Genomic DNA, 72,089 nt, shown 5'->3' with positions numbered 1-72,089 from the left:
AGGCCCATAATGCTACCATGAGTTTGTTATCCTAGTCGCTATGCGAGGTTGAGACTACCTTAGTCAGGATGTTCACTAGGATCTTGTTTGTGGACTCTGCCTGACTATTAGCTTGAGGGTATTAAGGTGATGATTTTTATGGATGATCAAAAAGGTTAAGAGCAAGTGGGCAATCACTTCATGAATGAAATGAGTGTCTTAGTTGCTAACTAGTTTGATGGGCCAATCAAATCATGAGATAACTTGCTCCCAAAGGAACTTAATTGTGATTCTTGGACCATTCTTTCTCATGGCTTGAGCTCCAGCCCATTTGGAAAGGTAGTCCATTGCCACAATGATGTATTTGGCTTGGGAGTACTGTGCTATGGGATTGATTTGCCCAATGAAGTCAATGCCCCATTTTTTGAACGGTTGGCCTGTTATGATTGGGGTCAACTCCATTTTGTCCTTACAAATAGAAACCTTAGTCCTTTGACACTCGTCACAATACTTTACAAATTTAGCAACATCATGAAATAGGGTGGGCCATCACAGTTGAGATTGCAGCACTTTGCGGGCCGTAGTATCTCCATTGAAGTGTCCTCTAGTAATTCCACCATGCGCTTCCATTAGCACACCGTGTATTTCATGCTCGCATACATATCTACGTAGCAAGCCATCTTGTCCTAACCTATAGAGTTGGCCAGTGATCAATTGATAGGGTTAAATCTCGAGGACAATACATCTTAGCCTAGCCTTCTCAATAGGTCTCTCTCTAGTAGTCGTGCTCTAGGGTCTAGACTATGTCATCGGTCCAATAAGGTATCAAGTCAGCTTTGAATAAATCATTCTCATTGGACATGCTAAAGAGGTGTGCATATCAGATAGGTCATATATAATGCCTTGTCTAGGGGTCTCTCCTGTGGGTATGCGGGGCATGTGATATGCCATGTAATGTTGCTTGCCCTTGCTTACGACCACAAAAAAGTCAAACTCTAAAAGTAGAAGCAGTCATGAGCTATGTGTCTAGTAGCACAAGGCTTGTTGACAAGATAAAGCAAGGCTTGATATCAACAAAGAAGGTAAAGGGCATGGCCAAAAGATAATGCTGAAACTTCTTTACAGCAAATACCATGGCCAAACCTTCCCTCTCTGTTGTGGGCTAGTTTATCTTTGTATTCATGAGTTGTCTACTAGTAAAGCTCATTGAATAGTTAAGATTATGTTTGCCAAGTTGGCATAAAACAACTCCAATATCAAAATTTGACGCATCAATATGCACGTGGAATGTTATGTTCTAGTCTGGGACTCATAAAATTGGTGCATATAATGAGGGCCTTTTTCAACTCCTCATAAGTGCATTGGTAGTCCTCGGTCCACTCGAATACAATCAACAACTTGTAGAGTGGTCTAGTAATCAATGCGTAGTTCAAAATGAAGCACTGATAGTACCCTGTTTGTCCTAGGAAGCATTAAACTCCCTTATAGTTGGTTGCTGGTGGCAAGTCGATAATAACCCTGATCTTCAAGAAGTCAATGGAAATGCCATTCTTGGACACTATGTGCCCTAATGTGTATCCATGTTTCACCCAAATTTGACACTTGAAAGGGTTTAAGGAGAGGTTGTAGAGCCTACATTGTTCAAAGATTGCGCGAAGCTTATCAAGGTGCTCTTTCCAGCTGGAGTACATGCAGAGATTGTTAAAAAATACTTCTAGTTCTCCTAGCCTAAGCATTTCCTTAAAGATGGTCACATTAGATGCTGGAAGGTAATAGGAGCATTCATTAGCCCAAATGGTATGACTATGTACGCAAATGCATCCCACTCTGTGGTGAACATTGTCTTATATCTATCATTGGGGTATACTTGGACTTGGTTGTAAACAGAGAAGTAGTCCAAAAATTTGTAGGCCTCTTTTTCTACTACTCTCTCAAGCATGTGCTTCATGTAAGGCAATGGGTAATTATCTCTCTTGGTCGTAGCATTGAATTTCTTGTAGTCCACTCACACTCAAATTTTTTTGTTTTTCTTCAATATGATCACAATGGGTGACACCTAGTCCGTGTGCTCAATCTCGTAGATGAATCCTACCTTTAATAATTTATTGATCTTCTCCTTTACAACGTGAGCATGCTTTGGATTCATCAGGTATAAGGTCATTACTTTACTAGCATTGTGTCAGGAGTCATTGGGATGTTATGTGTTATGCCCCTCGGATCAACTCCTTTAAGTTCGTCTAAGGACTAGGCGAATATGTCTACATACTCTCGCAAGAGAGCAATAAGGTCGGTCTCTTCTTGCTCAGTTAGATTGTTAGCTATAGACACAGGTTGAGGCTTCTCCCCTTCCCTAGACAAGTTGGACTCCTTGACTTTGGCAGGTCCTTTTATCGGTTCACTCGTCTGTCCTTGTCTTTTTGCATCTAACAAGATCACTACCCTGTCCCCTTTCTTGAATTTAGTAAAACATTTTGGTAGGTCTTGGGATTTCTTTTGTTGTTCAACTTTTGTCCCTCTTGGTTGTCCTCCCTTTCCCTCCTTCAACCGTTTGTACGCCTTAGGTGGACAAACAAGTCCCCTTTGGTGCATCTGGTTTTAGGTGGTTGAGGTATCTTTGGATCGCTCTCCAAGCTTACCTCTGATTTCGAGTTAAAATCACAACCCTTGCTAGAGGATAGAGTTTCCCTCAATGGACACAACTCTAAAGTTATCGTTGCCATCCTAAAGTGAAGCATGACACTTGGCTGGACTAGCTCTACTTGTTTGTAGTCCATCACACCTAAGTGATCTACCCAAGTACGATCACATTCGGCTATAAGGACTCTTTTTTAGCTATAACTACATTGGTTTTCTGCGGCTTGGAGTCTACCTTTATTTGTTCGATCATTCAACCATCAGTATCGTACTTATTATCTTGGTCTTTTCTTCACTGCTTTTAGTTAAGGACTAACAAACCTTATACTCGCAGTATGAATCGCTACTTCTTGAATGCTCGTCATCATCTAGGTCTCTATTCTCGACTCGCTTTTCGTCCATGATCACTACCCAATTGTACCTAAGGTTTAGGTCGTGCACCTTAGTCCATCGCCATTTCGGTTCATCCATGAGATCTTGGAGCAGCTTGAGATTAGCAGCTAGGTGACCAACTGATGCTAGGAGGCATATTCCATGGTGGATTCCGTGAGGTTTTATGGTGGATTCCGTAAACTTTTATTACCGGGGCTCATACACAAAGTGGATTCTTTGTGCGAGAAGTCGATGGGGATGCCTATCCTTTTCGGGTGTTTTGTTAATTTTATGTGTACATGGGTGATTCCATAGCGGGTGATTCCGCAAAATACATATTTAAATTAATAAACGTTTATGAGTTTAGAGTGTGCACTTGTGATAAATTAAGGTTAGGATTGATTTCTAACCAATTTATTTATGTAGCTGAAGATTGCTAGGTATTCACTTTTGTCGGTTTATTTGTATTATTTTTCTAACAATTGTGAATGCTTCAGTTGATGTGTAGAGATAGCAGCGGTGGCAGTGGAAAGCATTGGAGGATAGTGTGTATTCAAATTATCGTCAATATTTTGATGGGCGCATACCTTAGGCATGGCGCCTATATTTTGTCGCGCTTATTTATCAAAGCGCTTGATATTTATTTATTATTTTTGTATGCGCATGGGCGCACGATTTAGATATTTGTATTTGGACATTGTATTTGGGTATGCTTGACTTCTTGGGCGCCCATTGGCTTTAATTCTATTTGGCACAAAAGCAAACTCAAAAGCTAAAGCGTGCTATTTTGTAATTTGGGCTATTATTTGAGCTTGAAGATGATTAATATATGAAATACATGCTTTGTGGAGTGCTCACACAAGGCATGGGGGGAGATTGCACCCAATTGGTCTCTTGTTCATGTCATGCAAGCTTTCTACATTGATTTGTGTGCAAAAAGTAGAGTTCTTTTGTTCTTGGGGACCTTCTGACGCTCACTACGCGCAATGGATCACGAAATGGAAAGACTATACTTGCATTTATCAATCAATTTGATGATTACTTCCATGAAGAAACATATGCTGAGAAAGACAAAATTAAATGCATTACTAACCATTTAGTCGATTGAGCATCTTTATGGTGGACTGTGGTCCGCAAGAGCATTGATTGTCCCACTACCTGGGAGACTTTCCAAAAGAAGTTTTTGTAGAATTTCCTTCCTCCTCAACTCCATGAAAAATCCATAAAGCAATGGGATCTTCTACATCAAAGAGATCGCAAACCTATTTCCCAATACATTGAACATTTTTGGAATGCCCTACTGCAACTACGCATGCTTGAAGATGTACCTGAAGCAACTCACAAACGCAAGTTTATGTCTGGTCTACTTGGACATTTCTATGCTGAAGCCAATATGTTCAAGCCAACAATACTTGAAGATGCAATTTCCTTGGCTCATGACACTGAAGACAAGATTCGCCGAAGAGACAAGCGACCACAACAATTTCAAACTAATGGTAATTATGGTTCCAAACAATTCAATTCAAATTTTCGAAGATTCAATCAAAGTCATTTTCTTCCATCTTCATTCCGTAAGTCTTGGACACGACCACCTGCTTTGCCATCAAATACCAATCCAAACCCTAAGCCATCCTCATAGTTAAATCCCAACATTCCTAAACTTCCTGCCATTACCAATAATGTATCTAAAGCCAAACCCATAGTATGTTACAAATGCCATCAACCTGGACATCTAGCAGCCAATTGCCAATCGAAAAAGCCACCTGTCCATATCAATTATCCTGGAGCAATGGAAGAAGAAGAATGTGAGGAAATGCCTAGATTTACGGAAGATGATGATGACATTGGTACTACTTCGGATACTTCGCTAGATATGCCAACTCCCCATTCTTTGTTGACAATGAAATGTTTTGTGCATGGTAAAGAAAAGATTATTTTACATGATGATGGGAGCACACATGACTTTGTTTCTGCAAAGTTAGTTAAAGAATTGAACTTACAAACTGTTTCTACACATTATCGCATTAAAGCTGCATTCCTAGGCACAATATATAATGGAACACAAGAGGTGCGTAATTTAGAAATTAAAATTGGTGAATATACTGAATGAAGAAATTTCCTAGTTGTACCTTTGCAGTCTAATGACATTATCTTAGGAATGCCTTGGCGTCATCAGTATAATCCTGACATAGATTATTCTACGCATTCAATTAAAATTTATTTTCAAGGAAAACAAATTACAATGCATGGTATGCACTCTTCTAATAAATTTCCACTACTTACTCATACTCAAGCTAAACGTGCATTACGTAGAAGTAGCAAATCTTATTTAATATGGGTAAATGAACTTCAAGCTAAAGAAAAACAAATGCATCCTAGGCATACACAATTTCTTACCCAATTTCAAGATTATTTTGCTGATGATTTACCACATGGACTACCATCTTCACGTCCTGAAGATCACAAAATAGATTTAATTCCTGGAACACAACCACCATGTAAAGCACCATATAGGCATAACCAAATTGAACAGAAAGAAATTCAAAATCAAATAGAAGAATTTCTTAACAGAGGATTAATTAGACCTAGTAGTTCTCCATTTTGTGCACCTGTCTTATTAGTAAAGAAGAAAAATAATACTTATCGTATGTACATTGATTATCGTGCCCTAAATAAAATTACTGTTAAGAATAGATATCCGATTCCTAGGGTAGATGATCTTATGGATAAACTACAAGGATCTGCCATATTCAGTAAGATAGATCTTAAATCTGGTTATCATCAAGTAAGATTGGATAAATCTGATATATTCAAAACTGCATTTAGAACACAATTTGGACACTATGAATTTCTAGTGATGCCTTTCGGTCTAACTAATGCACCAGCTACATTTAGTCGCATGATGAATCACATATTCTTGAAACATCAGCATTGTGTTATAGTATTCTTTGATGATATATTAGTATTCAGTAAAAATGAGAATGAGCATTATGAACATTTGTCTTTAGTTTTCAAGTTGTTAAAAGACAATCAATTGTATGCTAATCCAGAAAAGAGTGAATTCTTTCAAACAGAAATTGAATATCTAGGACATATTGTTTCATCAGAATGTATTAAGGTTGACCCTAAAAAGATAGAAGCAAATTTAAATTGGTCCATACCCAAAAATGTGCATGAGTTACGTTCTTTTCTAGGTCTTGCTAGTTTTTACTGAAAGTTTGTGAGAAATTTCTCATTACTTGCTTTACCTTTGACTAAACTTTTAAAGAAAGGTATTGTGTATAACTGATCTGATAACCAACAAAAATCCTTTGATTTATTGAAACATGCATTAACCCATGCTCTTGTATTACAACTACCTGACTTCAATAGACCATTCTTTTTAGTAGTTACTGATGCTAGTGGATCTAGAATAGGAGCCATCCTTATGCAAGATAATCATCCCATAGCCTACTCTAGCTGTAAACTGAAACCAGTCGAAATTAAATACTCTACTTACGATAAAGAATTGCTAGCTGTAATACAAGCCTTATGTCAATGGAAACATTATTTAATGGGTTCTGAATTTATGATCAAAACTGACCAACAAAGCATTAGACATCTCCTTAGTTAACCACAAATATCTGACCGACATATTAAATGGGCAGCTTTCATTCAAAGTTTTCATCCCCTTATACAATATCAACCAAGAAAAGAGAATGTTGTAGCCGACGCTTTAAGTACAAGACCGACAATTCATAATATTTCTGTGATATCATTTGATTCCCTTATCCCTATGAAAGATACTTATCATCAAGATCTTACTTTTCAAGCTGATTGGAATAAACTAGTTGCAAATAACTAGATTCCTATTGATTCACTGTCTTACAATAATGGATTCGTGTTTTATGAAAAGAGATTATGTGTGACAGTTCCATTTAGATCATTTGTTTTGAATGAGATTCATTGTCCTCCATATCAAGGTCATAGAGGTATTATATCTACTTTGCGTACATTGACTGAAGATTTTTATTGGCCTCATATGGACACTGATTTATCTAACTTTGTATCTGAATGTTTAGTTTGTCAACGAGTTAAAAGTCACCATGGTAAACAATATGGTTTACTAACGCCATTATCTATTCCATCACGACCATGGGAACAGATTTCAATGGATTTTATTACTGGTTTACCTAACACTAAAGCTAACCATGATATGATTTGGACTGTTGTAGACAGGTTTAGCAAACAAGCATATTTTATTCCATGCAAGAAAACTTTAACTGCATCTCAAGCTGCTCAATTGTTTTTTAAAACTGTTTTTACTAATCATGGTTTACCAAAAGTTATTATTTCTGATTGTGATTTTAGATTCTGTAATAATTTTTGGATTACTTTGTTTGCTAACTTAAGAACAAAGATTGATTTTTCATCTGCATTTCATCATGAAACAAACGGCCAAACAGAAGCTACTAACAGTACTATTTTAGATCTTTTGCGTGCCTACACTATTTCAAAACCACATACATGGGATACATATCTACATTTACTTCAATTTGCATATAATAATATACCACACATAGCTATAAAGAAAGCACCATTTGAAGTTATTTATGGATATAGATTGCCTACACTTGTTGCATCATTATCAAACAAAATTCAGACTGCTGATGATATTGCTAACATGCATGCCACTATTTTTGATGAAGTTAAAGATATGATTGCCAAAGCCCAGCAATCATATACAAAACAAGCAAATAAGAAAAGACAGGCTATGAATTTTAAATTTGATGGTTATGTTTGGTTACGCATAGAAAAACGTAGATTACAAAGTGTAGATAAACACCCAGTTGTCAAATTAGCACCTAGATTTTATGGACCATTTAAGATCATTCACAAAATCAACGACAATGCATTTAAACTAGAATTACCACAACATTGAAAAATCCACAACAACTTCCATATCAGTTTATTTGACCTTTTAGAGGACAACTACATGTACACCCTATCTATGAAAACCCTCCTTTACTAGATGATGAGACTGAAATCCTTGAACCTGAAACTATTATAGATACTGACTTTATGACCACTAGAACTGGCCGTAGATATTCTAGATATTTGGTCAAGTTTAAAAACCATCATGTTGAAGAGGCCCAATGGATGCACGCTAGAGACTTAAATGCTTTCCCCACTCTGTTAGCTCCACATTGAGCTAATAGCAATTGAGGTCAATTGCTATCCCACCCTGGGGGTATGATGCCAGGAGGTATATTCCACGGTGGATTTCGTGCCACGGTGGATTCCGTGAGGTTTTATAGTGGATTCCGTAAACTTTTATTACCGGGGCTCATACACAAAGTGGATTCTTTGAGAAGTCGATGGGGACGCCTATCCTTTTCGGGCGTTTTGTTAATTTTATGTGTACATGGGTGATTCCATAGCGGGTGATTCTGCAAAATACATATTTAAATTAATAAACGTTTATGAGTTTAGAGTACGCACTTATGATAAATTAAGGTTAGGATTGATTTCTAACCGATTTATTTATGTAGCTGAAGACTGCTAGGTATTCACTTTTGTCGGTTTATTTGTATTATTTTTCTAACAATTGTGAATGCTTCAGTTGATGTGTAGAGATAGCAGCGGTGGCAGTGGAAAGCATTGGAGGATGGCGTGTACTCAAATTATCATCAATATTTTGATGGGCGCATACCTTAGGCACGGCGCCTATATTTTGTCGCGCTTATTTATCAAAGCGCTTGATATTTATTTATTATTTTTGTATGCGCATGGGCGCACGATTTAGATATTTGTATTTGGACATTGTATTTGGGTACGCTTGACTTCTTGGGCGCCCATTAGCTTTAATGCTATTTGGCACAAAAGCAAACTCAAAAGCTAAAGCGTGCTATTTTGTAAATTGGGCTATTATTTGAGCTTGAAGATGATTAATATATGAAATACATGCTTTGTGGAGCGCTCACACAAGGCATGGGGGGAGATTGCACCCAATTGGTCTCTTGTTCATGTCGTGCAAGCTTTCTACATTGATTTGTGTGCAAAAAGTAGAGTTCTTTTGTTCTTGGGGACCTTTTGACGCTCACTACGCACGGTTACAGCATCCGATCTGTGCACCAGTGGTATCAGAGCGAAGCTGAGATCGAGAGCTTCCAATCGCTTACCATCTTACACGAAGGCGGAGCTCCCGGAACGAATGAGCTCTACAGTCAGTTTCGTCACAAACGGTTGATACTGGTATGTTTCTAGCGGTCAAGAACCCCCTTCTGCATCCTCTAATCGTGAAGGACTAGCTTGTGGAGACGGAGGACCACATGGACATCTCCTTTATCAAGTCGTAAGTTAATAGTAAACTCCATAGCTCAAAGTTTTAAAGCTTTAGCTTAAAGCTTATTAAGCTTAGTAATAAGCTTATAAAAAAAAAGCTTAACCCACGAAAACTGACAAACAGCGGCAACGGCATCAACTAGGCGTTGTCAAAACAACCGAGGGCATATTCATGTCCTAAAAATCCACAACGGATCAAGAAGCCTAAAGCTCCTAAATCCTCTAAGTTCTCCAAGTCTACTAAATTCTGCAAGTCACTGAAGTCATTAAAGACTTACTCCAACAACTCCCATAAAGGCTGTTCACACGCAGAAGCACAGAATCCGTTTACTTGCTCTCTGGTAGACTCTGTTCACACCTGCAGACTTGCTGAACCAGTTTCAGCAAGAACAGAAGGTCACACGCACTTCATACGCAATTTCTACGAAGACAACAAATACTGCAATCGCAAAGGACAAAGACCATAAAAGCCAAACAAAAGTTATAAGCCTTGTATACTCACCTTTGAGCTATGCTCATCCCGCTAATAAGATTTCGAGAGTCTGAGGTCTTTTGGATTTTACAGGATGATGGAACAACATATGGACGATCTTATGGCTAAAGGTGAATTACCCGAACCAACGATGGAACAAAAGTTCGATTTGATTATGATGCAGCTTGATGAAGAATGAAGAGCCCGACAAGCTTTGCAAGTTCAATTGGCCAATTTGCAACGATCTACCGCCGACAAAGATGGACCGCAACCCGAAGATCTTATACGACGTACAATCGATGCGATGCTTGAAGCCCAATTCATCCGCAAAGAAACAAAGATAAATAAAAGAAACTTCAAATTTTGTACTTTCAATGGATCAGGAGATGGAAAGACTATACTTGCATATATCAGTCAATTTGATGATTACTTCCATGAAGAAACATATGCTGAGAAAGACAAAATTAAATGCGTCACTAACCATTTAGTCGATCGAGCATCTTTATGGTGGACTGTGGTCCGCAAGAGCATTGATTGTCCCACTACCTGGGAGACTTTCCAAAAGAAGTTTTTGCAGAATTTCCTTCCTCCTCAATTCCATGAAAAAGCCATAAAGCAATGGGATCTTCTACAGCAAAGAGATCGCGAACCTATTTCCCAATACACTGAACGTTTCTGGAATGCCCTACTGCAACTACGCATGCTCGAAGATGTACCTGAAGCAACTCACAAACGCAAGTCACCCACTCGGCCCCTACAATTCGAACAAGTTGGGCCGAGTATGGACTTTTTCAGATTTTCTAGAAATTTGACCATACCCAGCTAGAGCTCAGCTGCACAACCTGTCATGAGTCCTCCTGACGCTCAGAACTCGATTTTGGCGCAAGGAATAGGCAAAATCGTAAGCTGCAGCTGCTTAGCAACTTGTGTAGGATGTCGCAAGACCTAGAGTCCTAGAGACAACCCGCTGATCCATAAACCCCCCAGACCCCCGCAGAGGGGGCTCTGCCCCCTCTACACCTCCCCTAAGTAGATTGGAGAGAAAATGCGTGTTGTGACAAGTCATCCAAATTAGATCCTAGTGTAGTCATGGCTCTACACAAGCATGAATTCTCACTTGCAAAGGAGCAACTAAAAGCCCATACCCGAACAAAGACAAACAGAGACCCTAGAACCTCAATGGGCCAATCTAGCCAACAAGGGAAAAAATGCCATACCACAAAAACACGTATGTGTTCCATTCAGACTGCATCTAGTCAAAGCGAAAATTGACAACATCAAGCTACAACTGCAAGGATGACTAGATATGACAGTCCTGACGATAGATGCACCTTGAATAGCACTGCACAGACGATCCAAGACATCAGTGGAGAATCCACATCTGGTCATGTAGTTGGGGACTCAAGGGCATTTGTCAGAAGGCTTAACTTTATAAGCCAAGACCCGGAAGATGAAGACATAGTACCGCTTGCTTATCTTATGGTCAAACTCACCGCGAAAAGAGAGCACACTATCGATGCTCTGATTGATAAAGGAGCAGATTTTAATATCTTGATCTATGAAGCATGGACCCTACTAGGCCAACCAGAGCTCATACCGACTAATGCAACTCTTAGACCTTACGGGGAACACCCACAAGCACTCATAGGGAAGTGCAAAATCCTTGCGACAATTGAAACTGAAAGCTTGCATATCCTATTTCATGTTCCTCCAAATAGTGCTAATTGCTGGAAGGAAACCCTCCTTGGAAGACCCTTCAAAAGGGCGATCAAGTGTGAGGCTGATTACATAGCACGGGGGATACACCTGATAGTACCAAGTGTGAGGATAGTCACAACCTTTAGCAAGGGTGACCTCATCGAACCTCAAGGGAAAGGCAAGGAATGTGCTAACATAACAGTCAAGCCTACTAACGAGAGCAAGGACTTATTGAAAGAGTTGATACAAGCACAAGTCAAACAACGAGAACTAGTGAGTGAGGCCATGCCTGAAACAAGAAGGTCAAGAGATAATGCCAAAGACGGGCTTTGGACTTACAAATATCGTAGAAGACCCCGAAAGAAGCCCAAGCCTTATAGACAAAGGCATTGATGGAGGGTCAGCACAATGCCGCGATGGATATGCAAAGCGTTGCTATGTGCTCAAGGGTATTACGCAGATAACTGATGGATTTGGGTGCCAAAACCCTCTACTAAACCTCCTTTGTCGTCTGAAGGCCAGATTGTATCAAGAGCAAAGAAGCATAGGAGGAGATCTAAACAAAATACCAAGTCTCGAGTCAAAAACACTGGAGTGACCGAGCCCCTCACGGTCAAAATCAAGAAACCAAATGGGACTAATCAGAGGGAAGAGCCTTAGCCTAGCATGCTTAGTAAGCAAGTGTCAGATGTAACCATTGAGGGTACACAAAGACCACTAGTGCTCAAGGAGCTTTTGACTTCCCAAGAGGATAATGAGCACCAGAGGCACAACGCTGCTCATAAGAAGGCCGATTGCTCAACAAAGAAAATGGCACAATCGTTTAACAGCCTCGAGCAAATCGTTTAACTAGTGCAAAGTCCACCTAAGAGTCCCAGATCTCCTACACCCTCCTTTCCCAAACGGACACAAGAAGCACAACAACAGTCATCAAGGGCAGCTGCTCAATCCCAATCTCTATCTCCATCTAAGCTTCCAAATGTCCAAGAGGTGGGACACGGTACCACCCGTAGCTCTTGGCCCAAGGGTATGCCTATGCAATCTATTGTGACTAGAACAGTCGAGGCTCGATCTGCACAAGTGAATGCTCAAAGGGCAACAACAGACACGACCACTTTTAATCGGTCTAAGGACTTGACACTGCAATCCACCAATAATAGCCAGTCCACTTAACTAGCTACTACTACTTCCAATGAGGGATCACAGCAGTCATAGCCCTTGGTCGTGACAATGCCCCTTGCGGAATGTGTCCTTAGTAGTTCACCTATGGAGGAGGTGTCACAACCAACTTCATTGACAACTCCAGCACTTCCAAGGCGCCTAAAGCCTAGGCTGGAGGAGTTAAATAGAAGGGAATTGGCTGAAGAGCTAGACTCTCCAAAAAGAGAGGCAGTTGTACCCTCACAACCTTGCGAGGCTATTCAACATGCCGCGGCTATGTCCCATGAGGACACACTAGAGAAAGAGAATGTTGAGGCCCAGCCAAGCACATCGACGACTGACCTAATTCAAGGTCCCGAGTCTTCAAGGGATACACCTCGATTGTCTAAGAAAAAGAAGAGAAAATAATAAAAACAATAACGACAGTTACAAGTGGTTGTAGACCCCAAGAAGATTGAAGCCAAGAGTATCGAAGAGCTGAGGAATAAAGCATCGAGTCTATCCACCAATGAATCCATTGATGTCTTTGCTAATAGCGGTAAAACCTCAGACACATCTGTGTGTTCTAAAAAATCAAAGCAGCCGTTACCATCAATGGTTGCTTGCAACACTCAATCCACCAACAACAGAACTCGCATTGACTAATCAAGAGTGGATGCAACACTGTCACAACAGGGTGAAAAATTTATACCAATCACATCTAAGGAGAGCCATGATGCAATAACAAAGCCTCAGAGACAAACCTCGAGAGCATAAGCAATCCTAGCATTGACCAATCTTGCTCATCTAGGCCTGTACCCCCAGCTATGCTAAAGCCTATGAAAACTCCTAGAATGTTGCATGAGACAGCAACCGAGCAAGCCCTCATTGAACATAGAAGTGTCGCAAAATGCTTAATCGAGTTGGATGCTAAACTCAGGGTATTCGCACATGTCTACATTCTTGCAGATATGGGCGCATTCCCTAGAGAGCAGCTTGAAGAATACTTGCCATTTCCCCTATCCTGGGAAGAGCAAGAACATCTTGATGAGCAATATGACAGGCTCCTACATGAACGCATGCGAGTCACTTATGACGAGGAAGCCGACGAACTACGCTTAACTGTGACATTCAATGATGTGCTTTGCCAACCAAATCTCTTAGAGATAGAGAAACTAAAGCAACAATCAGAGGGTTGAAGTCAATTTGAAAAACATTGGTTTGAAAATCGTGTTGCAATGGTCGAACTAGGAGCCCAAATTATGACAGTCTTAGAGGAGCGATTGGCCAAATGGTGATCTCAAAGAGACCCAACCTATGTGGCACCAACTTCTATTCGAGTGTTGACTGCCATTCGGGGTACGGACTTAGCTAGAACTAGCCAAGAGAACTCTCAGGTTGATAAGGTTCTCACTAAGGAGTTACGTGTTGCCAGTAGACTCGAACAAGGCGTCATGCTACTCAATGTTGCAAAATATCTATCGTTATTGAGTAAGCTGCCACGAGTATTGGATGCATGTGCCACACTCCAGTACAATCCGGGGTTCTATAATTGGTTTTTATCCTCGTGAAGTGACATGGATTTGTAAATTTTGTGACCCTGTATAGATAATATCAACACACACAAGCAATTATAGTCAAGCGCATGGAGAAGAATTGGGTTTGATAGGCTGAGCTCCTCAGGTCCTCCTCTCACCACACATTTAGAAGTCGTGTGACCATTCCTGCCTCCAAGAGGAGGGTATGCAACCCTCATTACCGCCATACGAAGCTTTGACCAACATCTCTAATGGTGTAGATGGGGCACCGTCCCTTCTATACACCTTTCCCCTTTTTCGGTCTATCCTTCCAGGGATGAGCCCTGCTCCACTCCATGATAACCACTCCGTGCAACTTAGCATAAGCCAAGATCTGCTAATGGCTGGAGGCAAAATGAACTTCAATAGGAGACTGTCCCTCTACAACAAACGCTGATGCCTCACCTCACCCCTCCTTGTCATATGTGCTAGATAACCCACTGTATAATCCCTTCCATGCGAATAGTTTTATCCTGCCTCAGGACCTAATCCTTGGTTCGCAATTTGCAGGTTCCCCCACGGTAGCCGACATGGAGCACCCAATGCAGCCGGCTTGCAAAGACGCTATCTGCCAATGGAGGGAGCATGCAGCACAAGCTCCTCCATCAGAACGCTACGTACCTACCCTTAAAAGGTATGTAAAGAAACGAGGCCCCAAGCGACACCGTCCCGAACATAGGCCAAAAAATCCCCAGGCCATGGGAATAGAAGCTCAAGGGAGCACACGGGGCGTGGCAACATCGGTCGTGCGGGCCCCCACCAGATGCTTGGGCACCAAATGCTCGAAAGAGGAGAGAGCAGCTCAAGATAAGCTGGAATTTGATAGATTATTCAAAAGCATTCTGGAAACAGTTGCGGCCAGGGACTACACCATTCAGGTCCCAGTCGACATCTTCCCCACCCAGCCTCACAGGAGCCTCTCACCAGTAGAGCCTCGGTCGCCCAACCACCCGAACTCACCCCGCCTCGTACAAATAGAGTAACCCCATGTTGTATAAAAGGCTTATCAAATGCTACCTGGCCATGACTTTTTGTCTCTAAATGGTTAAGTGTTGACAGGTTCCCCAATTGTACAAACTTTTCATATCTACATTTAATATATTTCACGACTTTAGCAAAAGAAAAAGAAAATCAAGTACAGGTGATAAGTATCTAAATCAACACCATGGAATTCAGATAAGTGATGTCTCCTTACATTGCATTGGTTTATTATAGTTGCGGCATGTGCCATGCATGTACTCTCATGAAGTGACAAGTAGATGCAAGATGACACAGATCTTTGTGCGAAAGTGTTCAATACCCAAGACATCGCAAGACCACCAACCCCACGAAGAGCCACGACAAAGCCATGTTGCTGAAAGCGAAAATCACCCTTGCCGATCACCCGCAATGCATGGCCCAAAGCACGATCATAACCACTTTCTCTTTCTGGGTTACACTCTACACCGGGCATTCACGGTAGCTCTTACCTCAATTATACCAACATCGCATGTTCCAAAGAGGGTTGCAAAATCTCAAGTGTATCTCCCCATCTCAACAACTGCTTCTCCAACAATGAGGCTAAGACACACTCATCACTGTAATATCCATTTCCTGAGAATTCGAAGCTTGACATTTCCCAACCCATTGAAAGGCGGATAGCCTCAACATATTGCAATGGTTGTACTCAAGCAACTCGAAAAATAAAAAAGAACAAGAAAAAGAAAACAAAAAAGAAAAAAATAAAAAATAAAAAAAGAACGAAAAGATAAGAAACACCCATGATCACATCACAACACCTAGGGGTCCTCAAATTAGGTATGTCCAATGACCTTGGTCGGCTGGCTCCATCCCTAGTCCCCTAGCCCTTTAACATCACCCATAATTATTCAGGGCACATCAAGGGCAGGACATACCTAGAGAGCTTGTCTCGCCTATGGTTAGACCTGTCACCCTAATCCATTTGCACGATTCCCTCTTGCACTCTACCTTAATACCATTGCAATCAATCGTGGTAAGCACTGCATGAATGGCCATGAAAAGCACACCATCCTCATAAGCAAGTCCAATAGCTCCCAGCTACCGAAAGTGCGGTGTCCCTGTGTTCAATTATGCTACGTCATGTAGTCACAATGCAAAGGATGTCTCATACACCTTCACGTGCACTTCTTCTCAACATGGACAACTTTGCTTTATCCACACATTGTTACGAGAAACCACCCCGCGGTCTTCTAACTACGTAATATCTAAGTATGCACAAGCAGTCACATAATATCTGCACCGAAATATATACGCAATTTGGGTCCTCAAGTGCAGGACAATACTCTCAGCTTGCTTAGAGCGACCTGTCCTCCAAACTTATTGAACTATGTCTTGTGCATGATCAAAAAGACTAGCACTACCCCTAGGGAGAGACCACCTATGAGAGGTTTTCAATTGCACATATTGAAGACTCCAACGAAAGTGTCATTTGCTCTTCATCGACACTCAACTCTGAATTCTTATCCTTTATTATCCTGCAAGCCCGCCAAGAATCGTCATGTGCAAAATCCCCAACAAACCAACACTTGTGCTAGCCATCAGTGCAATCCCCAACAAAGAACATCCCTACCACCAACTCCAACAACCCTACCACCAGCCACCTAGGCCACCAACATGCCCCCAACGACCTTCCTCCACACCACCACCAACACTCCTCCATGGCAACCACAGATGTCCCTTCTACCCACGTCTTCAGTGCATGCCGAAGCCTGCTACCTACGACGGTGAGTGCCATAGGACTGGTACTCGTCTAGGAGGGGGTAATGTTAACCGTCAGACAAACAGGGTGAAAAATCTGGAAAAGCTAAAGCAGAAGACAAAGGCCAAGGCAAAGTGAAACGAAAGACGAAGGCATGCCAAGAAAAATCTGAAAAAACAAGAAGCGCAGAAAAGTCCTAAATAAAGGAAAAAGGCGCACAAGGAAAAGTGCAAGTCAATACTTTTTTAAAAGAGTGCAAGCACATCATGATTTAATTTAAGGAGCGCCGGGCTCTCACACGTGAAACTTGTAAATGTAGATGGGCGGTGGAAAGGAAGCTAGGAAGATAGAAGGACAATGGGAAAAATGGCCTAGGCCACGGCCGGCCATGTAAAAAAGGGGATAAGGGGATGACTGCCCAAAATAGATTTAGGGTTTTGTATATAAAGTTGAAAAGTGAATGAGAAGCTCATTCTTGTGTGTGGTCAAAAGTGGCTCTCTTCTTCTTTTTTTTCTTACTTGCTTGAGCTTGTGCTTGAGAGAGGGAGTGTGAGAGTGTGAGGGGGTGAGTGTGTGAGGGTGTGAGGGTGAGGAACCGGGGAGGAGAAGCTCTCCATCTTCTCCTCTTCTCTTCTCTTCTCTTCTCTTCTCTTCTCTTCCTCGCGGCAATGGAGCTTGGAGGTGGAGCTTGAGAATGGAGCTTGCTTGAAGCTTGCACTTGGATCGTGGAGCTACCGGAGTGCGTAGGAGAGGAGGTAACTCGATCGGCATGGAGGTAGCTCATTACACCCGTAGATATGGATGGCATGTCAGCTATGTGAGAGATAGCCATTAGTGCTCAGCTTGGAATGCTTGAAACAATAAGCGGTCCGTGGGTCTTGGCGGTTGAGCGAAAGCTCCCACAAGTCTACTCCCTTCATAACAATGAAGTTCACTGAGAACTAGACACCTCAAGGGCCAGTCCTTCAACACTCTGAATGGCTTGACTTTCATGCCATTAGTCAATGTGACATTAAACCTTGCGGTTTCCATCGGTAGGTTACCCCAAACTTGTAGAACTGCATGGCTAAGTATAGTGACTCCCACTTTCATGTCGACGATCCCCTTTCTTGTGACATCTCCTAGCGCTGCCACTGGCAGGACCACATGCATTTCTGTGCCTTCCTAGAAATCATTCACATGTAAGGACTTAAGCATTGAGTTTAATGTAAGGCTGTGTGGCTGTGTCATTCTCATGCAAGTCAACTACTTTTGGCTCATTAGATCCCTCTACCCATTGCTTCAATTCTCGCCATAATGAAGGGCTTTGCCTAAGCAAATCCCCCATCAACAACATTACAGGAGTTGATAGCAACGTCGTAAGCAAGCCATTAGCCGCTTGCCTTTCATCTTGCGCTACATTCTTTTGCCACTAGTCTTGAGCAACTTGCCTATCATTGGCATCTAAGCCTTGTCTTCATGTTTCTATATGAAGTGTTGGTGCATCTCTTGAGTTTATGCATGTTGGTGAGACGGGCGTGCTCACACTGGAGAACTCATTGATCTCATCTTCTAGGATGGGCTCGGTATCCTTTAGATGCTCTTGGGCTTCTCTCACCCACTCCTTAACCTTGTCAACTATTTCCAATTGGCACTTTGGGTCAAGGTATTTCCCAACCTTGGCACTTCCCTTCTCTGTGGTTTTAGGTGCTGAAGTCTCAGCCTTTACCTTACCACTTGCTTCCCTCTTGTTAGTGTGGTCACATTGTCCATTTTTAGCATCACTTTGACATTGACCCTCTTTTTCTTCCTTCAATAGGTCTTCTTCCCTATCGAGGCCGCACCCAGGTTGCTAGGTCTTGGCAATGAAATGCTGGCTTGCTTCATTTGCACCCTAGTCATGACATTCAACAAGATGGGAGCGGCCTCATCATCCATTGTTTTGACTTCAAACAGCCCCAAGGGCATCAAAGGTACGATGGTTGAGCTAGCATATGGTTTTTTCCTGGGACATTCAGCATATAAGTGAGTGATTCCACACTCACGTCATCTCAAATTAGCCTTTTGCTAGTTAGCTTGCTCCCGTTCTTCGAAGCAATGAGATGAGATATGCCCTAGGTGGGCACAAGTCCCAGCATGAGATTGGGTCCTAACTCTGCCTCTACCCTGTACCAATCATCACTGGTACTAGTCTACAATTCATTAAGATGGCATTGCCCTCATCTTTGTACAAGATGTAAGGATTTACGTATGCCTCATCCTCATTCGGCTCCTCCATGTAATGTATTGGAGCATCACTCGGTGAATGGGTCACGAAGGGTCCAAGTGGTCTAGGTATGCTTGTAGGGTTAATATCCATTCTAGGGACAGCCAGCTTGGCATCATTAGGCATTGGGAGAGCTAATGGAGCTCCCCTTCTAAATTTAGCGGTCTATTCCCCAAGTAGTATGGCTGGTTGTAAAGTTGCGGATATGGTAACTGCCTAATTAATCGACAATGCATAGCATCGTGACCAAACCTATCGTAGTTGGCACAATGGATCTAGGATCGATGCACTCGACCGCGAGATGGTTCCCTCCACAATGGACACATTGCATTGAGGTCACACAGGTCTTCTAATCATTTCCTGGAGCTTAGACTACTCCAGCTTTACATCCGCCGATTCTTGGCTCGAGTCAACGCTCTTCCTTTTCTCTTGGTTACCCTAGCTAAATCTCTTACTAGTGGTGGTAGCTCTCTCTGAGGTTCTAGAGGCTATGCTATCTTGGCTCATGGATCTAGAGCTCCTCTCCTTGAGCAAATCATCTACATGTATAGCTTCCTCAAAGACCCTAGTTAGCATGTCCCTTTGCATATTTGAATTGCCTACCAAGGCCTTGTAGAGCTCTACCCTCCTGATTCCGCATATGAAGATGGTAGAGACTGCTTGCTCACTAGGTCGCTATGTGGCTAGGATTCTCTTAAAGAGACCCTGCACGTAGGTGACGTAATCTCTAATGTCCTCCTTGTCCTTTTGATTGACATTTATCAATCGAACAATGAGGTTGCCTGAATGCCCCACCTCAGAGAATCTCTTGACAAAGAGACTCTTGAGAGTATTGAAAGTGTTGTGTTTGACATCATCTAGAGTAGTGTACCACGTCCGTCCTTTATCTCCAAGACAAAGACCAAAGGCTTATGCATGTTGAGTAGGGTCTGCTAAGCCATTTGCCTCATACATCTGCTCGAACTGCTTTATGAAGCTATATGGGTCATTGTCAGGGGCTGGTACTTGTTGAGTTGCTTGGCAACTACAGGTATCTTCGGTTGGCTCCTTGAATTTGATGTAGTTCCTAGTCCCACTAGCAACGATGTTGCTAGGGCCGCTCCGCTTTTCTTTGTAGCGTGTTGTCTATGTCACTTAGTGAGAAGCTCGTCAACGTGAGATTGGCTTCTAGCACTATTTCCCTCTCCGCATTAGGTCCTGTTCTATTCCGATTGGCAAGCGCTAAAACTCATTGGACCTCTCACATTTCTATTTCATGCCTCAACCTTTGATCTCACTACTCCTGGTTGTAGGCAACTATGCCCTATAGCACTCTCTTGACTAATCTCCACTCTTCTTCAAGGTTAGATATGATATCCTCAGCTAGTCTACCATGATGCTCCATCTTGGTTTGTAATCACAACGATTGTGATCATTTGTTGGATGTCATCTACTGGGAATTCTCCCAAGTCGAGTTGGTCACTATCATGGCAAGAGCTTGGTTGTGACATCTTGTCGGCCTCTCAGTCCTATAGGTTGTCAATCAAACTGGTCGAATCAAGTAAGGTTGAATCAATAATCATGCCGATCTTCTCACTCTTTTGCAATTTGAGGGTTTACTCCTATTAGTGGGTTCGTTCGAGTCACTTATCTTGCGTGTGAGTTCCTTATTAGTTCATCCAATCCTCAAATTTAAGTGCACTCAAGTGTCCATGGAGTGCTTCTTTTCATGCACAGTGCAAAATTAGGCTTTCTGCTTTCTGAGTGCACTTTGAGTGATTGTTCAAGCAGCTGTCCATAACTATGACAAAAACAATGTGACACAATGCACTTCTCTAGTTTGCTTCCTCAGGTGGTCACTCTAACCGGTTCGGTTGAATCCTTTGAAACGTATCAGATGGGTGGTTTGGGGGCTTGTTCAAGGTCGCTCCCTAGGCAACTAAGTCATGATCTTGAAGTTTGGAGACACTATGAGCCGTCCGACATGTCTGGATGCCTACAGGGGTGCTGCCTTGCTTCGAGTTGAGCTCTACCTGGCCTAGGATGTGCTGGGATAGTCAGTTTTCAACTTCTGGTTGGTGAGTCTAATTTTCAAAGGTTCGATTCCCAGAATCAGATTGTTCCATTTTGGGCCTATTCAACTGTGAAAATCGGATGGTCAATGTTTGAGTCTAGGTATTTGAGTTGGTCGTCCGAGTTGGCTATCCGACTTGGAAAATCTGATCCTGGCTGTTCGAGTCCCTCCTAATCGGCGGACCAACTAATGATGTCCAATCGGACATAGTATTGTGGGTGTCCGAGTGGATCAACTCGGATTGTCTGAGTTCAAGCATCCACCTCTAGGAATTAGACTCTGCGAGACGGGTGTCCAATTCTAGTGGTGCAAATGGCCTGTGTCGATGCACAATTTTAATTCTTCTAACTTTTGTAGTTGATACCAAATGCTAAAAACTTCCAAAATCAACGACTAGATGCAAAGAAAGGTTTGTGTATACTTGGAATGGTCGGAAACCTCTGAATTGGTGTGCTCAATCTCTTCTTTTCCTTGGAGCTTCAACATTCACACACACACACACACACACACTCTCTCTCTCTCTCTCTCTCTCTCTCTCTCTCTCTCTCTCTCTCTCTCTCTCTCTCTCTCTCTCTCTCTCTCTCTCTCTCTCTCTCTCTCTCTCTCTCTCTCAAAGCTCAAAAATTGAGAATGAGCTCACTTTCCCCTCCCTTAGGGTTTTAGACCCCCTCTCCAATACTCCTTGCATAGCTTTTCCTCTTCTTTTTTAGATTACAACTCTGCTTTTCTTCGATTTAGGCATGTTGTTACACAAAACCCTAACAAGATTTTCTTTCTCTTCCCCTATTTTCCCCTACCTAAATGTTTACAAATCACAAGCAAATGCTTATGCTAATCAAACCAACTCATTCAAACTTCAGAAATCCAAAACATTTATTTGCACCAAAGATCAAATGCCCTTTCTTCCTACATATCTACCTCAAGCATAGGTTTGGGGGAAACCCTCTAATGCTCAACTTGGAGCGTGCAAGCACTCAAGGCTCAAATCCATTAGTCTCGGCAACGGAACCAAAATGTGGGAGCCTTCACTCGACTACCAAGACCCACGGACCGCTTATTGCTCAAGCATTTTAAGCTGAATGCTAATGGCTACCTCTCACATAGTCGTATGCACTCTCAAGCCTACGAGTGTAGTGAGCTTACCTCAATGCCCAATCAAGTACTCTCATCTTTGAAGCACACTGGTAGATCCATGATCCAAGATGTAAGCTCAATCCTTTGCCTTCAAACTCCATACTCCATAGCCGGGCATGCGAAGAAGAGAGGAGAAGATGGAGAGCTTCTCCACCACAGTCCCTCACCCTCACACACTCACTCCCTCACACTCTCACACTCCCTCTCTCAAGCACAAGCACAAGCAAGCAAGAAGAAGAAGAAGAGCCACTTTTGCCACACACAAAAAATGAGCTTCTCTATTCACTTTTTGGCTTTTATAATACATGTCCTCATCCCTTTGGGCACCGATCCCCTTTTTTACATGATCGGCTATCGTGCCAAGGTCCTTGTTTCCTATTCCCTTCTATTTATGTTATGCCTTCACATATGCCCATCTACTCTTTACAACTTGCAAAGGAGGGAGCCTTGGCCCTCTTTTACAAAAAATTAGAGGTGCTTTTGCATTTTAAAATGCATCTTTGCCTTTGCCTCGACTTTTAAGGCTACATTTGTGTTTTTGGCCTTTTCCTCTTTTATCCTTCTGTTGAGTATTTTCTTGAATTTTCTTTTGCTTCCTTTTTTCTTCATCTTGCATAGGAGAGAGCTTCCCCACCACGGTCCCTCAGCTGCATACACTCACTCTCTCAAGCAAAAGCACAAGCAAGCAAGCAAGAAGAAGAAGAAGAGCCACTTTTGCTACACACCAAGAATGAGCTTCTCTATTCACTTTTTGGCTTTTATACATGCCCTCATCCCTTTGGGCACTGATCCCCTTTTTAACATGACCGGCCATCTTGCCAAGGTTCTTGTTTCCTATTCCCTTTTATTTATGTTATGCCTTCACCTATGCTTGTCTACTCTTTACAACTTGAGAGAGCCTACTGCTCTTTTACAAAAAAATGGATACGCCTTTGCATTTTAAAATGCATATTTGCCTTTGCCTCATGACTTTTAAGGCTGCCCTTGTGCTTTTGGCCTTTTCCTCTTTTATCCTTCTATCGAGCATTTTCTTGAATTTTATTTTGCTTCCTTTTCTCTTCATCTTGCATAGGAAGGAGCTTCTTCACCACAATCCCTCACCCTCACACGCTCACTCCCTCACACTCCCTTTCTCAAGCACAAGCACAAGCACAAGCAAGTAAGAAGAAGAAGAAGAGCCACTTTTGCCACACCAAAAATGAGCTTCTCTATTCACTTTTTGGCTTTTATACTACATGCCCTCATTCCTTTGGGCACCGATCCCCTTTTTTACATGATTGGCCATCGTGCCAAGGTCTTTGTTTCCTATTCCCTTCTATTTATGTTATGCATTCACCTATGCCCACCCATCTACTCTTTACAACTTGCACAGGAGGAAGCCTTGGCGCTCTTTTACAAAAATTTGAGGGTGCCTTTGCATTTTAAAATGTGTCTTTGCCTTTTTCTCAACTTTTAAGACTCCCCTTGCGCTTTTTGGCTTTTCCTCTCTTATCATTCTATTGGGCATTTTCTTGAAATTTTATTTGCTTCCTTTTTTTTGTCTTGCACTGATGTTAACAGTTATCAGTGTAGTAATACACGGACGGCTAGGCAAAGGCGTCTTTATCCCCAACAATTTCGACTAAAAAAGATCTCTCAATTTTCAAAATATTATATATTTTGACAACTTTGTCAACAAATGGGATTATTGAGACTACCAAAATATGCCAAACTTTAGATATTTCAAATAAAAAAGAGAAGAGAATTATGAAATTGACTCTACTATCTCCAAAGTGGAGAAGCCAATAACACCACAGTTTTGTATACGTTGCAAACTCTCTTTGGCTCTTTCTTAATCAAGGGATTAACAAGAGTGTTGACTTTTTATGTTTTTTATTCTAACGATGCAAGCAATCAAGAGGTGAAAGATATTGAAAACGAGTAAGTACTTACATTTCTTTCAAAGACACGTGCCCAATGCAATGATGCCATAAAGATATATGTAGTAAATCAATAGTAGCCAATACATGCTTAATAGATCCAAATAAAAACAAAGGATAGAGACTGCTAGCCTTAGCACCTCAAGCAAAAACAAGGTGACCACGAGTAACCTTCCATGCAAAATCACCAAAAAAGACATGATAACCTGCATCATCCAACTATCTAGCAAAGAGAGCTTTTGGTCAAAACCAATATATGATATACATTATGTAAAACAAAAAAGCTACCTAAAGTAAAGTGCATTTTAATATTTCAATGCCAATGATATACAATGCAGTATCATTTTCCACTCTCGTAGAGCTTGCAATGTTGCGATAAGTATGATACCAATCCTGATGTGGGATACCATGGAAAGAAGCCCCTAAATCAAGCAACCAACACTAAGAGTAAGTAGGTGAAGCATTGGTCAACTGAGTAGTATCAAGAGACAAAGCAGATAAGATATTGTTATTATCAAACTTAGTCTACACTACATTTATCTCTTCAATCTTCACAGTGGACTTTCTAGGGTTATTACTTTTCATTAACTTGCGCTTTCTCCTTGCCATTCTCATTACGACTATCATTGCACATTTTATAGCATTGTATCCTAATATGACCCTAATGGCCATAATAATGACATGTCAAAGAGGACTTACATCCATGGGACTTACTATGAGATTGGCCACTAGACCAAGACTTATCCCTATTGGAGTGTGAGTCTCTACCATGGTTATTTTTGCCATTACTACCATTTCTGCCTCTAACACTCAATGCATGAGAAGTGTTGATTGTATCAATGTTCTTCTTGTCTACCCCTTCTATCAATAAAGCACTTTCTATATCTTTACATTTAAACCACTCTCGAGGAGATAAGCACTCATAGGTACGAAAGATGTCCCATGACTTGGGCATCATAACAAGCAAGAACAAAGACTTTGATATTATGTTCAAACCAAATGCCCCACAATACAAGCTGAATGAAAATAAAATGAAACTCATTCAAATCAATAGACATAGCCATACCCTCGATGCGAAAGGTCCACAAGCTTTTTCAACCAATACAATTGAGATGTAGGACTTTGCTCACCACCCTTAATGTTAATGACATTAAAAATTAGTTGCTTTGATAATGACAGAATGATAGTAGATTTGCATAGCTCATCAATTTCTATCCAATCCTCTGCATCATCAGAAAGATCAGGCTTTATACCCTCTAATTTCAATGGTTTAACCAACCTCTTCTACACTAAGGCTTGCCATATTTATATCTTTCAATATTGAAAGTTATTGCCATCAAGGTTTTCAATATTGAAAATAGCACCATCGGCTAATGAACTTGTCATAATAACTACAACTGTCTACAAATGACAAGAGTATGGGCTATTGTAAATTCAACAAAACAATCCCAAAATTAATCCAAAAGTGTGGGTAAAAGGGCAACAACAAAAGAAGGTATAGCTATCCACAAAGTACAATCCATAGAATGTCAAAGTAAAGTGTCTACTCTCCAAAAGAATGCTAAAACTTGTAATCACACAATCCACAAGAGTCAATATCAACAAGAACAATATACACATATATCAGCTAAGCATATGCATAAGCAAGGGACTCCCACTATCTCTAATGAACCAAGATCTGCCAACTAAGTACAAGTATCTCCCATTGGCAATGAATCTAGAATGCAAAGTGAGCAAGAAAATCTCAAGACATATACATCAAAGCATTTGGGAGGTCCAACCATATAAATTTGAGAGCATAAGTATCCAATGAAGCTTTAATGCCCATAAGTGAGTAATAAGCATGGAAGCTCAAACCAACTAACAAAAACCCAAGTACATCAAATGTAGCTCAAATCCAAGTGCCAAAGCATGTCAAAACCATATCTGGGCTCATACATCAATGTTAGACATCAATATAGACATATAGGATACCCAAAATACCATGTAGACACAATAGGCATTCAAAGCATGAAGCTCACTATTGTATGTTTGCTACCCAAAGTATTATTACAACAATAAACACTTCAATGATTGAGCTAATCAAGCTCTAATCAACCTAAAAGCCTTTCCATAGCATCAATGCATCATCCATATATTGCAAACATTCCCTGTAAGCATCAGTAAATCATATACCAATTTACCATCCAAACTAGAATTGGTTTGTTTTGTGTAATATAGAGAACTAAAATTTGCACATAATCAACTCTATAAGTGCTTGAATCACGCTCTTCGTTTTTAACTATAGAACACTTGAATCCAGTATCATTTACAAAAGTTATTACCAAAATACAAAAGTGTTATCAAGCTATCATAGTTGTCCATGACTTCTATAGCATGCTCTGAATCCACTCAAAATGGATAGAATGGTGCTTCTTAGCTCAATAAGCACTTAATAAGGCTTAGCAAAGCCTTGCAAAGCTCCTCGACAAGCCGAGAGAAAGCCGGAATAAGTTGGGAGAAGAAAAGACTCAATGCACATCACAAGAGGAAAGAAACAACGGCTGCTACGAAACCTTGAGTTGAAGCTTCTTCATGTGCTAAAGCAAATGAACTATGAAGCTCCTTGAGTCTAAGCTTTGATACTAGTTGAAAGGTAGAGCCTGAGTGGAAGTACATAAGAAGCAATAGCTATAACAGATGGAGAGAGAGAGAGAGAGAGAGAGAGAGAGAGAGAGAGAGCATATGAGAAAACTCCAATAGTCACAATGTGTGACCAGCCCTGCCTTATTCAATAGTCACTAAAAGAATAAAGAATAAAGTGACAGTGATGGGCACCCACCACTTAGAGTGTATAGATGCAGGGGTACAATGAATGGTGAGTAAATGTGCGGGGGTACAATGTATGGTGAGTAAAAGTTATGTAGGGTTATCAAGAACAGCGTATACTATGCTTGCAATGAGTGCAAACTACGTTATAGCTTGAATACCCCTAGTATTAGCAAGAAATGATGACCTTGATCATTAACTTGAGGTTGAATTTTTTTATCTCTTGAGCAATCAAGAAATCTTCTCTATTGGAAACTGCACTTATTTAAGTATTACCTAAGTGCTATAAGTCTAGTCCGGTTGAAATTGAGGATTTCCCTTTGCTTTTAGGAAAGAAATGATGAACACATGATTACAATCGAAGTTTTTTGGCTTGAGTTGAGTCTTTTAGCTTCTAAATGATGGCTACTTCTAATAAGCTTTGATGCTCCTAGTTGAAGACTATGTTTGTTTAGGCCCAATGGTATTCTAGGGTGAAAGTTTAACTATTTTAGGCCTTTTGCACTTGGATATTTTTCAATATACGCCATCTCAAGATGAAAATCTCATATTTTTCATCTTGATTCAAGGATATTCAAAGACTTTTTCAATATATGCCACTAAGATGAAAAGCTCTTAACTAATTCAAACATTGGAGTTTGGAGTAGTTGTTCAAAGATTATGATTGCCTCAAGGTAGTGATGCACTTTAAGTGATGTTTTATTGTTATTTGGGTCTTTTGGACTAGAAAGCAATTCAAGTAGGTGACCTCAAGATGAAACTCAATATGTTTGAGATCAATCTATAATTTTCAGGTCTAACTTGAAGTTTGACACTCCAAGGTAAAGACTATGTCTATGTAGGTTAATAGTTCTAGCCAATACTCAACTATGCCTTGATTCAAAATACCCTCAATCTTATAGAGAGTTTTAAAACATATTTTTCATTGAAGTATGATGCTACTTTGGCTCGTAATTGAGGTGTCCTACTCATGATTGTAGGAGTACAAGACTTGCTTTAGTCTTTTTAGCTTAATGCTTCTCACAAACTCTAAGCAATTGCACTGCACATCCAACATAACTCTTTTCTTATAAACTTGACTTTTCCTAATTCTCTCACCAAAATGACTATCCTTATGAGTTGGGCCCACCTCAATAACAATTTCTCCTCAAGATTCAAGTCTCTCTTTGGCTCTTTCTACCATTTCTTGAAGTCTACGATTGCCCAAAGCAATTCATCCTTTTCAATGTCACATCATCCAACTCCTTGCAAGGTGGTATAATGTTGCAATGTGCACACAAACTTCCCCATGGGACCTTTCTTTTCTTTTCAATGTCCTCTTCTAGTTTGTTGATTATTACCTTATCCACATAGGAGAAAGCCACAATTTTGGTATGGAAATTTTACAAATTTCCAGCTAGCCATTTATGCACACCCTCAGTTTAGCATGGTTCCATCACTTTTAGATGTAGAACCACCAAAGCATGGTTGTTCTACCAAAGCATGGTTGGATATTTAAAAACTAAAATTGTCCTCCATCTTGGTGACAATAAGGATTTCGCTATTATTTATGTTGTACCATCACTTGATCTTAACCTAATATCCAAGGTGGTTTAAAGAGTTAAATGTAAGTGGGATGTTATCCAATTATAGAGTTAAATGTAAGTGGGATGCTTTTAAGTCAATCCAATTGTCTTGAGCACATGAAAAATTCTAGGCTTCCTAGTCCTCATCTTGGATTGGAGTGGATGAGGTGGAGGCATCCCAAATATCCATAACTATATTAAGATCACCACCAACCAATCCTCTAAAAGGAAGTATCTTTTGTAATTCATAGAAGAGTTGCATCCTCAACATTTCTTTATTGAAACAATATATGTTTACGACATCAATTCTTCCACCTTCCCATTTGACAAATATTGCAAGAATCTTACCATTATGCTTCTTAAATTTACATTTTATATCCATACAAGCTTTGATCATTGCCATACAACCCAACTCTTGACCCTTCTCTCCCCCACAATACATGTATACTCCCTATGTTGAAACTCTAATTCACTACTTCATCCTTGTGTTTCAAAAAAAATATAGCCAAGAATATATGTTGAAATCATCAATAAACAACTATTTCTAACATGTTTAACAAATGGAAGTCTCACCCAATTTTTTAATTTGCATACCATCCAATCGAAAAGTGGAGTAATCAATTAAAATGACAAATATTTTCATGTTAAGCTGAAAAACTCCATTTAAGGCCGCCCTTTATTGAAGGGATATATATTTGTGAGATTAATTATCTACCTTTCCAATTGACAAATATTGCAAGAATCTTACCATTATACTTCTTAAATTTGCATTTTATATTCCTACAAGTTTTGATTATTGCCATACAACCCGTCTCTTGACCCTTCTCTCCCTCAACAGTGCATGTATACTCCCCATATTGAAACTTTGATTCACTCCAACTATGTAGTTTGTGCCCTTGCACCAACACCACATTTGAAGATCCCATTTGGCTACCCACTTCCTAAAAAGGCTCCTTTTGAGCCTTTTTTCATTGAAGATAGCTAATCTAATTTGATATTTCATCATCCTCGTTAGCACTTCAAGTATTTGTAGTCTCTCAAATCCCTTGGTCTCCATTCCCTAAGATGCCCTGCTCACTGCACCAAGAGTTAACATGCACATGTTCTTGAGCCATAAACCATTCTTGATTTCTAATTCCATATTAGGACTTGATGCCACTTGAATATTTGCATCCACACCAGAATGTTCCATATCCAAATGCTCTAAGTGGATTTTGTTAAGTTGTTTTAAGAAATTTCTACCTTATTTCAAAAGCTATTGACATGAGGTGATCTAACCGAAGTGCTATCATGCAACATCACATTTCGCTTTGCCAAAATGCATTTTTAGCCATTTTCCAACCTTGTCCTCTTAAGTAGAAGCCCTCTCATATAACCACCATTTTGATCTCTAACTTGGTGATCAATTTTAACCTTATCTACCCATGTTCCTTTTCCTAAACTCAACCTCGACATGTCTCCACCATTTGTGGTACTTCAGCATTCCTTGTAGTAATGCCCACACATTCCACAATTAAAGCACATCCTTGTAGTAATGCCAATTTGAAGTTTAGCTAACCAACATAAGGCACATCCAAATCCAAAAACTTTGGCTTCCTCTCATGCATGTTCTACAACAAACAAATTTTACTCTTGAAAGGACTCGCAAGGATGTAACATAGACATGTCTACCCAATGCGTTGGCAATGCCTAGTGACATGTTTCACAATCATGTAAATTTGGTATTTACATTTATATATGACATTCCTTCATGAGAGTGTCCCTCCCAATTTCTCTGTCACACATAACATACACCAAATTAAAAGGCCAAAAATGGATCCCTTGAGATGTCTTTTGTGTTAATTGTCATTCCAAAGAAGCCTTCTCCATCATAACAAATTTAATCAACCACTCCCTCATTCATGAGAATGGTGTTCCTCGTGGCTAGATCCATAGCTTTTAGAGGTCCACTAGTGAAAATAACATTACCATAACTTTTTTTGCATCAAGCAACACTTTCTTGGCAAGCCCCTCTAGTTTTCATGATGCTCACAAAAAGTTTGACAATCCTAAATACAAAATTTGACAATAAGCTCCCCAACCCAAATTTCCCCTTCAAGCATGTAGATTGGGCAAGAACTCCATCCTACACTTCCACACACCATTGAGGAGCAAATTAGGTTAGGGCTATGTATTTATATGCTTGATTCTACAAAAGACAAGTTATATGGCCTATGATTTTTTTTAATACCTTTCAATCTCTCCAAGAACATATGTTTTGGTTGTGGCTAAGAAAGGAGAGGGGAGGGGTTCTATTGCAAGCAAATAGGAAGGGATGATACTACATGGAATTTCTTAGGGTGCTTCATGTTCCCTATGATGCCCTTTTCCCTACCAAGACAATAGCCCCACTCAAAGCAAAACAAACATCTTTACAATACTTGCGGTTGCTAGTTTGTGGCCTCATCATCCTCTTCCTCTCCCCACTCTCGTCTCCATTGTCAAACTCATCATCGGCATTGTCCCCACCAGTCTTATCCTAATTATGCACCCTATAGTCCTCATTTAAGTATGATCATATATATATTTTCAACCTCTTTTTGGACTCCATAGCCTCCAAAAAGCTCTTGGGCAATGTTTTTTTACGTTTGAATCAGTGTGATGGTCTCAAGATGGATGAGGAACCATTGGTGATATGCCCACAAGAAGTTGTAGATTTCCTAGCCTCATCGTGGGGATTTTGTGGATCGTTTGCTAAAAGCACAGCATTGAGTTGCTTGATTAGTACATGCCATCATAGTAGAGTAACTGTAAACAAAAAATGGGAAATTTAAAAGCAAAGAAAAAAAGTTCCTTTAGTTAAGAGAAGAGAGTACTTTAAACAAGCCATTGCAACCATTTAGACAATTTTTCCTTGAAGGCTGGAAACATAGATGCTTCCTAGCTTCTTCGCCTAGCTCTCACCTCCTTACAAACAACCCAAGACCGTCTCTTTTGGCACCAACATGATCGTAAGATGGCCTTGTCTTCTCTTCTTTTGCATCAACATGGTAGTGAAAGGGTATGCTTCCATCTCTTCTACATTCACAGATTGGTTTGTTTTTGTTGATACACTTCTACCTTTACATTTACATCTCTGTAAAAGGCCACTTGAGCAAGTAACAATTGCCTTACAAGGGCATGGTTCACTTGAAAACCTTTTTATACTAGCATTCCCATTTTTCATTCTCCCTTGTATCAGCAATGTTTTTGAGTGATTTGGGGCCTTGGAAGGGTGAAAATCGAATCAGCAATCTTCCAAGTGACAAATCAAGCATCCTATAACATGCTTTCCTTTTAAATCACTGGACACAGATTCTGGAACACATTGCTCACTAACCTGGGACCGCCATTTTTTGCCACACAACATTTCCTCATCACCAATAGCCTGAGAGGTGGATTTGCACTGAGGTTTCCTTACAATAGATTATGTATGAGCCCAAAAAAGAAAGGGACCTAGAAGAAAATAAATATCCCCTTTACAATCATGGTAGGACCTAGAGAGTCCATTAGAGAAACATTTGTCCAGTTCCTCGGTCTCTTTGGGGCAAGATCCTTTTAGGTTCGGCAGAGGGCATGCCCCTCATTCCCCTTGGATTTCCGTTCTAAGCATAAGAGGGAATGTTAAGCTACCAATGAACCCCCCCTTGGATTACAAATGATCGGCATCATCTTCATCATCTGGCATCAACTTCTTGGCTGGTTGCTTGGCCTCGCAACCCATAAAGAGTATGACAGACAGACACCTTCACCATCACTCAGCCAACTCCTATGCGAGAGAGTGGCTGTTGGACAACCCCCCACTAATCAAGCACATGCTGTATACCATACCTCAGAGACTTAGTTCATTGAGTTCACTCTTTTTTTAATCTCGGAATGCATGGAAGACTGAGCTGACCCCCTACTACCACCGCTTCTATCCCCGCTACTGTAAATTTGTTCAACTAAACACACTAGCAAATTCATTCATATTCAGACATACATTTGTGGTAACATGGTTAAGTACAAAGGGGACATTATTTGTCTGCATAGAATTAAGGTTCGTTTGACATATGCACGAGGTGTATTTCTAAAGAAAGGCACTGATCGTATAGACGGGGGAGAGGAAGCAGTAACATTGAGCCACCAACTCTCACTGAACTGTACGGTTTGATTTGAGACCAAGCAACAGTCTTTATTCTACCATTGCCCTTTCTGAGTACTCATCCTTCAGCTGTGCCTGTACCAATAAAGTCCTTTGTAGGACAACTGAAAATACTTCAGCTGTGCCTGTACCAATAAAGTCCTTTGTAGGAAAACTGAAAATATCAGACACGCACCTACAGTATTAGATGCCATGAAGATGCAAACCTAGTAAAACCTCATTGGAGATGGCACCAGTCAAATGCCATAGGCTTTCATCAAATGTAGACAAAACGCTGGTCCACATCCCACTATAGTGCTGGTACTTGGAACACTGGCCTCGCAGAAACTTGTGTTGGGAGGTGTAGAGCATCAGCAATACTCCGGACAGCCGCAATCATTGCAACTTGATTATTCAGCTTATTTACAGCAGAACCAACTCCCTGTGAACAATCAGATCCACACAAAAAAAACAAGTACATTAACTGTATATCCTTACTTCCTCAGCCTCAACAATATCAGATGACATGCAGCTTCCTTTCTTAAGAAGGATTGTAGATTAAATTATCGTTACATCGTCGGCCACAACAACATGAGATGACATGGAGCTTCATTCCTTGAGAAGGATGGTGCATTCAATTATCCAATTCTCTCTTTAGGACCACAAATGGGATCACAGGCAGAAATCTCCTGTGGCATCCTCATTTGTTCTTCAATACCAGTAAAAAATAACCTTCCTTACATACACACAATGCCACCTTGGAATCATCTATGACCCTCTACAAGCTCTCAGTTATTCATATGACAGAATTTCGTACTTGCAGGGATTTTTCTTCTCATTTGTGTTTCTATTTTCTCAATTCCATATGACTGACAGAGCTTGATTTTGTACACCAAGGCTGTACTTGCAACCTTGAAGGAACTGCTAATTTGATACTTGAAACTAGAATTGAGCTTAACAATGTGCAGAAATTACATCATATTTACATTAAACACCTTATCAGAGTGAACACAATAACCCCATACATAACAGTGGAATAACAAAGCTTACCACCCCAGCAGCCCCTGCAGCAATAGCTAGAGGAGCTGTCACATCACTTAATCCCGAAGCACACATGACTGGAATTCCTACTGCTTTTGAGATTGAGTATGTTGCGGCAAGAGTCGGTGCAGCCTGCCATAAGGAGACATTCAATAGAGCCAATAACCATCTGCTTGACTATGAAAGAGTGATGCAAATACTGCCAAGATGTTTAACACTTCCTTGGGTATCTGCAGATATGATACCTTCTCAATTAGACCATGAACTCCAGCCTTTGAGGGCTGTGAGCTTGTTCCACCTTCAGTTTGGATTATGTCCACGCCTTCTCTTTCAAGCATCTCAGCTAATCTCACCTGTGAACAGCCAACACATCAGTCAGAATCCACTTAAGGCATAAGATTAAAAGCAGAAGACAACCACAAAAGTTAATGTGAATTTAAAGTAGCTACTTGTGAACATTTGGAGCACCACAGAGTACTTCTCCAAAGTATAAGAGTTTGGAACTCCTTTGTCAGAAGAGAATATTATGACTTAAAGAACTCTTACAATTGTTGACACAAAAGCCTTTTTTAGAATAGCTCCCATAATTAAATCCAACTTGTCTACACTGCGGAGCAAGAGCCTCAGGTTCCATTGTTCAATTGTGTGGTCAACCCTTGAGGGGGACCTAAAGAGTACATGTGAGTAATATGTATGCCAATACATGTTGAGATATCGAGCTCCACTCGTGATATGCCAGGGTGACCGTTGTGCATTTATGTCACCGACTTGTCAGTTGCAGATGCGGTTGGTACACCGCCCATGAATAATAGCTAGACGACAGCTATCCTTATCTACTCTAGTTCGTGGCTCAGTTAGTATGCCACCTTAGTTAGTTGAGTTTGGTTTGAGACCCATATATAGGATTCTTCTATTTCTATGTACTAGAGTTTTTTTTGGCTTACACAACTAAGAAGAGGAAAACTGTTTTCAGCCTCCACCTTTGTGTGCATTCCCCCATTGTGCAAGCAAGAAAGCTACAAGTGAGACTCCTTCCTTCTCTCCCATAATCTTGACATGGTATCAGAGCCTTGTTCGTGATAAGGAGCTCAAGAAAGCAAACCAAGCTCACGGTGTTCTGGTAAGAGGACCAGTATTGCTTTCATTTTCCTGTTTTGGGAGCAAGTCTCTGCAGGTAGCACAGCCGGAAAGTGCAAGAGTGCATTGTCTCGGGTTTGAGACGCCCTTCGCGGTGAAGCAAGAGGGCAGTATATGCTGCGGGAAAGGGCTTTAGCCCTAGGTGACCCTGTTTTTTTTATTTGAGGCCATTTCGAGGCCTATTTTGGAGGCGAAAGTTTTCTGCACGCACTCAGGAAAAGGCCCTATTTTATGCTGTGCGACCACTGTTTTACAAGTCGGTGAAAAGTTAATGTAGAAATTGCATTGTATGCCTGTGCGCAGAGACATTTGGAGTTACAAAATCATCCTTGTTGCCTGTTGATGCAAAATCGTCACTAGGAAGTGACTGTGTGGTCAAATACCACTTTCGTCAGTTTTCCAGACTAGCCCTTGTGAGACTGAAGCTGTGTTCTTTGCAGTGACAAAATTTTTTACAATGTTCTGTGATGGCGTCTGATTCTCTTTCACAGATTGTCACTGAAAAGCTTGACAAGAACAACTTCCAAGCATGGAAGTTTAGAATGACGAATTTCCTTATGGGAAAAGGGTATTGAAAATTCGTTGCAGGAAATGAAAAAAAACCAGTTCTTCCTGATGTTCCCAATCAACAGCAAATGCAAGCATTTAAAGCATGGCATGAGAGAGCCAGGAAAGTTATGTACTGGCTGTCTATCAGCATTTCAGACTCTATGATTGTGCATATTCAAGATGCAAGTACGCCAAAGGAGGCATAGGATACTTTGTCAAAAATGTATAGCACAAATACGCAAGCCAAGAAAATGCAGCTCAAGCAAGAGTTGTACAATGTGCAAAGAGACAGTATGAGCATCAATGACTACCACATGAAGGTGAAGAAGATTGCAAATGCACTTGCTTTCATTGGGTCGCCAGTGGAAGATGATGATTTAGTTTCTGTGACCGTGAATGGTCTAGAAAAGAATTATGCACAGTTCCGAACATCCATTTCCGTCTGTGAAAGATTTCCTGATTTTGAGGAGTTGATTGCTCTTCTAATTTCTGAGGAGCAGAGAAATGGTGGTGCATCTTCTTCAGGAGGAACTTCAAAAAAAGCTGTCTTTTACTCAAATGCTGGAAGAGATAGAGGCAAAGGTAGAGGAGGCCGATCTGGAGGCCGTGGTAGAAATCAGAATATGCAATAAACTCAAGAAAACCAGTCCTATGGAGGAGGACGTGGTAACTCTAGAGACAGGGGGAGCTAAAGAGGTCGTGGTGGATGGCAAAGAGGCCAAAATGCAAACAACAATGTTGAATGCTACTACTGTGGTAAAATGGGTCATATGGCTAAAGACTGCTATAAAAAACAGAATGATATCATGAATGGAAAATTACAACAAGGGAATTATGCATCTTCTAGTAGACAAGTGTAGAAGAAAAAAACGATGTGTGGTATGTTGACTCAGGTGCATCAAACTACATGACAGGTCATGCAAAATAGATGCAGGATGCAAGGAAAATGGAAAAACCAGGATTTGTGGAAACTGGTGATGATACTGCACATCCTATTGTGCAGATTGGAAAATTTACTTTCTCTATGCAGGATGGGAAAAAGAAATACCTGTCGGATGTATTTCATATCCCGAATATCACCAAGAACCTGGAATCTGTTGGTCAAATGGTTGAGCAGGGCTTGCAGGTCAGATTTAATTCTCATGGATGCTTTGTTGAGGATATAAAAAATAAAGGTCGCTTGATAGCAAAAGGAAAGAAGAATGACAGAATGTTTACGTTGGATGCAGACATGTCTGAATTGAGTGCAGCAATGTTTACACATGGGACCGGTGTAGTTGCAGATATTGATATCTGGCATAAACGCATTGGTCATGTTAATGTGCAGCGACTTAAATCAATGCAAGCCCAAAATATTATTGCAGGATTGCCTAAATTCAAGGTTGCAGAAATGCATAAGGTATATGAAGCCTGTCAATTTGGAAAACAGGCAAGGAAACCATTTCCGAGGCATGTTCAAGAGAGTAAGAAGCCATTGAAATTAATCCACTCTGATGTGTGGACTACTAAAGCTGCATCTCTTGGAGGCTGTCATTATTTTATCACTTTTATTGATGACTATAACAGAAAAGTTTGGGTGTATTTTATGAAAAAGAAAAGTGAAGTTTTTGGGCATTTCAAAACTCTTAAAGATATGGTTGAAAAAGAAACAGGCCTGCAAATAAAATACCTAAGGTCAAATAGAGCGGGAGAGTACCTCTCAAATGAGTTTGCAAGGTTCTTGCAGAAGTATGGCATAAAGCAGCAATATTCATGTAGTCATACCCCACAACAAAATGGAATTGCAGAAAGAAAAAACATGCATATTGGAGAGGTATCTCGTACCATGCTCAATGAAAAAGACTTGCTTGATTTTTACTGGGCTGAGGCAGTTGCTACAGCAGTCTACATAATGAACAGGACTCCCACTGCAGCAATACACGGCATGACTCCAGAGGAGAGGTATACTGGTAGGAAACCAGATATTTCTCATTTGAAAATTTTTTGTTGCATTGCCTATATTCATGTGCCAGATGAGTTGAGATCCAAGTTGGATCCAAAAGCTGAGAAGTGCATCTTTATTGGTTACTCTCTGCAGCAAAAAGGGTATAGATGCTATAACCCTTCTACTCGTAAGTTTACAGTGAGCAGAGATATTGTTTTTTATGAGATGAGTAGCTGGTATAAACCAATAAATGTGATTGATAATGTAGATGCACAAAATGGTAATGCTGCACAGAATTCACAGCAGCAATCACAAGATATTAGTGGACCTGGAGCGTCCTCTAGCAGTGATTCACATTCTTCGCCATGGACAGGCAAATTGAGATCAGGAGAATCTTCTCAAAGCAATGCAGATAGTGATATGCAGGTATCACGAAAAGAAAAATAGAAGGTAGATCAGCCCATGTTTGATGTGAATGCAGGTCACTCTTATGTGGATGGTGAATCCAGTGGCTCAGAACAGAGCATTGATGATGAGTTGGGTATTCCTTCTATTGTTACACCTGGAGTAAGGAAGACCAGGGATGTTTTGAGAACACCTGGGAGTGAACCTACTTTGCGCAGGTCTACCAGAGCTAGGTATCCTATGGATAAGCTGAAATATGATGGATTTACAGCCATTCACTTTGCATATATGGTCAAAGTGATACAGGAACCAGAACCCACTTCTTTTGAGCAAGCCATGGGAAAAGAAAAATTGAAGAAAACCATGGATAAAGAAATGAATGCCTTGGAAGCAAATGCTACATGGAAATTTGTACCTTTGCCTAAAGATAAGCATGCAATTGGTTGTAAGTGGGTTTATAAGGTGAAACACAATGCAGATGGCTCTGTGAATAGATACAAGGTAAGATTAGTAGTCAAGGGATATGCACAAACATATGGCATTGATTATGAAGAAACATTCAGTCCGGTTGCAAGGATGGCAACCGTAAGAGCAGTCATTGCTATGGCTGCATCAAAGGGATGGTCTTTACATCAGATGGATGTAAAGAATACCTTCTTGCATAGTGATTTGCAAGAAGAGGTCTATATGGAGCAGCCACCAGGTTATATGCATGTTGTTCATCCTGAGTTTGTTTGCAAGTTGAAGAAAGCCTTGTATGGCTTGAAGCAAGCACCTAGAGCATGGTCTGACAAGATAGGACAGTATCTTGTCACTATTGACTTTCAGATTTCCAAGGCAAATTTTTCACTTTATGTGAGAAAAACAGAGAAATGTATTATGCTACTTGTCATTTATGTTGATGATTTGATTATGACAAGTGACAGTAATGAAAATATCCTTCATGTGAAAATGCTATTAAAGCAGAAGTTTGAGATGAAGGATTTGAGAGAGCTACGTTATTTCTTAGGCATTGAGGTGATTAGATCACCAAGTGGGATATGGCTCTTGCAGAGGCAGTATGGATTGGACATGCTGTCCAAATATGGGATGACAGGCTGTAAGCCTATTTCAGCTTCTTTGGAGCAAAATGTGAAGCTAAGCACAGTTGCAGGTGAGCTTCTGGAAGACCCTACTATATACAGACGCATGGTAGGAAGTTTGATTTATATGACTATTACCAGGCCAAATTTGAGCTATGCTATTGGATTGGTAAGTCAGTTTATGCAGGCTCCAAGGAAACCGCATTTGGATGCGGCTAGACGCATACTCAGGTATGTGAAGTCCACATTGCAGTATGGACTATTTTATAAAACTGGGATTCAGATACAGTTGCATGGATACACTGATGCTGATTGGGCTGGTAGTATTTCTGATAGACGATCTACCAGTGGATATGTGTTCTCTTTTGGGAGTGCTGCAGTCACTTGGAGCAGCAATAAACAACCTACAGTTGCCTTGTCAAGCACAGAGGCTGAGTACAAGGACACAGCAATGGCTGCATGTGAGGTAGCTTGGTTGCATAAGCTACTTTATGATATGCATTAGCCTACAGATGGGCCAGTTGTCATTTATTGTGACAACATGAGTAGTATACACTTGGCAAATAACCCAATCTATCATGCTAGAACAAAGCACATTGAGGTGCATTATCACTATGTGCGGGAGAGGGTTTTACTAGGTCTTATTGATCTAGTTTATGTCAACACAGAGGATCAGGTAGCTGACATATTTACGAAGGCATTGGGCGGGGGCGCAAAGAAGCTGCGCAAGTTCAGAGACCTGCTTGGTGTGCAGGAATTGGGATTAAGCTCAAGGGGGAGTGTTGGGATATCAAGCTCCACTCGTGATATGACAGGGTAACCGTTGTGCATTTATATCACCGACTTGTCAGTAGCAGATGCGGTTGGTACACCGCCCATGAATAATAGCTAGATGATAGCTATCCTTATCTACTCTAGTTCGTGGCTCAGTTAGTATGCCACCTTAGTTAGTTGAGTTTGGTTTGAGACCCATATATAGGGTTCTTCTATTTCTATGTACTAGAGTTCTTTTTTGCTTACACAACTAAGAAGAGGAAAACTGTTTTCAGCCTCCACCTTTGTGTGCATTCCCCCATTGTGCAAGCAAGAAAGCTATAAGTGAGACTCCTTCCTGTTAGAGATCATAGCCTGTTTGGTGGGCAGGCAGGCCTGCACAGTCGGACTGCCACGTGGCAGTCCGACTGCCTGCAGCCGACTTATTCCAGGCTGCGCCCTATTTCTGGCACCCCATTTCAGGCAGTTTTTCGGCTATATATTGCCGACGTTTCCAGCAGTCTGTCCACTCTTCTCTGTCGCAGATTACAGACCGGTGTTGTGCAGTTTTCTGTCTCTGTTCACAGATTTCAGACAGCAGACAGTGCAGACTGCAGCAGACTTCGAGGTGGACAGCAGGTCGCATCGTCGAGGTGGAGACACGCAGTCCAGCGCATTGCGCCCGTGTATATCTTTGTATTCAGCATTCTTTATACAGCAGATCTTCATTGTACACTGTCTCTTTCTCTCCCTTCTCTCTCTGCGTTCTCTCTCTCTCAGTCCTACGCTTCCGCACCGCTGCACTCTGACATGGTATCAGAGCAGTGTTTGAGGGCTGACTGAGCGCAGAATCAACCTGAAGTGGAGTTTCCATCGCGACACAAATTTGTGTTTTTTGCATTTAAGGGCAGACAGGAGGGTTGCGCCTTGGAACAAGGCTGAAACGAGTGTGGGCGCACAGGAAAGAAGTACAGGTGGTGGATTTGCTGCTGTTTACTGCTGTTTGACGCAGAGGAAGTTTAGAGTTTTCAACCTAAAAGTGCAGGTTTTGCTTTTTCATCGCCTCCGGCAGGTGAAGAAGCTTCGGGACGCGGAAGAGCCTTAGTAGGCTGAGTTTACCCAGTCAGAGGGCGCTGCTTTTGCGTTTGAGAAGGCATTGCAGGTGAAGATGTCTACAGAGATGGACTTGGAGTTCCAGGCGATTATGGACCGGAAGGTGCCTGTCTTACCGGCTCTTCCTACAGATCAGAAGCTCGACGGCGACAACTACCGCATATGGCGCGTTATGATGTTGGCCATCCTTGAGTCCTATGATTTGGCAGAGTTGGTACAGGAGGAGATTGACCGGCCTTCGGTAAGAGATGAGTCCAAACTCTCTTCCGATGCTCGTGCGGAGTTGGCCAGGGCCCAGTCTCATTGGGACAAACTGAATGCCAGGATTCGATCCTTTCTCTTTCTATCATGTACTACAGCCGTGATCGCTCACATCGAGCACTTGACGGTGGCTCGTGAGATATGGCTGGAGCTTGATCAAATGTACAATCGGATGACCCTGATGAAGAGGGTTTCTTTGGAGGTCCAGATGCGGACTTTGTCCGTCAATAAGTCTTCTTCGCTAAGGGAACACATTAACAAGCTAAGGCAGCTACAAATGCAGGTTCAGAATGCGGGGAAGCCGATTTCCTCCGAAGACATGGCGATCACACTCTTGTCCCAGTTGCCGCCACGATTCGGTACATTTTACTCTGCCCTTATTGCTTCAGGGCGAGAGTCTACTCTTCGGTGGGAAGAGTTGGTTCCTATGGTCTTGGACCAAGAGGAACAGTTAAAGGGACAGAATACTTCCAAGTCGGAGGCGTTGACAGGTCAAGCCTCTCAGAAGAAGGGGAAGGACCAAAAGAAGAAGAAGGGGGATAACAAGTCCAAGAAGGACAAGGAGAAGGACAAGGACAAAGACTCCACATGCCATATTTGTGGAAAGACTGGCCATTGGAAGAAGGATTGCCCTGACAAAGACTCGAAGGACACCAAGAAGAAGGAAACCAAGGATTCTGGAACAGTGGCTGCACCCTCATCAGCTGCATTTCTACATTTAGTTGTCATTGAGGACGCTTCACCGAATGCTTCTGATGCTGCGATGACGGCTCCCCAAGCTCGAGAGTGGATTGTTGATAGTGGTGCCTCACGGCACATGACTCCTTTCTCAAATGGTGTTGCCCAGCTGCAACCTTCGCGTGGGCAGGTTCTCATTGGAGACAGCTCTTCAGTTTCTATTGCAGGTCAGGGTAAGATGCAGCTTATTCCGGATGGACGAGGTGGCACCCATACCTCAGAGGTTTTGCAGGTACCAGGATTAGGGTACCATCTCCTTTCAGTTCATAAGATTTGCTCCCTTGGTCTTTTGGTGGAGTTTGACAGTTCTACTGTGCGAGTCCTTGATCGTGAATCGAGGAAGGTTCTATCATCTGGATATGAGGAGAACGGCATTTACAAACTGAAGTCTTCCACTGCCCTCTCTACTCTTCTTCTTACCTCATAGTCACAGTCTGAATTATGGCATGCTCGGTTTGGTCACCTGAACTATGACTATCTTCGGAGGGCGTCACGTGGACAGCTTGTTCGAGGGTTGCCGGATATAGTGGTGACCCAGCAGCCATGTGTCTCCTGCATACGGAGGAAGCAGCATAGAGATGCCATTCCCCACACCGCTTCGCGGCGGTCTACTTCACCGATGGAGTTAGTATCTACGGATCTATGTGGCCCTATGCGGAATGAGTCCCTGCGTGGGAGCTCCTACTTCATGCTAATCGTGGATGATTATAGCAGGATGACATGGGCCTATTTTTTGGCACTAAAGTCAGAAGCTTTCTCGCACTTCAAGGATTGGCTTCTCTTTGAGGAGAACCGATCAGGCCGGAAGTTGAAGACCTTGCGATCCGACAAGGGAGGTGAATTTGTGTCTAATGAATTTGCTCGGTTTTGTGCAGATAGAGGAATTCACCAGGAGTTTGCCAATACCAATACTCCTCAAGAAAATGGTATTCTAGAACGGAAGAACCGCAGTGTGATTGAGATGGCGCGCACCATGATGGAGCACCGACAGACCCCTCAGGTTCTGTGGGCCGAGGCTGTGGCTACTGCAGTCCACATTCTTAATCGATCCCCTACTTCGGCCGTGGAAGGGATAACTCCATTTGAGGCTTATTTTGGGACGAAGCCAGATGTTTCTTACTTTCGAGTCTTTGGGTGTGATGCCTATGTTCACATTCCCAAGGCTCACCGTGACAAATTTGAAGCGGCTTCCCGAAAACAGGTATTTGTTGGCTACAGCTCCCAGTCCCAAGGCTACCGACTGTATGATCCCGTCAAGCGGGATGTATATACTAGCCGTGATGTGCGGTTTGTGGAGGTTCCGGCTTCTTCAACGGGTGAGAAGCACCCCGTTCTTGGAGATCCAGGGGAGAGTTTGGCTCCTTCTACAGTTCCACTGGAGCCTGTGCCTTTTGATTATGATTCTGTTTCTGACACAGAGTCTACTGTTCCACCGGATCCTTCTGAGGAGTTACCCCCGGTGGACATTCCAGAGTCTTCTACTGATGGAGAACGACGAGGGGAGGTTCGGCCTCCTCCTCGCTGGGCCCGTGACACACTCCGTGATTCAGGGATCGAGGGGGTTCCTAAGGAGTGGGGACCGCAGGATAGTCCGCGGCGGTGACGAAGGCATCAGGCGCATTCTTCGGAGCTTATTTGCTCCAATTATTGTTTAATGTCCCGTGTTATGCAGGATCGAGAGCCCACCTCCGTGAAGGAGGCTTTACAGTCCGCCCCATGGAAGAAAGCTATGGAAGCTGAGTTGAAGGCTATTGAGAGGAATAGCACTTGGTCACTTGTGCCACGCCCCCCGAAGAAGAAGGTGATTGGAGTCAAGTGGGTCTTTAAGACCAAATATCTCAGTGATGGTACTTTGGATAAGCACAAGGCTCGCCTTGTTGCTAAGGGTTTTGCCCAGCGCCCAGGGATTGACTGTCATGACACCTTTGCCCCCACAGCTCGTATGACAACCATTAGAGTTGTTCTTGCTTTGGCTGGCCATAGGAGATGGCCTGTTTATCAGTTGGATGTGAAGTCGGCATTCCTGAATGGTGATTTGAAGGAGGAGATCTATGTTGAGCAGCCTCCTGGCTTTGGTTCTTCAGATGGGAAAGTCTACAGGTTGAAGAAGGCCCTCTATGGTCTCAAGCAGGCCCCGCGAGCTTGGAACGAGAAGATTGATTCGTTCCTCCAGTCTCAGTTGGGATATCGGCGCTCCAAGGCCGATCCGCAGCTATATGTTTACACTTCCGAGGATGGTTGTGTGCTGTTTGTATTATATGTTGATGATTTGATTGTCACAGGTGATGATGCACAGCAGGTCCAGGAGACAAAGTCAGCTTTACATCGGACGTTCAAGATGACGGATTTGGGGCTACTCCATTTCTTTTTAGGCCATGAGATTTATCAGTCTCAGAGGGGGATCTTTCTCTCCCAACAGAGATATGTACAGGAGCTCTTGGTGTCTTTTGAGATGGAAGATTGTCGGGCCCTCTCTACTCCTATGGATCCGAACTGGAAGGCCACTTCCCATTCAGCTTCTCCTTTGGCGGATGCGTCCCGCTATCGACAGTTGATAGGGTCTTTGATTTGGCTTCTCAACACCAGGGTTGATCTATGTTTTGCTGTTGGGCTCTTGGCAGGGTTCATGAGTGAACCTAAGACGGTGCATTGGCAGGTTGCTCAAAGGATACTTCGGTATCTCAGGGGGACGTCTGATTTGGAGATTCATTACCCCGCAGGGACAGATGGGTCAGATCTTGTACTTGCAGGTTGGAGCGACTCGGATTGGGCCGGTGACGTGGACCACAGGCGGTCTACAACAGGTTACGGCTTTACTTTGGGTGCAGGTGTTATTTCATGGAGTAGCAAGAAGCAGCCCACGGTAGCCCTTTCGTCTACTGAGGCGGAGTATCGAGCCGCGTCTTCCACCACATGCGAGGTAGTGTGGCTTCGGAGACTGTTGGAGGAGCTTGGGTGCCCCCAGACTCATCCTACATTACTGCGATGTGACAATGAGAGTTGCATTGCTTTGGCAAGGAACCCTGTTTTTCATGCCCGGACGAAGCACATTGAGATTCAGTACCATTTCATCCAAGAAAAGCTTCTGGATGAGACCATCACTGTGGAGTATTGCAAGACGGAGGACAATCTTGCGGATTTGTTTACGAAGGCGCTTCCTCAGGCTCTACTTCGGCGACATTCCAGATCCCTCAGGCTTCTGCCCTGTCCAAGCTCTGAGAGGGGGTGTTAGAGATCATAGCCTGATTGGTGGGCAGGCAGGCCTGCACAGTCGGACCAGCAGGCTGCTGCACAGTCGGACTGTGCAGTCGGACTCCGACTGTGCAGCAGCCTGCTGGTCCGACTGCCTGCAGCCGACTTATTCCAGGCTGCGCCCTATTTCTGGCGCCCCATTTCAGGCAGTTTTTCGGCTATATATTGCCGACGTTTCCAGCAGTCTGTCCACTCTTCTCTGTCGTAGATTACAGACCGGTGCTGTGCAGTTTTCTGTCTCTGTTCACAGATTTCAGACAGCAGACAGTGCAGACTGCAGTAGACTTCGAGGTGGACAGCAGGTCGCATCGTCGAGGTGGAGACACGCAGTCCAGCGCACTGCGCCCGTGTATATCTTTGTATTCAGCATTCTTTATACAGCAGATCTTCATTGTACACTGTCTCTCTCTCTCCCTTCTCTCTCTGCGTTCTCTCTCTCTCAGTCCTACGCTTCCGCACCGCTGCACTCTGACACTTCCTTCTCTCCCATAATCTTGACAATACATAGATGACAAGATTTTAATGGAAGGATTAGAAAGGGATAAGATATGGAGGACACTTCAGGTGCCCAGCCCGAATAAAAATTTTGCTGCTAGTTGTATATGCTTCAGGAGTATATGCACCTCATACATGCTGAACTAAAATCTTTCAAATATTTATAATATCCATTATAAATACGTTGCATGTACCCGCATCAAAAGGATTATAGACATGAATTTTGTGCTTGCACCATCTGCCTCAACAGTCCTCATTGGAAGATTATGTGCCAGAGGGAATTTTAATGACACACCAGAGCAGACCTTTTAAGAATGACTAAGATTGTAACCCCAACAGTACCTTCAGGTTTCATTTGTGATTGATGCAAATTTTACATACAGCTCCTCAACAGAAACAATTTCCAGTGAGCAAGTTAAGAATTTCTAAGAACGTATAACAAATTATCATGTTACCTGTTCATCAAGGGTGAGTGTGTGTGGCACAGTTACTGAGAGAACTGTTACAGGTAACAACTTTCTTGTTTGTCTTGCAAGATCCAAGACCTGAGAGAGGAACAAGACATTCATAAAGGTTATTAAGCCCTGCCTTTACGTGAGAAATTCAAGCATGCTCCTAAAATTTACTCAAGCCATTTGAGAAAAGAATTAACTATAACTTAAACAGGAGACTCCAGCTCAGAAGGGCAGTCACTGTGCAGTTTGATTCACAGCACATTGCTTGGCAGATGAACAATGATCACTTCCTGCTATGTACATAAGCAATCCCTGTAATGAAGGATGCAACTAAATCTACCTTTGAACTGCCAAAAGCGACACAAATGGGGAGGGAATGGTGGACTTCCATACCACTTAGCAGGGCTGACAGATGCATTGCAGAAAGAAATGATGGGCTGCACAAAACATAGCACTGAGACACCAATTCATTACTAATTGCTCTAACAAGGAAAGAAACACGCAAGAAATAAACTAAGCACAGCTAGTAGATACTAACAATCACAAGGGCAATATGCTGGCAGCTGGTTGTTTTCATGACATGGAGCAAGTTAATAAGAGATAAGCTATAAATGCACATACTGTTTTGGGCTGACAGATGCATTACAGAAAGAAATGATGGGCTGCACAAAACTTAGCACTGAGACACCAATTCATTATTAATTGCAATCAAAAGGGATGCTGGCAGCTGGTTGTTTTCATGACACAGAGAAAGTTAGTAAGAGCTAAGCTATAAATACACATACTGCTTTTCTTAATCAAGAAGGCGCCTCTTTTGAGGTTTTGAATAGACAACTGATGCATATGGTTAATCTCTAAGTCGGGCAAACAGTGTCTGCACCAGGCTGTGGCTTCAAAGGCCAGTCTTATAAAAAGCTGGAAAAAATCACCAAAATAGCTGGAGATAGTTCTGTGTTTTGATGAAAATGATGACAAAAAAGTTTAACATTTTTCCACAAGGCTGAAGTTCAGAAAACGATTGCCTGAATAGTGAGGCAATACAAAAGAAAACTTGTTACTCATTATACACAATCTGATGGCCCTCAAAATCCACAAATTGAAAATACATGTCGGTGTCTAATCTGCCTAATCTCATCTGGAAGCATGAGAAAAGAATACCTCCTCTGCAGAAAATACACGGTTGCTCCCATAAAATGAATCATAGTTTCCAATTTCTACCTGCATAATTTTGGACAGCTTCTTTTTGTGAAAAAGACCAAAGTGAAGCAACAAATATTCTTTGAAGCAAATGTACACAAATAAATATGAGCAAGCAAGGCACTACCATATGGGCTCCAGCATCTACGGCCTGGGCCAAAGCTTCTGGCTCCACAGCTGAAACACAGACCTGTTCATGTCAACATGGAGCCACACAAAATCAATACTAAGAGCATTACTTGGTGTAAAGAAGTAAAACATGCAGCGTGGGCATGTGTTTCAAGGAGACTGCTTTCTTACACTTACCATTGCCTCACTTATTACCAATAAAGCTACATGGCTAACAAAATTGTTCCCCAAAAAAATGATATAGAAAAGTCATGTGCACAACCCAGAAGGCCAAAAGTTCTCACAGGCAAACTTGACAAACCCAGAGCCATCTTAACAAGGTCAGGACTGCAAGCAATATCCACATGTGTTGCTCCTCCCTGCACATTCATCAGCTAGCTGTTATGTCAAACAAAAATTCACAAGCAAAATTAAACTGCACATGTGCAAAATTACAGCACACATAAAAACCTTGGCATAGTTAGCAGTATGAGAAGGATTTCGATTGAACTTCTAACAAGTGCTGAATCCACCAAACACAATTGAATAAAAACTACTCCACCAAAGACACTATTGAATAAAAACTATCAATGGTACACCTTTCCCTGTGAGCTTTACTGTCCCTTGGTATGCATGCGAATTATGCCGCATATTGCAGGCCATGTATGTCTTTTGCTAGGTGATCTCTCTTGTATGCCTGTCCACATTACCCAATTCAAGCACTTTGCTAATCTAGTTGCATCACTCGAGTACTTCTCTGCTCCAAGTGTTATAGCGCAATGAGGACAAGCCAACACCTGCTTTTGTCATCCTACTCAGACTGTTCATGTCCAAGGCCCTCTTGACTCTCATTTAGGCATCTTGCTGCGCATCCAACCCTATTAACAGTGTGGACAATGTGAAAATTTTCTCACCCTTGAAATAATGTTCTCATCTTCAAAATACAAGTACAAAACTTCCAAACCCTAACAATAATCTAGATTCTACCTTTTGATGATACCCCTTCTCACTCTCCCATGTCTACTGCTGTAAGAGCTCAAGGCTGGAAAATTTATTATCACAAACGATAAAAGTTTTTAACAAGCCAAACTCTTTCTTCCTCGAAACTACCATTGTGGCAGGATGGAACTCAGGTAAGACCATCCAGTATCAAAAATGGACTAGATCTTAATGCAAAACGTAAGGCATAACTAGCCTTCATATTTATGGACTTCCATTCACAAAGACTGCAAATAATTTTCAGGGATCTATACATCTGGCCCAAAATAGCCAGTTGTATTTTCATGGAAAAGTCATATCCATGTGCTTAAAAACAGGCCCCTAAGATTCTGCCATAAAGGGTCATGCCAACTTGAGCATTCAATTTTTTTTTCTCTCTCTCTCTGTGTTCCTTTCTTACTTCTGTACTGCATATCACATCCCTGCTCTCCAGCTGTGCACCATCTCCTCCTGTACCCTTTCCCTAGCTTCTAGGGAACAACCAAAATCCTCACATGCATTGACAATTAATTGTGGTTCATTAACACTTAATTTTGCTTTGCATTAACAACAGCAAGCAATGGTGGCTTTACTAGAGTGCAGCATGGACATGGTAGGGTCAAGGTACTACCCCACTGGCCCCACCTAAGAGCAAGGACATCTAGACGGGCTACATCTGTGAGAGTGCACGTGCAAAGGAGGAAGAAGAATGTATGATCTGCCCCAAGGAGGGGCCAGCTATATATAGTTGAAAGGCCCTTAAACTGGCCGACCAGCAAGCTTGGCCACTAAATGTGGCAATCGGTCAGTTAAATCTGGCCAATCAGCAGTAATAAATGCTGAAAATGTTGACATGGCTGGGGGAAAATGCCGACAAGGGCAAACACTGTATATCGCATCCCATAGGGGCTGTGGAGACTGACAGGTGCTTGGCAAAACCCAGAAATCCACACTAATCTGACTAAGGAAAGAAATGCATGCTCTAAACAGAGCTGCCTCCTCCATCACAGCACATGACCAACATGTCAAAGCTCCCAATGTCCCCATCTGACTCAAAAGTTCACAAGTAAGAGATGACAGTTCATGACAAACATGACTGCTAACATACCCTCCCAGGTCCTAGATGTGGCTGAAGGTCGAAGAAGATGCAGATCCAAGGTTGACAAGAAAAGTATCAATGCTAATAAAGTCCATTGATGTAATAGAACCCTCAATACAAACAGCCTGCTCAGTGAAGACAACCCAAATACTAGGTCAACTAAGATCATGAACAGAAAGGAGTGGAAAGCCCAAGTATAGAACATGTAGGGCTTCTAAAACGGAGCTTGAGGAACAGGTTGGCAATAATGACAAAGTGAGCATCATTGCTGTATCCTTTGAAGATATCATCCTGCCAAGGGGTGCAAGCTCATCCCTCATATCTTCCAAGTTGTTGATGTGATCCTTCAAGGAAGGAGGGTCATCAAGCTTGAGCATCCAAAGTGTCTTCTCCGAGGTGATATCCTATGGGTAAATGTCTTCTAATGATACAAAGAAGCAAGTTTTTCCCACACTTCTGCCACTATCCACAACCTCTATACAAGCACTAGAACAAAATCCTATAGGCTCAAGAAGAAGAAGGATGGGGCTCTACAGTTAATCTGATCCCATGGGACTGCACGATCTATCATCAATCGCACTTGGAGATCCTCCATAGGACAAGGAATAGGGAGTGTAACAAACCCCCAAAGATCGAAAGCGTCAAGAATATACTCCACCTTGCAAGGCCAAAGTAAATAAGTTGATCCATCCAGCCAGTCTTCTATAGGTAAAGACTGAAGAACCAAGCTCCTGCACTGATGGTGCCATCATAAGCATCCTAGGGCCAAAAGGACGGGCCTGATCGGAGACATGAAGAAGGAGGGAGGAAATGGCTGCTCTGATCCGTGTGACCAAGAAAGACACAGTTCCTATTCAGAACGGGGCTCTGACCTTCTATCTTCACGATGATCACACCGCCAATCGGAGGGAGTATGAATAGACTCCTCATCTGAGTCATCGAAGCCTTAGAACCGGTGATGATCCATTTCTCTAAACCTGCAAACACACTAAGTCTATCGTGTTTGGCTGTATAAGGGCCCGAATGGAGAGAATAAGCAACTGCACCTACATTAGTAGATGTCCCACCTTTGTCCCAAGCAACTATAAAATGCAAAAATCTGTGTTTCCTGCAACAAGCAGCCAGCTCAAAATTTGTGTTTTCAGCAGTAGGGTGGCCTTCTCTAAAGGAAACTTTTGTGTCCTCACTTAGGCTCTGATACCATGTGAGCATGTGCCACAAAAGAGGAAGAAGAATGAATGATCTGCCCCCCAAAGCGGGACCAGCTATATATAGCTGAAAGGCCCCTAAACTGGCCACTGGCAAGCTAAGCCACTAAATCTGGCGATCAGCCAGCTAAATCTAGCAGACCGGCAGCAATAAATGCCAAAAATGCTAACATGGCTGGGGAAAAATGCCAACAGGGATAGACACAGTAAATCACATCTTGCAGGGGGCTGCAGAGGCTGACAGATAACTTGACCAAGAAAAGAAAAGCACACTCTGAATAGAGCTGCCTCCTCTGTCAAAGCACGTGACAAACATGTCAAAGCTCCTAATGTCCCCATCTAACTCGGAATGCGGCTCACAAGTAAGAGATGGCAGCACATGACAAACATGACTGCTAACAACATCCAGCCAATGCACACCCTGCAATTACAGCCCCCTCCTCACCATGAGTATCACCATCCTCTGCCTCCAGTCCCCCAACCCTCGTCCTCCCCCTTCCCACATTCATGTCTTCTCAGCAACCTCAATCAGCACCCCTTCCCACCTACTAGATTCTTCCTTTCCCTTCCCAATTGTCCTACCTCATTACCCTTCTTCCCCTTTCCTCACACTCCTATTCCCACCAAAGGTGACAAATTCCATACCCTTCTGCAATAGCAACATAGTGCCCTTCTAATCCAGCAAGAAGTTCCGCATCAATAGGCCAAACCTTCTATGCCACATCAGCTTCTACTGCAAGATTTTTACCGTTCTAGGCCATGATCGTATACAAGGGTTGCGAGTCATGGGGAGTTCCCACTTCTTGAGGAGGTGGGAATCTTTGTGATTCACAAATCTCAAAACGGCAAAAGCTATCTTCTAGAACCGTAGAAAGCATTAAGCCGTTATCAATCCCACCATTATCCTAACACATCGTTTCAGTCTTCTCAAGATGTTTCTAAACCAGCTGCCCAGTCCCCATAAAGTTATTCAAAGTCTAGTAATGCAACATGTCATCTTACTTTACAGCCCTGATTATAAATAAGAGTAGCTTGCATCCTAGTTGGAACAATCAGAGCAATATCGTGCCATACAACCTATCCATCCGCATTTTGTGTGTAATACTCCCATTACTGACAACTGTACATCGTACAATACCACCATTGCTCGTAGAGTTACAAAATGAATTTAGAAACCCCTTTTTCTGCAAGGAGAAAAGAGAATGAATGTGATGACAAATCTTGATAGGGAAAAAGGAGAATAGAGCACATCCTAGTTGGAGTGGTTGAAACATATCAAACCATACAACCCGTCCATCTGAATTTTGCACGTATTCTTGCAAGGACAATAGAAGTCCTTACAAGCTCAAAGAAGCATTTAGCTAACAATAGCTGACCTCCAAGGTGCTAGGGGCACAGCAACGTGTCAAAAGGGCAGTGTGGATTGTCTTCGCTTTAACTTCCTGTGTAAGCTAGTTTGCCACCTTGTTATATATCATGTAATACCATATTCCTGGAATTTTAAATTGATTTGGAAAACCCCCGTCCGTTAAAGGCAAAGAGAGAATGTATGCGATGGAGCAGACCTTGATAAACCAAGGAGAATGCAGCACAGAATGGGGCTATCAGTGACACGAGATTTAAAGAAAAGGAATGAAAGAAATGGTTGGGTTTGTGTTTTACCTTTTCTGCAGCAATGACTACTGAAGCAACTCTTCCTTCATCAAAGTTTTGAAGACCAGCAATGACCTAGAAACAGGAGTGTACAAAGATCGCCAAGTACGTTAAGAGCCTTGGAGGTCAGATAGACAATATAAAAACCAGCTTGCCGATGATCCGAAGGTAAGCTGGAAAAGTTCCATCTGTGCAATGCTGGAACATGAAATGCAGAGAGACAGACACACAGACAGAGAGCAAGTGCGTGTGAGTAGGTGAATTAATAGCTCCTAACCTTGAATGCGCGACGGGCAGCAAAATCCTTGATGGCAAACTCCCTAGTGGTGTCATGATGACTGCGGCCTGCAGCCGAGGCAAGAGGTGGGGCCCACCTGCGAGAGCTGGAAAGGAAGATAGGCCTCGCCTTGCACGGAGGAAGCGACTGCAAAGATGATGAAGGGAAGAGGGATGACGATGATGATGAAACACTCAGAAGAGCAACAGGCGTTACTAGAGAGGATGATGCCATAGCCATAGCCATAGCCGTAGCCGTAGAAACAATGCAAATGCAGATATTATTCTCTAGGTAACGTGCAGTAAATACTAGAGGTTCAAAGAATAGGAACAAGGGTGCCGGGAATGTAGGTGTCGTCAAACTAAAGAATTAAGAACAAGGGCTTTTATTTTTCTCGGGTCGATCACTTATTGAACACTATAACAAATTACATACGCAGCAGAAGTAATTATGAGTTAAAAAGCTTAGAATTTCAACCTTATGGCCCCTTTGTTTCTTTAAAAAGGCGGAAACGGGCCAGATGCCTCCAATCATGAACCAAGGGGTGATTGCATTAGTTCCAAAGTCGCAGGATTGTACCAATGACTCTATAACTGGAGATCCCTCACCATGGTGAATTTCTCTTACAAGGTGCTTGCCAAAACCCTAGCACTTAGAGTCAAACACCTATTTGCAAAGGTCATCCATGGCAAGCAGTATCGCTTTGTCCAAGGTAGACAAATCCATGATGCAACGCTAAATCTAATCTACTCGATGGACTATACTCTTGGTATGCATTCCGACTTCATCCTAATCAACATGGAATGGGACAAAGCATATGATAGAGTTAGTTGAGCCTTTATTTATGGCCGTCCTCTTGGCCATGAGCTTCGGACCGATCTTCATGAACCTAGTAGCTACCGTGATCAAAGGAGCCTTTGTGACTATCAATATTAATGGGGTTTGTTCATCTCCCTTTGCCCCACACAGGTCTATCAAACAGGGATGCCCTCTACCACCCTATTGTTTGCTCCCTCTTCTTCGCAAAATTGATAAGTGCATCCAAAATGGCACTATCGAGGGTTTACCCTTGCCTCAAGCTGCAATCCAATTCTTCATATATGATAATGCATCTAGAGTGGAGACCAACAAACTCTAGTCTCCTAGAGATTTACTGGAAGAGTTCTCTCTTCTCTTGGCTTCCAAGGTGAACTAGACCAAGATCGAGATTTTTTCTTATCCTAAAGAGACCTTGACCAATGAATCCTTCAGCTTGGTTTCAAAGTAGTGAAGCCTAGTGAGCTGGTGAGGTATTTGGGTGCGGAGTTGTGGCCCAATAGTTTAAGTGATTCTTCAACAAGTTTCAAGAGAAGATGAGAGGATGGTTTGGTATGCCATGCTCATTTGTAGGGAAACTAACAATCATAAAAAGCATAATTGCTACTACTATTGTATATATAGCCTCACTTCTTCCTTTTAGCCAAGTAGCTTGGGGAAAAGTGGAGAAAGTAATTAGAGACCTTTTGTGGTCTCATGAGGACAAAAAGTCCCCTACTCAAATCAGCTAGGGATGTACTAACGAAAGCCAAAGAGCTCAATGGCACTAGCTTGGAGAGCTTAGCAAGCAGGGCACAAAGGTTACACTTGACACTTCTTAAAAGGAGGATGCTAGTCAACCATGGATGACTATCCTTGAGTGGCGAATCTCTACCTCTAAGACAAAAGGTACTACATAGAGCAACATTGGGTAGCAAGACATGATTACATGCCCCCAACTTAACAACAAAATCCCTCAGTCAAACGTAGGACAAGTGATGGCTATGAGTTGGCAAAAGGTTCTCAATAATGCTTCCTGGAGCTCAAGAGGAGTAAGGAAGAATAACTCCTCACTAAGCTACAACATATGGCTCTCACCTTTTGATTACGACCTAGAGGTCACTCCTGTCCATCACAACCCCATGTTGTGTAGAGCAGTTCATAATTAGGGACTTGCTATCTAGGCTAATATCTAGGAACACTGACAATATGGTCGGTTGCCATTGGATCAAGCAACTAAACAATTTGGATTGACCAAGCATGAGGCTACTTGGCTCACATCAATGATCCAACAAAGAAAAGATGACTAGCCCACCTCTCTAATCAGAACAGACTACATAGTCCTAAGGGACTTGGTCAACCCATTTGATAAAGCTCTATGGCACTACAAGTCTACACGAGACTAAAGGACCCCTTCCCTTGCAATTATGGTGGGTATGGAGTCAAAGTGGAACAAGGAATGCCCAGTAGCCAAGGTGAAATCTTGGAATAGAAGGTCCAAGAGGATTTAGAGGGCTATACCTTCCTTTAGGATCAATGTGCTATGTTGGCATTTGTCTCTTAAGAAACTCCCCCTATGCACTAGGCTAACAAAGAGTATCTAGGTCTCACCCCTCTATCCATTCTATGGCTAAGCTGAGGAGTCTTAAAAACACATGTTGTAGGAGTGTTTACATGTGGTCCCTACCTAGAAAGCATTCAAAAGGTGGCTCAAAGAAGCTAATCTCCATGGCAACTTTGGGATGATAGTTGCTCTTTTTGCTAACCAAGCCAAGTATAATCATAGCAATTAGTAGCTTATCAAATTGACATGTGGCATCACCATTAGGTTTATCCAATCCAAAAGGAATACATTGTTGTTTAGTCATCATGGAAAGGAGAAGCTTAATAGTTGTCTTGGCCACTTTAGACTTGAAATGCTTATTATTTTACATCCCTTAAATCAAAGCAGTAGTTATACAAGTTGTTCTTCAAGAAGCCAAGTCATATGGCATAGAGCCTCACTGCATCAATATGATGTTGTAACTACTTTATTTTTGATAAATTAACATCATGCATTACAACAAATCGCATATGTAGCATAGGTAATTATGAGTTAAAAAGCTAATTAGAATCTCAAACCTATGCTTCCTTTTTTCATATAAGGGAGGGGAGCCAAATAGGTTGTTTGGGGTAAGGATGAGGAGACTTTTTGAAACACACTCATTTAGAAAACTGAGGGACTAATAATAGGGAGTCACCTGGTCGCTTCTCAAGTATCACCACCCAAATCTCATGGAATGCACAAGCTTAGATAGTTATATTGCTTTTGGGTCTATCTCATAGGGAAGCATCTAGCCACCCACGAAGATTGACACGAGGTTCCTAATGACTCAACTATAGCTGCTAACAACACTCTAGCATCAAGTTAAGAAAGTCACTTGTGTATTAGAACTCCAAGTGGCCAAGCACCACACTTACTTAAATGAGGGTGAAAACAAGGGAGAGTGAAACATTAACCTTTGTACACATAAGGCATAGTCACACACTAGTCCCCCTAAAACAATACTATATTGGGATCTAAGCCATAGTCCCTAAAGAAGTTAATGTTTGGCTCTAAACTCATTATTTTGAGAAGCCACTCGACCAACTGAGTCTACCCAACTGCATGGCAACTTTCATTAGAAAAGTCATCCTCCCACTTCCCACGTACACATCTAGAACATCTTTGTAATTAGAGTCCTGGCACAATTAAGTGGGATATTCAAAACCTATTTCCTTAATTAGTCCTTTAACATGGGTTTGTTTCATACTTTTATGTAATGCACGCAAAAACAAGTGAAAACTGCCCTTTCAACAAAATCCTCTTTTTTCAAACCAGGCAAATACAATGGCATAAACCTATAGTCAATATATTGTCCTTGACCAAACAAAACTGGCTTTGGGCAAAAACACACGAGCCAAATACACTCGGATAGATTGATTAATATTGAGCAAAGTGCTTTGGATTGGAACTACCAATTTGGGCCTTTGCCAAACCATCCACTAACTAGTATAGGTGTAAAAATTACATATCACAACGAACAAAAGTAGAGCAAGGAGTAGAGAATAAACATCAAATATGAGAAGAATAGAAACTACTTTGATTTCTAATGAACTAATATAAAGATGGCTATGTCCACCTGTGTGGTTTCACTGTGAAGTTGAGATGGTGATCTAAACAGATGATAGACAAAGAGCTTAAGGCTAGTTTGAAGAACTCTCACTAGGTGAAAGATAGATTGATGATGGCTTGGGAGGGGTCTTCCTTTTACAACCCAGGAAGGTAGTCTAATCAACCTATTTGACTATATTATGAATCTTCCCTAGTCAACTAGGGAATATTTCCTTTATTGCCCAAGGTCGCTTCTGTGGCCCTAGGACCCCAAAAGAGGGCCCCTGATAATTCCCACACCTCGCAACTCAATGCATCATGCCTCAAGTTGCTACTAATATAATTACTCTATCTAACTTGAAGGCTAGATCCACAAAGGTCACCTTTTTTCCATCCGATCATGTAGACCTCATCCGACATACAAGTCAAGACCCAACGGGCTCACGCATGGCTACTCCTCATAACAGGGGTCTTATAACTTAGAGCATGTTTGATTATTGGTGGCACCTTACAAGGGTGGGATATTAAACATATCCAACAATATGAACTTCTAGAATGCATACAAGCTTGCAGGTTGTTAATCCCATCCTAGACCCATGAAAGTTTCCCTAGAGCCTTGCTACTTATTACGATCTCGAGTGATCTGTTGCACCTTGTGGAGGGACCTATTGAGAAGTAACAAATGATGTATGCTCTAGGAAGAGATGTCCTGAATCCCATATGCACAGTGAGGAGAGTGGAGAAGCTAAAAAGCTATAAAGACATGTACTTGGTTCACTTTTCAATGGAATGTTATTTTGTACTTTGTACTTCATTCTGTGTCTTTGTCATGGTCAGCTCAAGATTGTGTTTATGAGTCCAAGCATACATCTTGGAGCCTAATTCACTTGAGCAATAGTTTGTCTTCTTGTCTATGCCACTATGAGTCTTGTTATCAACTTCCGTCCTCCATAGTCAGTGCTATGCTCTAGATCCATGTTTTGTCACATGGTATCAGAGCCAGTCAAGCATGGCTTAGCTTTCGTTTCTACTCTTCTCCCTACTCCCCCAACTTCTCATAGCTCAGGTCCAGCTCAAGACAAGTGTATGAGTTCATCTCCTACTTCATTCTCACACATCTCTTCTTGGCCACCATAGCCAACCTGCACCCACTCACCTTGGAGGGGTTGGATCTCCACATACATGTTATATCTTCCCAAGCTCCCTTCTAAAGAAACATCCCTCAACTCCATGTGCTCTTACTTGGTACATCAAAGTGTGACATTGTTACCTATGGAGCCTGGCATTACAAAAAATTGACGTCACTACCCAGAATTGCACCGTTTTCAGATAGTACCGAGATCTGTCTCCTACACTTCGCGATCTACTCTACAAGCATAGGGCAATTGAAGCTTACTATATGGGCCATCTATCCATCAAATATTTTGCCAAATGATCCATGCTACAAGCTGCACCAATTGAAAGAACAGTCAGTTATCTGAAACCCTAGAGGAAGCCATAGCCAGAAAATTGAAAAAGCTAGGCAACCTTGTTCTTTTCTCACTACCATCATCAATAGTGATTTTGGTCACTCTGACATCATCTCTAAAGTCTAGTGCAAATCTGGAAGTGCCAAGGAAGCTCAAAATTACCCAACAACATTAAGATCTATTATCTATTGATACTTAAATAGTACTTCTTGGCACTTAAGGGTTTTTGGCATACTCAAGAGTAACTCATCTTCAGCTGCTTCAAAAGCCTATTCTTGGTTTGTAATGATTTGAAATTTTTTTTTGATCCAATTCCTTGTAAGTCCCAATCTGATTGTAAAAGGACAGACATTGGTCGAGTGTTCTCGTGGTAAGACCTCCTTCTAAGATGACTGAACTAGAACAGATAGCAAAGTTTACTGGTGAAGGCTTTCACGCCTAGAAGGAGAAAACCATGTACCATCTCATGAGGAAAGACCTATGGGATCTCTTTGAGGAAGATGATGTAGATGACAGTGCTAAAGAGGAAGATGCTGCAAAAGACCAGCCTAAAACAATGGCATGGAAGAAGATGAACAATAAAGCTCTAGGTATTATTACCTGGGGTCTATCCGATGATGTATCACATCATATTTCTAGCATTAAGGATGCAAAGAAACCATGGGAAGAACTTAACAAGATCTTTGGTACACAAGCAAAGAACTCGAAGGTAAAATTACTTATGCAATTTTATAAGTTGCATGTAAAAGACAGTTCGTCCATGGCTGTACACATCAATAAGTTCAAGAGCTTTAAAACTCAGATGCCGACTCTTAAAAAGAACATTGATGAGGATGAGGCAATAGCAGTGCTACTTGCCAATGTTAATCACGAACCATATGAGAACCTTGTTTCAACACTAAGTAATGTTTCGAGTCTCTCACTTAAAGATATTAATCACTCTCTTCTTGATGAAGAGAACAAACAGAAAAACAAGAATGCAAAAGATGGTATCCCATCATCTAGGGAAAATCTCTTATACACCAAAGGAGCTACTGGACCCAAAGGAAGAGGTTGAGATTCAATACCGACAACAGAAGTCGAATGACATGTCATTATTGTGGTAAGACTGGCCATATTGTCAGTGAATGTCTCCACAAGAAAAGAGCACAACAGATGCAGAATGACCACCACCAAAGTCAATTCATGAATGAAGAAGAAGATGCTTTCGCTACCATCAACAACTCTGACATATTGTTCTAAGGAATTTGTTCCCATAGTGGATCTCTATGTTTCCCTTAGTGGATTTGATTTGCAAAAACCCTTGCCAAAGATGTAAAGTCTCAAGCTTTAACTTGACTAGGCTGCCTATGAGCTAGTCTCCTAGGTCATGTTATCATGTGGGGGGGGGGGGGGGAGGCAAAAGCCAGCAAGTGTAGGGACTCATCATTTGATGGGGGGTGTTGAGAAGTAACAAACGATGTATGCTCCAGGAAGAGATGTCCTAAATCCCATATGCACAGTGAGGAGAGTGGAGAAGCTTAAAAGCTATAAAGATATGTACTTGATTCACTTTTCAATGAAATGCTATTTTGTACTTTGTACTTCATTCTGTGTCTCTATCATGGTCAGCTCAAGATTGTGTTTATGAGTCCAAGCCTACATCTTGGAACCTAATTCACTTGAGCAATAGTTTTTCTTCTTGTCTATGTCACTATGAGTCTTGTTATCGGCTTTCATCCTCCATAATTAGCGCTATGCTCTAAATCCATGTTTTGTCACATGACCTCTTGTCTAAGAGCTGGATCCAAGCATTTGTGTGACAGAACTAATTCTAGTGGCGAAACTTGACGATGTGCTTGGGGATAGCCACATCTGCTTCCCATACACTTGATATGGATTCAATCCATTGGTAGCTTTCTTTAGGAAATACAAGCAAGGCAACCATATTCACTTAAAAGCACCTGGAAAACAATTCTTTTTTAATAGTACTTTTTTGAATTAAATCTACTAAATCAAAGCAACAAAGCAAACAAAGCTTTGTAGCAACTATAAAAGTATACTACTTCCACTTAGGACTTTATGATTATATTTCTTCTAAGTATTTCCATTATATGCTCTTAGAATAGAGCACTTTCAATCCTATGCTTTTAAGAAAAAGAGGTCTTCTTCTAAGTTTGTGTGAGATTCTAATAGTTTTAATATCTTAAAAAAGTAACTTAACTAGGATCGCCTAGTAAATTGAAGGTGGAGGCAGAAGAGGAGTTGTGATCATTATTGCTAGGACTTGCTCTATTCCTATTGTTGCAAGGACTTGTTCTACTGCAAGTGCACTCCTTTTTGAGGCCATTGCATTGTAATGATCTTGATTAGTTCTTGAAGTAGAGTGGATGGAAATGAGCTTGATTGGGAGTAGGTGATGAACTTGGATTGATAAGGATTAGAGGTAGGGTTCTTGGATTTGAAGATATTAGGTTGATGTTAGGGTAGGAGGGCAAGGTATAGAAAGTTGGGCAACAAGTGTATCATCATAGAAGAGTTTGTTAGAGGACTACACCCAAGATAAGGGAGCTCTATCCATTGTTGATGATGATTGTAACTTCTCTTCCTCCTTTAGCTAGAATTTGAGTATCCTCTACTACTCGTAGTGTATCTATGTGATACCCTCCTCCTTTCATATATCAGGGCATCCTATACTACTCGTTGTGTATCTATGTGATATGCTCCTCCCTTTATATATCAAGGCATCTTCTACTAACTATGTATTTATGTGATACCATCCTCCCTCTATAGGTTGGTGTCAGGGGGGAAGGAAAATGGATGTTTGCTTTTAGTATTTGTAGATTAGATCATTGATGTCGAAGAGGGGGCTCTGTTTTGAGATGCTGAAGCAATAAGCATGGTTTTCTACTTTGACATGGTCAACTTTTACAACTTGAAAAAAGAAAATTTATATTTTAGTTTATTTAAAAACAAAAAGGACAATCATCACCATTAGGAGTAATAATTGATGGGAGATATTATTGTTATTTGTGAGAGCTTGATTATATAATCATGTCCTACACATTCAAATAGGTTTTGGCATCTGACTTTTACACTATCACTAGTTGAGCACCATTAGTGGCACTATCAAGTTCTATTTGAGGAGCATGTATAGCTTGAGTATAGTATTTGTCCTGCACCATTATATGATCAGGTCTCTACTTCATCAGCTTTGCAAACTGAAGCATCATAGTTAAAGATTGGTTTTGGTGTTTATGCCTTCTATAGGGAAGAGGTAATCTCTCTCTCTCTCTCTCTCTCTCTCTCTCTCTCTCTCTCTCTCTTCAATTTGCATAGATGACATGTTACAACGTTTCCAAGTCGCTATGGGAGCTCAAGGCCCTTGTTGACACTAGCCAGATCACTAGCTAGACCACATGTTACAACGTTTCCAAGTCGCTATGGGAGCTCAAGGCCCTTGTTGACACTAGCCAGATCACTAGCTAGACCAATCTTTCCAACCCTATACTATCATCTATTCTATCAACTAAACTAATGTGTTACCATGTTAGTAGTGGTGTTTCAAACTAGTATCTAAAAATGGCACCTTAAGTGTGTCACAATGAGAATAGAGTAAGAGGGTCGATTTGATAAGGTCCTTTTGTTTGGGGCTAAAGCTCCTTCTGCACATGTTGTCATTTCATTGAAGAACACAAAACTCTTCATTTCCTTACAATATTTTATATTCATATATGTAGTAAATAGTAGACCATTCAAATTAGAACTACATGTATTGCTTTGATTCCTCTAGATTCTTTCCCTTCAATGTTGCATCCACACATCTCAAACAATAAATCTTGCCAAGTTATAGAAGTTGGAATGCAACTAGCTACTTTTCTATATTGGAGTCTTCTTGATCCAAATTTTTATATGGTTGCAATACAAAGCATTGGACATCATTGCAATGGTTTGTTATATGCATACCTTGGCTAATATGATACCCATTCTACAACATTATTAATTTTGACACATGATTCAGTGGAGAAAAGAAGCCAACTTCTCATGAAAAAACTTATCCAAATCTTCAAAAATATGATGTCTAAGATGTTTGTTTGAGGGAGCATGACATGGAAGGATTATCCAATCACATCTAGCAAAATGATTTTGATTTGAATATACATTATTAAGAGTGAAACCACTTTTATTGTTTATTTGTGCAAGTACAACTCACAAACTATTCTAACACTCCAAGATGACTATAGTAAATATGCTTTTTTGACACATTTTACGTGTAGGGTTTAACACTCTATTCTTTGAATATACGAGAGAGAGAGAGAGAGAGAGAGAGAGAGAGAGAGAGAGAGAGAGAGAGAGAGAGAGAGAGAGAGAGAGAGAGAGAGTGTGTGTGTGTGTGTGTGTGTGTATCTCATTTAAGGGTGTTTTGCAATTGTAAGACAAGTGAATGTAACTATGTCCTTTTGTGCATAGTTGATGTTACTCACATATGGGAATAACCTCCAAAAAACTTGGGAAGAGAGCAAGAGAGAAAAATGCAACTATGTTTCTTTATTTGTGCATAGACAATGTTACTCACATATGAGAATAACCTCTCAAAAACTTTGAAGGAGAGCAAGAGAGAGGATTTCTTTTGTAATAATCAATATTAACATTATTATTTTACATTTCTATGTTTCAACTACCTCCTTTGGTAGGCCCATCAAATTCAAATGAATAATTATTGAACCTAATAGAAGCATACATGGCATGCTTTCCAAGAAACTCATAGTATTACCAAACCTGTCAAAAGCCTACATGGCACGTTTTGCAAGAACCTCATAGCAAACTCTACTATTTTTGAAACATTCAGATTATCTTCATTTCTTTCTCCCCATTAATGGGTGCACCATGCCACCTCTCTCTCTCTCTCTCTCTCTCTCTCTCTCTCTCTGTGAAGAAATGGCACCGACGAAATGCCTGTGATTGATGAAATGGCGCTGACGAAATGTCTGACAAAATGCTTGTGACGAAATACTGTCATGCCCAGTAATCTGTGGACGCTGATGTAATCGCGACCAATTTAAGCCCTGTTTGTGGATGCTGAAACAATTGTTCTCTCTCTCTCTCCCCCCACTAATCTGTGGACGCATCCCTGCAGTCTTCTTTGCAGCTTTTCTTTCTTGAACTAGTCCCCCCCGTGAGCTTCACATTTCTGTCATGCTACAGAATTGTTGATTTAGCAATCATACATCCACGGCTTTCTTGGTTGACATTACAGCTACCTAAGTCGCTGATCGCAGTAGAGCCGCTCATCTTGACTCGAGAATACATGCATTTTCTACCTCTGTTAGGAAATTCAGGTTATGGTGTGGATGAAATTCGGAGAATAGATTGCATTCTCGAGTTTGGATCCAGATACTTACTTTAGGTGTACACAGATTGCACCATCTCTAATAGGCAGTCCAAGGAGTAGATATCTGCAAATTGATATTCTATTCTTAGTGAGATAAACTTGCCTCAAGTGGGAGAGGATTGCAAAGCTAACGGAAGATTTTATCAGATTAGACACGCGCACTAGGTGTGTCTGCTTGAAGCTTTTTTTAGAGCTAAGAGGAACACTAGGCGTGTATGTGTCTTTCAGAGACATAGCTTATTATATGTTTTTGCCATCCTTGCAATTGTCCTCCATCATCACAGCATAGCTTATTATATGTTTTTGCCATCCTTGCAATTGTCCTCCATCATCACAGCAGAGATAGAGGTGTGGGGTGCGGTCACCATTTCAGCAGCGCATTGTTTGAAAGTAGTAAAGAAGCTTAGAACCAAGAAACATGACTATGGTTGGAGATACTAATGAGCGCTTTTCTCGGAGTGGACGATTTGTCGCACGTAACAAAGCCAACTCAACAACCACAGGTTCACCTCTCTCTACTGGCATGTTGGAGCAGCCATGTGTTGGAGAAATCTCACAGGATGGGATATGGAATTTTTTGGCGACACTTCAAGCATCAATCAATGCACAGAATCAAGAAATCACGCGCTTGGCTCTCAAGTGTCAAGCGTTGGAAAGCAAGAATACACAGTTGGAACGGATTGTGGAGGAACATGCCAAGAGAATCATAGACTTGGAAACAAGTATGGTGACATGCACATGCATGGAAACACCAAAAACATGGGCCGGAGTAGTAGCACATACTCTCCCAAATGGAGACATGCCTATACTTCATGTAGAGGGTGGTGATGCAATGGTAGATGATGTGGATGCACGTGAATGTAAAGAAAGAGAAAAGCGGACCCAAAACCTAGTTATTTGGGGATTGCTCGAAACAAATGATGAGATTGCATTGTCTCTTACTACGGAAGTCACAGAGTTTTCTGGTGTAGTGGGAGCTCACGCTCAACCGCCAAGACCCATGGACCGCTTATTGCTTCAAACGTTTCAAGCGAGCTCTAATGGCTATCTCTCACCTAGCCGATGCGCCGTCGATCCTATGAGCGTAGTGAGCTTACCTTGATGCCGACACGAGTTGCCTTCTCTCTCGCACACCTTGGTAGCTCCACGATCCTAGATGCGAGCTCAAGCATCCTCAAGCCTTCTCCATCTCCAAGCTCCATCCTCCATAGCCGCGCGCGCGAGAAAAGAGAAGAGAAGAGAAGAAGAGAAGAGGAGATGGTGAAGAGCTTCACCCTCTTGATTCCTCACTCTCACACACTCACTCCCTCACACTCTCCCTCTCCCTCTCTAAAGAGCACACATAAGCAAGAAGATGAGGAGAAGAGAAGAAGAAGAAAGCTCTTGTTAGCCACACACCAAAGAATGAGCTTCCATTCACTTTTTTAACTTTATATATACAAACCCTAAAACCCCGATTGGCGCCCATCCCTTTTTTACATGACCGGCCATTGTGGCAAGGTCCTTTTTCCATTTCCCTCTTCTAGCCTTATGCCTCTAGCCTACATCCATCTAATATTTTACAATTGGCACAGGAGGGAGCCTAGTGCTCTTTTACAAGAAATTTTCAAGTTTTTTGAGGCGCCTTTCATTTAAAATTGCACTTTTTACCCTTGCTTAGCTTTGGAGGTCGCATGCGTGTCTTTGCTCTTTTTCCATGTTTTTTTCTGCTTTTTCCTTCCTTTTTCCACCATCTCGACTTGGGGTTAACATTACCCCCCTCCTAGACGGGTGCCATTCCCATGGCACTTCTGTGTTGTTGTAGGTTGGCAGGCAATTGGCCAAGTGGTGTAAAGGTGAGGGCCACTTGGAGACTCAGGTGCTTGTGGAAGCTGTGAAATGATTTTTGTCGGAGAGGCCAAATGGATATTGCGGGGTTGACGGAGGTCTCCGAAGTTGGTGGTTTGTTGCTTTTTGTGATGCCTGAAAGGAGAAGGTGCGGTGTTGTTCCTAAGGGGAGTGCCTACCTCATTGTGTTAGTGCATTGTGCTCGTGCTAGTGGAATGGGAGGTGGGTCTTAACTGCAGGCAAGCCTGGGTGATGTCCCACACTTGAGGATCCCATTTGTGCCAAGGGAGGTGCAGTGCAAGTGGCTTAGGGTGACAAGTCTAACCATAGGCAAGTGTTATCTCCCTATGTATGTCCTGCCCTTGATGTACCCTAAGCGTGAAGTGGGGGAGCAAAAGGGCTAGGGGGTTAGGAGTGGAGCCGGCCGATCGAAGCCACCGGGCATGCCTAACTTGAGAACCCCTAGGTGCAGTGATCGTGCTTTATGTGGTGGTAAGTGCTTCTGCAAGTGGGCTATGTTGTCCAGTCAGTGGAGAGTGTTTTTCGTGCTTTTCCTTTCATGTTGTTCTTTTCTTTGCTTTTACTTTACTTTTCTTTTCTTTTCTCTCTCTCTCTTTTTTTTTGAAGTTATAGTAGTGGAATGACAGCCATGGCCTAATTCTCTTCATCTGAATGAGGAGGGGAAAGGGGTCGGATGGATTTGCTCAAAAATTGGTAGCTTTGCATGTATCCTTTCAGATTCATGCAGACGTGGAGAGAGGCGCTAGAGAGGAAAGGGTGATTGCATCTAGTAAACTGGCTGTCATTCATGTCTTCTAGGAGGGCTAGGCAAAAAGAGGGGAGGAGGCTAGCCCTCATCATTAGACGAGCCATGGCACAGCTATCAATGGCATTAGGGTCGAAGAAGAGGGGAGGCAGGCCGCGCTCTTGTGGAGTCAGGTCCTGCTTAAGTAATAGCTTAAGTAATTTAAGGTAGTTACATGTAGTTACAAAAGCTGGATCGGGGCATGAAGAGAAATCTGTGAGAAAGCGCATCATAGAGTCATCTAGGCTTTCTGAGTTAAAGAGGAGGGCATGTTCGAAGGATACTACATTGGAGTTATAGATAATGGGAAAGTCGTAACGCCCGTGGAGGGTGGCATTAAAATCCACACCTACCCTTTGAGGGTATGCCATGTATGTGGGGCTATTCCTCTCGAAGGGCAGTGTGTTACAAAACGCCATCTAGACGAGCATACTAATGTCGCATACTCGCCTCCTCCATAAGGGGTTGGCTTTTATAGCCATGTACTGTATGTGGAACTTCAAAAACTTTGTTATGCCAGTAGTTGGCCTCTTCAGTTCCCCAAGAGGTGGGGGTATTCTCTCTCTCTTCTAGCCACTTTTGCCCTAGTCGGCCACCAATCGCGATCACCTCCTCCATCACCTTAAGCGGCAAGACCCTCCGCAGGCTGTTGGGTAGGAGAAAGCTAAAGGTGAATGGATCCTTTTCTTTTTCTTGTCTCTCCCAAACCACTAGCTCTACGTGGAATCCAGCTAGGATGTCATCAGGGCAAGGTGGGAGGGGTGCGGATGGCTGCATGGCTGGCTTGGCCCTTAACTGCTTCCTGGCTTCTTCGACTAACTTCCTACGTCTCTCTTTAAGTGCGGCTTGTCTCTCCGCAAATGGGTCCTCCTATTGTTGCTCTTGAGACTGCAGTGAGGGGGGTTGTGGGATCACATCCTCTCTGAATTTGCCCATGTCGAATTCGAGTTCTGCTTCCTCCCCCTGCTGGTCTCCTTGTTGTGCTCCCTCTTCAAATCCTATGGCATCTATTTCTTGGGGGGTTAGACCGGCCAGTAGTAGGTATTTCCTTTGCTCTTCTAGGCTCAGTCTAACCTCCGCAGGTTGGGGTGGCATCTGCAGTCCTGCATGTAGGGCTATGCGTGCAATGTTAAGCTTCTTTTGTGCCACCTCCAATGATTCTCCCTCCTCTAGGCGGGTAGTGTCCATGATTGTGTTGAGGAAGGCCTTTTGTTGGGCATCGAAGGCCACCTGGGCGGCTTCTGCCTTGTTCTCTGTGATGATCTTCTCTTTTTCCACCAGAGCAAGGCGTCGTGCCAGTGTCTTCACCCTTCTTTCATTCTATGTGGCCCACTCCTCTGCTCTCTTGTTCATCTCTTCTAGGCTCTCTCCTTGCCTTAGAGCCAGGGTCGTGAGCCTTTGTTCTTGGTCTTCTCGTTCTCTGACTAGTTTCTCCTATTCTTATTTTTTGGAGTTCAGCTGATCAGTCAGGGACTCAATCTCGTTCTGCTACTGGTCTATGTTCTATTTTCTTTCCTCGTCCCTGGCATTGAGCTCAGCCAGAAGCGCTTCGATTTTGGCGGTTTTTGCAATGAGCTCCTCATACTGCATGATCAGGAGCTTGTGTTCTCTCTGCATTTTCACAAGTTCCTGTGTTTCATTGTCTAGTAGCTGCCTCTAGTGCTCTTCCCTATCGTCCTTAGCCTTCACTTCTTGCTTGAGATCCGAGATCTCCCTTTATTGCATGGCTATTATCCTAGTTTTGTCAAGTTGGAAGGCAGCTACTGACTCCTTTTCAGTTGCCAACTCAGCCACAGCTATCTTTCGTTCCTCCTTAGCTTTCTCCAATTGGGAGAGTAGCTCGGCGACGTACTCGTCGTAGTTAGCTGATTGCGTCATCGTTGTGTGGATTGGTGATGTCGAGGCTTCCACCTTCTGTCGTTTAGGGTCTTGCCTTGATTCTGCATCAGTGGCTGGCCTCTTTTGCCCTGTGGCCGTAGTTTCGGTGCTTTGTCCCTGGGCCATTTCTTTGTTGATGAAGTATTGCATCCATGCCACAAAATTCGAAACATCGGCATTGGTCGGGACGCTGGGGGTGGTGGTGGTTGGTTCGGTGGGAGGCACCATGAGGGGAGAAATCGGGTGAATTGGGGCTTTGCCCTTGCCCTCAATGACAACGGGTGGCACGATTTCCGATGCCTGTGTGCTAGAACCAGGCCCTTCTTCTCTTTGCGGGCTCAGATTCTCCAATTTATCTGCCCTGCTTTGTTGTTCGATAGACCCGCGTGTAGCCTCAGCCAGGTTTTCTTCCTCCTTTCTTCTTCGTTTCTCTTCTTCCTCAGCGACTTTTCTTTGCCTTTCCGCTTCTGTTTTTCGGCGTTCTTCCTCCTTTTTGTCTTTCTCTTCCTTTTCCTTCTTTTTTCTCTCCTCAGCCTCCTGTTTTGATGCCTTCTTTGCCTTCTGTAATTCCTTCTTTTCCTTTTCTTCTTCCTGTTTCTTCTTCTTCTCCCTCTCCTTGGCTTCCTTAAGGGATTCTTTTTTGGCCCTTTCCAAGTCCTCTTTCTCCTTCTTGCGGCCTTCGTCATCTTTTTTCTTCCTTTGGGCTGTTTTCTTCTTGGGTTTCTTAGTCGTCTTCTTGCTTTTCTGTTCTTCCCCTTCTTCCTCGATCTTGGTTCTGTCGGTGGACCCTTCTTTCTCATGGTGAGGGGGCAACCTATCCGGTGTTTCTCCTTCTCCTTCTTCTGCATTCTGTGTCTCCTTTACCGCCTCCTGGATGAGCGCAGTCAAAATGCTTCCATAGCTGATAAATGAGGCCTTGGACGAGACCTTCTTCCTTTCTGTGGCCTTGGAAGCTGGAGACTCTCCACCTGCTGGCGTACTTCCCAAAGCCAGTGCTTTAGCCACCTGGTCGATGGTTTTGCAGACATACCCATTCCAGTCGACTTCATCTAAGGTGTGGGCTGCTACATTCTCCAACATAGGCGCACTGATTCGATGCATTAAGGCATTGTAGCACTGGCTGGAGAAGAGCATGTGCACTAGCTTTGCCTGTAGCCTGGCTTCAGCATCAGGGATGTCATGGATGCTGATACCGTCATTGGTTAGCACCTCCTCTCTTTTCATTTTCAGCATGGTGTAGACATCCATTTTCTATTTTTTCTCTATCTTCGGTTCCAATCCCAATGCCTTCTCCACCAAGGCTAGGTTCAAGTGCACCTGTACCTATTTAGCATTTTCTCCCCTTCCCACCGTCATGGTGCCGCACTCTTGGTTAGGGTCGTATATTCTGAGAAACTCCACACACTTCGTGTGGTCAGGCTCTTGCACAAATTTCTCCAGGTACTTGGTGAGGTTGCACTGCTCGACGACTCTCTTGACTGCTTCCTCCTTCGACACTACATTTTCAATGTTCCGGACGGTTCGAAACTTTAGTTGATTGTAGGCGCGGTTTTCTAGGAAAATGCCATACTGCGCTCTTTCCTCCTCTGTGAGAATGGGAGTCGGTGGGCACGGTCTTATTGCAACATTTTATGTTCCTGTCATAAACCATACTTTTCATTAGTGCTTTCCACATAGTAATTTGCTAATTGCTGAAAAAGAAAAACTCTATGCTTTTTGAATGAATTCATTAAGAACCAATGTAGACTTTCCTTTTCAGACTTTGACTTTTTTCCCTTTACTTCAAAGTTTCCATGCTCTTTTTCCTACCCATCCGTTTTTCATAATATATGTTTATCTGTTTCACTAATTTTGATTTGATTGGCCTGATTTGATTCACCTTACCCCCTCCCCTTCCAGCTTGAGAAGAATCCCTCCTAGGATTTAGGGTCAGAAGGGCAAGGGCATTCGGCATGGTGATGTAGGAGTTACTTGTGAATGAGCCAATCATAGAACTGGGGGTTGTATTCTAAGTGAGCTTCGCAGTCCAGATCAAAGGGTCGAATCCCCACTTGCGTAATGTATGTGAGAACATATGTTAGGAAGTCACCAGAGTTGACACGGCTAGCAATGTGTAACTCTTCCTCAGTCAACAAGCGATCGAGGTAGGGGTGTCCTTTGATGTGTTCTTCCATGGGTCGGCCCCGAAGAGTGGTTAACACTCTATACGAGGTTGGCGCAACATATGTGGGGTCGTATTCCGCTATTTTGATAGCGTAGCGCTACTCAACGCTGGTCATTATGCGGCACCCTTCAACTTCCCATTGCAGCCTAAAAGTGTACTAATGCCTCAAGAACAGGGAGTCAGTATCAACGAGCTTTGATAACGCTGTGATTTCTTGATCAGTGATAGCAGAAGTAGTTCGCTGATCGTATGACGTGATGAAGCACTATTTGATGGCTTGCTCCTTGGAGATCTCGCTATTGAGCAATTCAACAGCGGAGCGAGAAGCTTTTGCGAATGCGAATTCAAAGGTCTCCCAGGAGCATGGCATCGTTTTAACTTCAATTGCAAAGGGTTCCTCCAATAGTCCTAAGTCCAAGCGGTTGTAGCTTAGTGCTAGCGACATGAAGGTGGTATCTAGTCGTTTAATGCATTCCACCACGTCATCCCTGGTGTCCTCAGCGAGGTCGATGGCCAATGCTAAAAAGGATTTGCATTCATAGGAGGGCGTAAGGCCGATGGGTGGTCGAGGTTTGCTAGAACTAGAGCCTGTGACAATGAAGAGTTGCGGTTGGGAGTACTCTTGAGTCTGCGGTTGGGCTGCTTGGATTATGGGTGGATTAGGAGCAGGCACGACGGACAGATTGCTGCATTCAGGTTGGATTTGGGGAGTCGGATTGACTTGGTCGGGTGATGACTCTTGTGATGGAGTCTGTTGTTTGGGCTGATAGGCTTGTGTGACTCTCTTGGGTTTAGGGGTGGATGAGTCGGATGGCTGTGGTTTTGGAGAGCACTGTGGCTTATGGTTTGGAGGGTTTATGGGACTTGGGTTGATCAAGCTTGAGGGCGGCGTATGAGTAGTGCCTTTGGCCGTGTAGGCCTTAGGGATTCACAGCCAGGTGTTGCCCACGTAGTAGCCTTACGCATGCAAGAGGGCTTTAGGGACCCATCTTTGCTTGATCATGCGGCGCTTTCTGTGGACTGCGTCTTGGCCTCCTAGGTTTAGAGTTTTTGATTTTATGAGGATAGGAGCGTCGACTCCTAGGCGGTGGTTGCGGCTGCTTAGGTTGCCATTGAAATCTAAGCTGTTGGGCCTTAGGTTTTGCTGTTGTGGGCTGTGATTCATGAAATCTGGGAGGTGGCGGCCGCACACTACCCCCCTCCTTGGACTTGGTTACTGATATTTCTACCGGTGGCATTGCGGACAGTGATGGGGTCGCGCAGCCCTTGTTGAAAGCTGTGACAATGCGAACGTTGCCTATTGCGAGTTGGATGCGCTGCGACTCATAATCAACATTGCAATGAGTCTGCTTTTTGAAAGTTCGCCCCAGCAGCGACTCTGTGCTTGCGTCTTTAGCATTTGGCAACACGTAAAAAATCATTGGGACAGTCTCAGACTCGATAGAAATGGCGGCTCTGCACTTGCTGAGAAGTGCATAGGAATGGGTCCCATATGGGCTTAATTTCGCATTAGTGGGTTGAAGTGGTGGTCTGCCAAGTTGAGCCCAATGATCATGAGTTAAGATATTGAAGTCTGCTTCCTCATCGATCAAATGCATAAGAAGCAAGTTAATCAAAATTCTCACCAACATAGTTTATTTGGCATGTTTCTTGATGTATTTCTTAGAATATATATATATATATATATATATACATATATATATATATATATATATATACATATATATATATATATATATATACATATATATATATATATATATAAATATAACTATAATTGTGTTCATGTCTTGGATGGTCACTTTTGTGGCATTGGGTCAACGAGTTGGAAAACATACATTATGTCTTAAAGATACTTTGCATATCATGTTCAAGTAAGTAGGTCAACAACTCAACCTGAGTGCTTTTGTACACAAACTATGAGAGTACATTCTTGCAAAGCAAAGTGGGGTGTTGTGGAACACCTTGCATGCTTTGTGATTCCAATTCAACTCATCAAAATGTTTTTTGTTTATCCAAAATGTGCATGTGCAAGTGTTTTGTATATAACATTATGGTCTAAATGAAAGTAAATACAAATGACAAAATATACCACGATCATATGAGTCATGTATATACAACAATGAGGTATACATATCATGG

At 42.2% G+C, this 72,089-nt stretch overlaps 1 protein-coding gene across 4 annotated transcripts; it reads right to left on the bottom strand.

The window, feature by feature from the left end:
- Nucleotides 1-32,592: 32,592 nt before the first annotated feature.
- LOC148027137 (uncharacterized protein ycf23-like) lies at nucleotides 32,593-52,867 on the bottom strand. 4 transcript variants are annotated; one of them, XR_015692939.1, is made up of 10 exons: nucleotides 52,506-52,867; nucleotides 52,238-52,303; nucleotides 47,596-47,670; nucleotides 47,310-47,372; nucleotides 47,144-47,203; nucleotides 45,986-46,075; nucleotides 34,067-34,174; nucleotides 33,831-33,953; nucleotides 32,977-33,222; nucleotides 32,593-32,942 (listed from the first exon to the last, which is right to left on the bottom strand). XR_015692939.1 is itself a non-coding variant. In XM_087691677.1 (9 exons), the coding sequence occupies exons 1-9, from the start codon at nucleotides 52,749-52,751 to the stop codon at nucleotides 33,091-33,093; spliced, it is 963 nt and encodes a 320-aa protein (XP_087547803.1). In that variant the 5' UTR covers nucleotides 52,752-52,867; the 3' UTR covers nucleotides 32,594-33,090. The 4 variants fall into 4 exon arrangements, 1 of the variants encoding a protein (XP_087547803.1); XR_015692940.1 differs by having other exon boundaries at nucleotides 32,593-32,905; XR_015692938.1 differs by having other exon boundaries at nucleotides 32,594-32,892.
- Nucleotides 52,868-72,089: the final 19,222 nt, after the last annotated feature.

This window comes from Lygodium microphyllum, chromosome 13, assembly GCF_053477565.2.
Source record: "Lygodium microphyllum isolate KBCC chromosome 13, Lygodium_microphyllum_v1.1.10, whole genome shotgun sequence".
Classification (NCBI taxonomy): Eukaryota; Viridiplantae; Streptophyta; class Polypodiopsida; order Schizaeales; family Lygodiaceae; genus Lygodium; species Lygodium microphyllum.
The sequence above is the reverse complement of the archived record's forward strand: the minus strand, read 5'-3'. Positions and strand labels throughout refer to the sequence as shown.

Bases quoted from the DNA above. Each gene is read 5' to 3' on its own strand.
- LOC148027137 (XM_087691677.1), bottom strand. From the start codon at position 52,751: ATGGCTATGGCTATGGCATCATCCTCTCTAGTAACGCCTGTTGCTCTT. The intron at 47,373-47,595 runs GTGAGAACTTTT...TGACATGAACAG, and splicing joins TGGGTTTGTCAAGTTTGCCT to GTCTGTGTTTCAGCTGTGGA. The intron at 34,175-45,985 runs GTAACATGATAA...GGCTGTTCACAG, and splicing joins CACTCACCCTTGATGAACAG to GTGAGATTAGCTGAGATGCT.